General features: G+C 32.5%; 1 protein-coding gene across 10 annotated transcripts; it reads left to right on the forward strand.

Annotated features, from left to right (window-relative positions):
• Window positions 1–1,321: 1,321 nt before the first annotated feature.
• On the forward strand, window positions 1,322–52,604 carry LOC107996809 (serine-rich adhesin for platelets). Of its 10 annotated transcripts, none has more exons than XM_028666189.2 (19): window positions 1,322–1,925; window positions 6,070–6,163; window positions 29,938–31,291; window positions 31,372–32,027; window positions 32,471–32,527; window positions 32,991–33,146; window positions 36,211–37,617; window positions 37,869–38,024; window positions 40,797–42,608; window positions 43,470–44,534; window positions 45,770–45,943; window positions 46,074–46,154; window positions 46,398–46,577; window positions 46,683–47,189; window positions 47,269–47,337; window positions 48,364–49,159; window positions 49,275–49,486; window positions 49,869–50,177; window positions 50,551–52,604. In XM_028666189.2, the coding sequence occupies exons 2-19, from the start codon at window positions 6,071–6,073 to the stop codon at window positions 50,617–50,619; spliced, it is 9,153 nt and encodes a 3,050-aa protein (XP_028521990.2). In that variant the 5' UTR covers window positions 1,322–1,925; window position 6,070; the 3' UTR covers window positions 50,620–52,604. The 10 variants fall into 10 exon arrangements, with proteins under 10 accessions (XP_028521990.2, XP_028521991.2, XP_061927939.1 ...); XM_028666190.2 differs by having other exon boundaries at window positions 40,797–42,098; XM_062071955.1 differs by having other exon boundaries at window positions 40,797–40,958.
• Window positions 52,605–56,524: the final 3,920 nt, after the last annotated feature.

A 56,524-nucleotide genomic window follows, 5' to 3' on the forward strand; every position in this document is an offset into this window, starting at 1 on the left:
TAAACTATCATGTAAATTAGATTAGATTGTGTCATTAGTGGATCAAGGTATACGTGGATAAGATTTCTAGATCATCAAGTTATATAAAAGTTATCTATCGATTCATTGAATAACTGTGTTACATTTTGCAAAATAGAAAAGATGGAGAAAAAGTAGATGTTGCAAGTATCTTCTAATAAATAGATTAAGAAAGAAATACATATTTTATTTCGACATCAATATGATGTGATAAATATTTGATATAATATTAATAATTATCTCGTAATTAGAAATAATTTGATTATAAATAATTCAATTAAAATTCTAATTCTTTTTTATTTCATAAAGTTAAAAGAACATAAAAAATTTTCATACTTTTCTTTCACATTAAAAAATTTGTGTCTTCTTGACATATTTTGTTAACGTATATATAGTTTATCAAAATAATTCTACATATTTTATTTTGAAAAATATATTTTGTTTTAAAAATGTTTAATGAAGGATATATTTTTACATAAAAATACAGCTGTTATTAAATATGACATGATCGTTGTTGTAGTTCATTTTCATTTGAATAAAATATTACAACAGCGTAATATATTTATATTTATATAATATCGTTTTGTTCAAATGATAATTAAAGTCATTTTTTAAAATTATAAATATGTCATCTCTACAATATATCAATTGTTTAAGTTACAAATCATTTAAATAATCGTTGTACATATCTCTTGCATAAAAATTTAAATTTTCTTTTATATATTCATTTGCCATACTTTCTAATTTTTTTTATAAAATAAATATGAAGTGAGCAAAAAAGCATATTATATTATCTAACTTTATTTATCTAGGTTTTATTTAAATACATGAATTACTTGATTACATATAAAAATAAATTTTAGAATTATGTAAATAAGAAAAAAAAACATAAGAGAAAAAATTAACTAGTTTGCTTCTGACAAAGTTTTTAAATATAAAAACCGATCTACTTACCCACATATCTAGAAAAAGTACCTTCTATATAACAAGATAAATGAGAAATCACACATGCATCCTCATTAATACATTGAAAATCACGCATATCGAATTTCTTTCGTTTAAAATCAAAATTAAATAAAATAAGAAAACAATTAAAAAAAAGAAAAAAAGTTACAAATTTTTACTTTAATTCAATATGACCAAGGGCTACGCGTATCCGCGTTAACACACAATCTCAGATCGCAGGAAATCACGCATATCGAAGTGGCTATCAGTCAGTAAGAGGAACGAGGCGGCTTGTCGCGGGAGGGGATGCTTTCGAGGTACCTGTGCACCAGGGTAGGGGCAGCGTATAGCACGCAGAGTGCAGGAACGTTGTTGGGTGGTGTGGTGGTGGCGGTGGTGGTGGCGTGGAGTCGGGCGAAAGGGAAAATGGTCGAGCGAACACTTTTTTTTCTCCCCCATTTAGAGCCAGGTTTTTTGACACGGCAGTCGTTCGATCGACTTCCATTTGTCTCCGAGCTTTCCGCCGACTAACGTCCGCCGAGTATAACACCCGGTGTGCATATATATCTCTCGCGAAGATGCGCGTCGATCGTTTCAATCTCACCTGATCTGAGTCGCATGTGCATACGTACAATCGCCGTGAATACAATCGTCGTTAATCGTTCGATCTCGGTTGTTCTCAGTGATCATCGAGACGACTTTTCCGGATCGAATGTGCAAAAAATCGTAATTGTATATAAAATAAATATAACGGATAATTAATTTTTCTAACTCGTTCCTCGAAATCGTTTAAAACCATAGTTCCGAGTCGGTAAACTATATAATAGTAATAATAATAATATCGTGATCCTTGTGATTGAATAACCTGTGATAGAAAAGAAAGGGAGGGTGTAGGAGGATCCGTGACAGGCCAGGTGAACTGAAATGAAACATTGGATCAGGCTGGTCTAAGAAGCCGCAAGGTGAGTGGGCTCAAGTGCGACCGGAACAATTCAACTCTTTTGTCTCGGCATGGGAAAAGCATGAGTCGCTTATTGAAACTTTGCAAGGTCGTTCATTTCAACTGAGGAAAAATAGATGAATCTACTTAGATTACGTTTCTTTTTCTTTTCGTCACAGTCGGTTTCCATGATCGTTTATACGCGTATGGAAACCATCTTCGAGTGGTCGATCGTCCTTAAACCGCTTGTAGAATCATTTAATACGCGCATTGAGTCATTAGGAAATACCTCGGTTTGTTTCGTCATTGAACGTCGAAAATTAAAACGAATCGATTGCGTTTAAAGGAAAAAATTATTATAAAATTTATCATTTTTCCGAGATGGAGACCACATAATGGAAAAACCCGATAAAAGTTGATAATTAGAAGAAAAAAAAATGTCGGTGTTAGAAGTTCCGTGATCGTTATAGAGGAACTGGCTGGAATTGCAGAGAATATTAACCGACCGGCCGCGGAATTAACTGACCGTTGCCTGTAACTTGGTAGTCCACTTTCACGCGCTCAAACTTCCAGATGTTCCTGGTGTTTCTTACGTAAAACTCGGTTACCCGAGCTATCCGTGCCGAAATGATATTTTTTCTGTGACGATGATCGGTGGACTGTTCCTCGAGCTCGTCACGCGATTTTAAATCGAATAATAATGCTGAAAATTGAGCTCGAGATGCACGAGCAATGTGTTTTGGAGAAATTTGTTTTCCTTGTTCTTGCATTCTCTTTTGATGTTTTTTAAAAATTTTTTAAAAATTGAAAGCAAACATTAAGTTTAAGATGAAAATTATAGAAGAAGAAACTCGTATTGTTTACTTTTATAATTTTCGATGTTTTGTTGAAAAAGTAATATTATACTTGATATAAGATATTGCTTGATATAAGATATTTCAATAAGAATGATTCAATGAAAATAACGCAATAAATCATCGATAATTTATATTATGATTATAAAGATCAGAATATGGAAATCTTTAATAGTTTTACAATAATTCTTTTTATAATATTTGCTATATGATATTCGTTTTATTATTACTTTATAAGAGGAATGATCAAAAAGATTTCAAAATGGAAAATTTTTTTTTTACGATTTTTTCTATTTTATTAAAAAATATTTCGATAATTTTGTCCGATCGACGAAATTTTACAATGATTTTCGCTTTCTATTGAATAAGTCTCTACGGAATATGCTTTACAATCGCGGGCAAAACCTGATACATGCAATTGCATATACCGTTGTGCAGAATTTACTTTCGATTGGCGCGTAACAGATTCGTGCGCACGAACGATCGTGGAAAGGAATCAGAGTCTGGAGCACTGTTCTCTCGAGAATGTTTTTAACATGAATTCGTAATAAATTATGAACGAATTAACGAATCTTCTTTTTCTATGAATTCTATGAATTCATAATTAATTCTGTAAACGTGCGATTTAATTGCACATAAAACTCGTCCAACCGGATTTAAATCTTTGATATAAAGATTTTTATTTTATTTTTATTTTATTAGAAATTATTGAAAATATTTCTTTTTTCATATATTTTATTGAATCATCTCTCCATTCTTAATATTATAAATTTTAATTTTATTAGAAATTTTATCAAATACTTTTACATTACATTTTATCGAATTAATCCATTTTTAATTATTTAAACAAGACATACTTTGATTATATACATAGAAGTGAGAAAAATTGTAAAAATTGAGTAACGAATATTAAAAAAAAAATTTATGTTGGAAAACGATCAAGGAGAAGTTGAATGAATTTCATTAATGAATCGTAACGCAGTTGAGTCTAACGGTATTTCGAGTACGGTCGATGATCCATGGTTGATCTTGATCTTCCTCCTCTCCTCGTTGATCTTCGTGCCAACAGAGGAAAGAGAATCGAAAGAACTCACGATCTTCACGATTGGCCGCATATTTGAGACGACCTCGATAGATCTGCCGATAGATTCGTCAAATTCTAAACATTTTCAAACCGATTTTTTATTTTTTACATTAAATTAGACCATCGATAATTCTATCAATTATGTTAAACTGAAAATTATGTATTCAATCTTTTTTAATATCATGTAATCATGATGTAATTTTTAATTTGATCTAAATAATTCTGTAATAAAATAAGTAATATTAAAATAATAAATTGATGACAAGTATAAAGATAAAGTTGAAAGATGTCTGGATATTGATTAATAACTTGATTATGAAAGTTAGGTAAATTAATAAATAAATCTAACTAGTGTCCATGTCTTGTATAAATAATTAATTAAAAATTTGCGATGCGGAGAAGATTGAAAAGTTTTTATTTAGCAAAAGTTATATCATTAGTAAAAGGTTTATTTGAGCGCAAAAATCTTCAGTATCGTTATTATTTCCGATTTTCTAGAACGATTGAGAATCTCAAGAGAAATTTTTTTTTTCTGCCATTAAAATTATTTCCTTTGAACAATCTTTTCCTTACCCCCAAGTAAATCAAGAAAAATATTCTTATTTCAAACTTTTTAATGGAGCAAGATTTCTCCATGAAAATTATAATTTAAAATCATAATTGAAGATATACATCTTTTTATCGAGAAAAAAATATATTATTTCTCAAATAGAAAAGATATTGTGAATGGTTCGAATATAAAAATTCAAAGAAGAACATTTTAATAAAGAGGAGAATAATGAGACTATTTCTGGAAATTGATACAGTTTTTATAAAACCTATATGGAAAGCGATTCAGGTTTCCATTAAATATACAGGGTGGGGCAACAAGAGCTATGGGCATGAAACGAACCTTCGCCTCTTTCTTATTTTTTTCTTCTTTTTTTCAGACATAACGAAATTATTTGCAATTATCAGTCCAATTAAACAGATCAACGCGATGTTTACATTTACAGGGACTACTTGTAAACTTAATACTCTCGTTCTCGAGTAAAAATATCTTTTTATCAGATTCTATAAGATTTCACTTTCATATCGATCGTACTTTCATATTATCAATTATAATAGTGGTGTATGAAAGTATGATTGATATATTAACGAAGATGAAATATAATAAAATGATAAAATATGCATGTTATGTACTTTTCTCAACCGTTGTGTGCAAACGCGAATTGATTGAAGCTTAATTAACATTTTCTCAGAATATAAGGGAATAATAATCGATCTCGGTATTATTAAATGACAGGGTGTCAACTGGTGTTATTTTTAATGGAATAAATAGAGAGACGAAGGCGTTGTGGCACAACATAGCGAGATAAAAATAAGGGTTCGATCGATCTTTTTGATATAGAAACAAAGTGGATAATTGGGTATTCATCCTTGACGATGTAAAAATAATCGGATCCGAGACAAAGATACGTCGGATATAATTTAATATCAGAGGTAATTTTGAGAAAGTATATCTTTTTTGGGATCGATACGCGAAAATTGGGAAACATATATAATTGTACTTAAACTTGCGATCTCATAGATGCTCGGTCATGTTATGGTATAGTCGTTGAGAATTATACGCGCCGGTTAACAGGCTGAGGATAATACGAGTAAAAGTAGATTTAAATGGAGAAGGTGGTTCTTGACTTTCACACATGCATGCATTAAGTAGTCTTACGTATAGAGTGATCTGAAAGAAAAAGATGATGACATATTTAGGATTGTTTTGATCGAAAAATTGTTAATTTTTTATTTTCTATGGTATTATTTGGAAAATTTTTACTTGATTATATTTTATTTTGTAAAAAATACTTATCAGGAACGTTTTTCTCGAATATTGAATGTTAATTAGAATATAGTACAACCTCCATTATAATTTATATTTATTTAAATTTTATTTATATTTATTAATTTATATTTATTTCGTTTAAATGAGAGAAAATAGATAGGCATAAACTATTTGAAAGAAATCATAATTGAAAAAGTAGAAAGCAGAAAGTAGTTAACATAAAAAACCATTGAAATAAATGATGCATTGGTTCATTGAAAATATACTTATTGTCTTTAAATTTTCCTCAAAATTTTCAACGATTGAAATATTCAAAACGAATGAAAATAATTTGAAAAAACAACTTTTTTTTCATTTTTTTTTTAATTTTTTTGATGTTACTTAATATATTTATTTTTTATTATTGCAGAATGGTGGGGAGATTTTCGTGGTGTACGACGGTGGTTGCATTGGTGGTGCTGCTGCTTTTCGTCACAACCGAAGGTCTTCGTGAACGTAGTCAGGTAAGTGGATAATTATCTTGAAAAGGTTTAACTGTTTCTGAAAGATTTCATTTAGATGGGAGCAAAAAAATTAAAATTAATGATATCTCAACACACGATCAATATTTTTGGTTACTTTTATTCTATACTTTCATTTTTATTAATGGTAATATTTATTTTCTCGTTGAAATATATGAAATCACACATTACGAACACATTTTGTTACATAATAAAAATAATCTGTTAAAATTTTATTATAGGTAATTACATTCTAAAATAAACATGAAAGAAAGATTTCACAATAAAATTATATTTTTTATCGAATGTATTCACGAAAGTCTTGATTATTTCGTAGTTGTTAAACAGAGATGGTCAATTACTTCGTGAAACTTCAAATTATTCTGAAAATTATTCACGGTTTAGTTGAGACTATAACTTTTAATGCAACTTTTTAAACGTTTCGACATTGATTCGATAGATAGAGTACTTTGAATATAGTTTTAAGTGTTTAAGTAAGTTCATTTATTAAATTATACCATCGCTTAGTGAGATATATTCATAAAATGAAGTCATTCATTATTCCTTCCATTCAAATCACAAAACATATTTATTACAATATTCGTTACAATATACAATATCATATACAATACTTTTTTCCTTTCATTTTGATTAAAAAAATTCAAGGTAGCGTATATTATACTCATCAAAAAAAAAATTTTTCGATCAAATTACATATTTTATAATTTTATCTTAGTATTTTCCAATCAATCGCGATTTTTCTCTTCAAAACCAAGAGTGTCTCAATTCCGTGTCAAGGATACCGTGTTGCGGGCGTACAATGTTTGGTATGATGGCGGTTTTAATTCATTTTTTCTTCTTTCATTGTCCACGAAGGCTATCGCGCCGCTGGAACGGATTAATCCTTATAATTTGAATAACGTCTCGTAATCGAATCTTGTAAATACACACGGACAATTAACGATCGAGGAAGCGAGTTATTTGTAAAAAAAAAAATCCTCTATTACGAGGACTATTTTCGTTTGAAAAAGGAAATCCTCTCAGGTTTTATCGAGAATGTTACGCGTTTCCTTTCTTACTGTCGTTAAGTCGCATCTTCATCTATCTTCGTTGATCTTCAAAGCGTTGATCTCGTGTGAAGCGTCGACTTAATCGTGTCACGCGATTTAGCAAGGATATCGTTACAAAGAAATCGTGAAAATGATCGGAAAAATCGCAAGGTGTTGGTAAATCGCGATAGGAAGTTGGCAGTTTTCACTGTAACGCTCGTGTTTGGTGCTACAAACTTTCGTGCACGACTGGTAAACTGTTATTTAGAAATTAGTCGAACGTAGAAAATGATCGAACGGGATCGAGAAGAGATCGAGACTAGAGAATTGTAAAGGGGAAAGAAGTTAATTATTATTAGTTAAAGAGATAGGAACGTGACGTTCGTTTCTCGATAGAAAGCGACTTGAATAGACGAATTTACTTTCCATAAAATTAGTGTTAATGGAGATTAAGTTTATTCTTATTTTCCTTCCATTTCGTCGAGAAAAAAAAATATATATAAATCGATCTGTTATGTATATTTCACGAAAGATTTTGTGTTTGATTTGTTTAATTTTATTCGTTATTGAATTTTGAATGAAATATATTTTTCTTGATATATTTTTCTGATTAAATGATTTGGAAATTGTTTCTTTGAGCTATTTTATTTATTTACGGAAAATTACATAATAAGAAGAAAGTAAGAAATGTCTAGCGAAATGTCAGTAAACTTCACGTTTTTACTGTAATAGTTATGTCAGATCTATTTAATGGAAATTTAATTCGAAGTATGTATACGAAGCGTAGGAGGCAATGTGGAAAGTAATAGTCTTCTGACTTAAGAAGTAGTTATGATACTTGTTTAGAAATTACAGTTAAATACATAACTTTTCCTTTCAATTTATGATTGAAAATTCATATATAATACTTATGTATATAATTAATTTATTATTTATATAATTAAAATTCTATTCTTAATTTTTTATTATTATTATAAAGTTGTAATATATCTTTTTATTATATTCTCTCTTTTTTATTCTTTTCTTAAATGCTTTACATTTATATTTAATTTATATAAAAAGAATTTAAACTTTTTTTCATTTTAATTTGACATGCATATTAAAAATGATGAACGCTATAAAATGAAGAGATAAAGATTGATATCTTCTAATCCTTGAACCGATTCTCGATGTTATACGCGATGCAATTATGGCGAACGACGATCATCTTGAACGTTCTTTGATTCCTTCACCGCAAAGGTTATCGAAACGTGTTTTTTGATTGAAAAAATGACCGCCACGAATCCTTTCATCGTTCATGTAACTCATAAATATCTAGCCACGTGTCGAAGATTGGAAAGTTTTAATAATGATCCAACATTGCGCTAGATGCATTTGCTAGGTCACTTGTGGAGGAAAGGGAAAAGGGAAGTGTATCCATTCATTCATTTTTATTTGTCAGAATTTAATTTGACCAAAGTTTCATCAGAATCTTATATCTTTCTCCAATAGATAATCATTACAAATACTCTAAACTTTAAATAACAAATTTCAATTATTTTAGTTACTCCATATATTGATTATATCTCAAATTTCTCATTATAATACTATTAAATTACCACATTCTCTTTAAGATTAAACTCGAATAGATCGTTATTTCTTAAGGCTCGAACATTACAAAATTCGATTCTTTTAATTATCGAAACATTTAAAGTATAGCATGAATATGAAATTCTTTGAGCAAACATAAAAATAACAGTAAATATGGAAAATAACTAATCAGGTTCGTATTCCTTTCAGAAAATTCCTTCCAAACAAAACATATGTACATTCTTGAATCTCATAGTCGTTTGTTCTTAAATTCAAACATTTTTAATTAAAAGAGATAAATCTTACGATCATTATTTCATTCCCACAAAATAGATTTTTTTCTGTCACGTTATATTAAATTTATAATTACTCGATGCGTATCGAACTAATTACATCATCAGCATAAACAAATTCATCGATCAAAATTTTCTCTAATCCAACAATACTTTATCCTCTAATTCTCTTTCGTAATTATTTCCAAATTATTTTCGAGACACAGATGAAATATTTTTCTTGTTAACTTGTTTCCCGCATTATTATTTCGTTCCATTATTAGAGCGAGTTTGCAACGAAATTTTCACCGAAAATCATATGAACGGTGTATTGTGTTACGTGCTCGAATTCCGTGGTTGAAGCGGCTCGATAGCGGAGAGATACAGAACAGAAATGGATACAGAGGAAGAAAAGAAAGGAAGAAAAGAGAGGTGCAGGTTCGTGTGGACCACGCCTAGTCGTGCGCTGGTCTCTCGCTTGCGAATAATACAACGGGTGATCGTAAATTTTACAACTGCTGAGTATTTTCACGTGATGAATGATAGGTAGTTTGCACAGTCTGTTGGATTGTTGAATGGTTGATAGGATAGGATTCAAACCGGATACGATTATGCGTGTTATGGAATAGTGGTTTTATCGTTATTGAAGTGGATGGAAAATATGATTGGAATGGAGTTTTGTATTTCTTTGGTCTCGATAGGTCTTTCGATTTATTGGATTAAGTCAATTAGGGATAACTAATGAGGATTAGAACGAGTAAATGATAATGATTTGAGAGAATTGATCGAGAATTATTTTTTGTATAAAATAGATATATTTTCGAATTGATAGTGGTATTCATTTCGAAATGATTCTCGAGAATTTTTCTCTCAATTGTATGCATCTTAAAATAAGATATCTAGAAATAAGGATGCGAATATATTTGAGAGTAAAATTTTTGAAAGTTGCTCTCGAGAATTCTATTAAGTTATTTTTCGCTGATGAATATTTATACATATTAAGAGTGAAAGTTATTATTATAAATCGTAAATCTGAAATATTATTGTGTTGAATTCTTATATCATAATGATGATCATTTCACATTTATAAAGTAAATGTAATCGAATTGTATTTTTATAGAAAATTTATTTTGGTACAAATGATATTATATAAATATATATTTATTACAGAGAGATATATCTATATTTTTAGAACTAATACCTTCAATGTTATTTCTTATCGATTATTGCCTTATCAAACATTTTAATACTTTAAAGAAAAAAGTGAAAAGATATCTGATAGTTTCATAAATTTTTCAATTTATTTGTAGATATATCTTCAAATTTATCTATGCTATTTACTATAAGCAGAATTTTGACTAATTAAAAATATATTTGTCCTCCAATTTTTTAATTAAAAATTAATTTACGTTCATCCTGTTATTTCTCTAAAAAAATTCACAAAGAATAAGTAAATTCTATTCTGTTCACCCGTTATACAAAGCGCTCAGGTATCAATCGTTTAATAAACTTTATACGTTGCAGAGAGTGCGCATTTTGTAGGATTATCTGTTCTAAATTTCGATACGGTATCACGTGTATTACCAGTCCGTTTAATGCGATTAATCACACGTTAATTACCTTAGGTTAATTAATTCGATTCGAATCGTGATTCATGGTATTTCGTGTTCGATAATTAAATATTCTCAATTAGGAATTTTATGGATTTATGGAAAAAGATACGTGATTATGCAAATATTTTAACACTTGAACTCTATTTCAAAAATTTTGATTAAACACATTTGGCATTTAGAAGTTTGCTGAACAGATGCACGATATTTCGAACACGAATGCAATCGGCTGAAAATAACTCTTGAATGACCGACTTTCATAGTGGTAAAAAGCACTTATTCCTAGCAAATAATAATGTTTCATTAATGGTAAAAAATGGGTCATCGTAACTTATACTATTACCAAGATTTATTTCCATTTTTGTTTAATTAGTGAGAAAATTTAGTTTATTTGTCTGTTTATTTACTTTCGTGTTACATAATATGGTGTTAAATAACAATTAAAATCTTCTTTATTCCAATTTTCTAGAAGCTTTAGAAAAATAACGAAGGATAAATCTGCTTTTACCAATACTTTTTACCAAATTATTCAATAAACCAAATATATTAAAAAAATTTAAAATCATTTTCCAGGAATCATATCGAAATTTTCTCTAATAAGATAATAACTTTAACAGATTTATCATTTTAAAATAGGCATAGCTTCGATCTAATTCCATCTTAATTCAAATTCTACGAAATACATATTATACATATAGATTCCAAAATTCTTTTGATCGATAATGAAATCTTCGATTATTCCTCAAATTTCATCAATTCTTAAATTCGATTTCATGCTTTGATTCTCGACGGATTAACGCAAGATAGAAACTCGGTTGGTAAATCTTTTAACCGTATCTCGAATCGAAAAATAGCACAGCCGTTATCGATTCTATCTTTTTGTAACTATTGCAAACACGCAATCGGCCTGGAAATATTTTATTATTATGCGATCTGTTCGTTGATGAAGGATTCGAGGAGGAAAGGACGGTCTGATCTCGCTGAAAGTTAATGCACATCATACCATCCTTAATCTAAATTACACATCTATTACAGGCGTTGCTTCCCGTCTTACGGCATTTCGTATTCCTTGCTCGGTTTTGCGCAATCGAATCGCAACGCGAAAAGAAGAAGCAGCAGGATGAGGTCAGCGGATTTCGTTTCGTCAAGTAAGGGGTTCGATAATAATAAAAAAAAAATAATAGATTATATACTGGATTAAGCAATGAAAAAGATAAAAGAATATTTGAACTCGATTGTTTAAGTGACTGATTATCAGTATTTTCACAAGTACAATTATATAAATGCAAATATCTGTTTCATCGTTTAAATATTATGTAGCTTATTTCGGATATCACGTGAGATTCTGAGATTTTTCTATATTTAAAATTTTTATATAATAAACATATAATTAGGATAATAAGGATGAGGTGGTTAAAAATAGTTTATCTTGAAGTTAGTTTGATATTAATTGCTATTGTTTTATGTTTCAAATAAGTCTTATGCGTTAATTAAGAAAAATAAATTAATTTATTAATTTGGCTTCTAGTTTGGCTTATATATTTCTCAAATCTATTTAATAGTTTATTTAATGATCCTTTTGTAACCGAAAGAAATTTCTAATTAAGAAATAATCCTGGTAATACGATGAAGAAGATTATATTCTCTAAAAAGTATTATATTGCAAAAATATAATACTTAAATCGAAACTTGAATGTTATATTATAGTTGCGTAAGATACATTTTATAGAATTTTCGTGAAAATGCGGAAAATGGGTCTTTGTTCTATCTCGAGAATAAAAGACCGCGAACCTTGAATAATGAAAGTTTACACGGATACACGTTATAATAATGATTCGCGAAGCCGAATTAAAATTCTGCGCAAAATAAGTTTGCAGCGAAAGTTTCTGCGCTTTGCGGTTTATCAGATCAATATAATTACGTACAAATATTTCTTTTTTCTCCACAAATCTTGTAAATTCTTTTTACCAAATCAATAAGCGAGAAACGATTCGATCCGTTTCAAATTATAATACTTTTTCTCTGAAAAGAATTATCGTTAAAGCAAACAAACTCTACATACAGCAGTCTCTTAATAAAAACAATGAAACAAAGTAAATGCAATTAATATACATGTGACAAAATTTCATCACAATTGATATCACTCAAAATAATTCATTGTTGTTATGTTTTTATTTTCATTAATAAAAGATTACAATTCGATCTCCAATCTCCACTCAGAGAAAAATATTCCTTTCTCCTTATATGCTAATATTATCTAAGATCGTTTAAACGGATAAATATTGCGATCATTAAAAAAATCGACATTTCTTCATATTCATAGCTTGATTAAAGCGCGTTGAAAGTATAATTCTCTCGTAAAATCCAGTTTAATTGCAATCAAATTGTATGTTTATCGAACGTCGTTGCATAAGAGAAATTTCTATGAACCTTGGATAAGAAGGAGACATGTATTCTGGATAAGTGAAAGATTGTGCAAAGAAAGTTTTTTTATTAATCCAGATCAGTTTTTATCAGATGCTTTGCAACATCTTTCTTGTTACATTATAGATACGTGTATCCAATGATCCCTGATCCCATGCATAATTATGAAAGAGCATTAACATTTTCGAGCATATAAATCGTCTTGTGGAATAAGGTGCATGGTCCAAGGTCGTCCACTTTTGCTACGGGATTTCTATTATTCTTATCAACCTCATCAATAGGATATGGGTGTCCTTGATCGATTATTGATGGACGAGAAAAAAATTGGAGCGTGTCGAGAATCTGTGTATTTAATTTGCATTTTTTCCCCTTGCATCCATCGCCCACAATGTCGAAGAATATAATATTCAATCGAGTTTTGCAACTTAAGATCTTGGAAATGGGTTAAATAAGATTCGCGTGTTTTTAATTGAATACGATTTTATATTAATTGGGGCACTAAAAATAATTTTTGAAAATTCAAGATAGAAAAAGATAGGAAAATTCTTCTTTTAGATTAACATTTATTAGCTTTTTTTTTAAAAGAGTTTTATTTCTAAAGAATAAAGTGATATAATTTTAGCATTCTTGATGTGATAGGTTTTTTGGCATTTTCATTCTTGAGAATTTCGAGCATAGGATTAGATGTTTCTATGAAATATATTTTATTTATTGCATATATAACAATAAGGACAAGTATTGCATTCTTTCTTGCTCATAGTTGTAGCTTTTATATAATAATTAAACTTGAAAAATTCTTACGTTCGATAATTTTCAATATTTGATGTTATAAAAATGCTTAATGTTATAATTAATAACTCGTTTATAAATTTTATCAGTCATCGTTAATGATCAATGCTGAAATTCTTATTTTAAGAAAAATTGGTTTCGTTAACAACTGAAACAACTAGTAATGTTGAAACGACTATTTCAAGTATATAACATTGATTGAATAACGAAGGAAAATTTTTTTCCCTGCTTCATCCATTTCTGGAGACTCGTTCTTCATGATTGAAACTAAGAGCTCACTTATACTCTTGTCTCTAATCTTGTTGCACGTGAAGTTACGTTTAATATGTCTCATTGCATTAACTTGTTGCATTACGTGCATTCTGTTGCATCACTGTACGAGTCCATTTGCAATTAATGCAAGTTGAAGTTATTTTGTGGTCTGACGATGGTTATCGTTCAGATTATAATCAGGGAGGAATTATGATTGCAATCGAACTTCTTCATTTTTGACGTGAATGTAGTTTTATATAGTTAATCTTATATCAGATGTATGTAAACAGTAATATCTCATTTTTTTATTAAGTAGGATTAATTTTCATTTATATTATAAATGATACATCTTATATAGAGTCATGATCATTATCTCTTATCTTAAAATTGATGAATATTTTCAAGAAATGTTGTGTCAAATTTAAAGAAAAAACACTAAAATAATATCTTTTTCCCATAAGTATTTTTTATAGAATCATTTAAATATCCAACATTCTTTTTTGTTTTCTTATACATAATTTTTTTAATTTCTTAGACTATAAAATTCCACGCTCAGAATTTCAAAGGATCAAATATAAATTGAAATAAAATGGAAACTTTCAACAAGCCACGTGGAAATTTTTAATAATCTACGTATTATTATTTCTCGAATATTTGCAACGATTTTGTATTATCATATTGATGAAATATCTGTAAATTTCACGCATTTCCATCTTTCTTTAAGCATCGTATACACATGATCGTTTCAATGTTACCAAGTGCGACGAATCGCAAATGACTCTCGTTTGTCTTCGAACCTCTCATTTGTGCATCCATATGCACAGGTACGAACACAGTTATCGATCGTTTAAAAGTGTATATCTATAGGTGCACACCGATGAACTTAGCATCTTGCACAAGCGTGCATAAGCATAATCTAAATCAGGTTTTCCTTTCAGAGAAAGCGCCTCTTCTGCATGGTTTATTTCAACTAACTTCCCGAAGTTCGTGTTGTTTTTATTTTCCTTTATATTATTATTTATTTTTGCCATTTTTTCTTTTTTTAGTTTACTTCCATTCGTTATCTTTGAAACAATTCGTATAGTAATTACAAATTTCATGAATCATCGTGCTATTATTCCATTCATTCAATTTTTCCAATGATTTTGACATAAGGTTAAATTAAATTAAAAAAAAAATTAAATGAATCGAATTGAATGATTTTTTAAATTAGATTTTAATATAAGAATTAATATTGGTTAATAATCTGTAAAATCCTGTAGAATAACTTTTTATTTTATGTTAAAATTCTGATAAATGAATTTATCATTTGTCTTATTTTTATTTTATTTTAGATCGAGTTTTTTTTTGAAAAATCTAAATTGTAATAGTAGACTATTCTACGAGATAGTAATTATTCGATAATAAAAATATTAAGTTTTTCCTTCGCAGTTCCTCGATCTTCTCAATTTCTCAAATAATAATTAACGAAATAATAAAATTTCTTTGGATAAATTATTCAAACCCAAGAAAAGAAAAAAGATACATAAATTACATTTTTCTAATTATTTGATATAATTGCCTCCATTATAAAACATTGCACCATTCTTTCTACTCTACTCATACTTTATTATTTATTTTCCCTTAAAATAGACTTTCAAGTAGATTATCACTTAAATCGTCTCGTTAAATTATGACGATTTGACCAGAAGAAACGTTTCTATTCCAGAAAAGATACGTACACGCGTTTCCGGAGTTTCCGCGTTCCTTTGTAACTCGAAAGAAATCGTGCAAGAATCGAGAGCAACAAAGGTGAAATAAAGAGACAACCGTCGACAATTATTTCGCGTTTCATTTCGCCCAGATTTCCATTTGATTTTCCACACACAATTGACGATATAAAAGCGATCCACGTCGATCTTCTGGCACTGTTTCCAATTTTCTATGTTTCTCTTTCACCATTGTCATCGCTCATCCATCGCGGTATCGCATTGTATGCACCGTCATGCGATTCTCGTGTTTGCAATTTTCATTCTGGCACGAGTGTCGAGTTCATCGTATTTACATTTAATTTCATTTTCACTTTTTCTCGTTTTCTCAATCTTAGAAAAAAATAAAGCCAATTAATTCCCTCCGTGGATATATCGTTGCTCGACATTGTTTTATCGTGCAATTATTTTAGGTTTAAGTTTCAGGAATTAAAATCGAATGATTTTTAACTTCTTGGAAATTTATCTCATTAGAATGTAGATGTAAAAATGAACTATGTATAATTAGAACGAGTTAAATATTGAATTCGATTGAAAATAGGGAAGAATTGGTATGGAAGAATAAAAATAGTTGCATAGCAAAGCCCGTTTTATTTATTTTTTTTTTCTTTAATGCGCATCTAAAATAAATAAGAAAGAAAGATAAAAAATTAATTGAAATTTCTTGCTTCTTAGAAAATTGCTTCATACTGTACGTAATGCTGCAGATTGCTTTTTGACTTGCATCATCGACAATGGTGTCTGTAATTAAGTTTGCTCGATTCATTCATACGTAACTGGTTTGAGTTCTTCTAAGCAATTATGCGACGCGGATCAAGAATGTTTTCATTATGAATATATTAAATTTTTATTAATTATACATATAAAACGAAGAAATTCTTCCCCCGTGTTTTGATATTTTTTTTTACATCATTTTGGAGATTTTATATTAAAAGAGGTTTTACCTATTTGAAGAATAGGATAATCACGGATTTGGACTATTCTCACTTTTACGCAAAGTGTCGTAATTTTCTTATTTTCCGGTTTTTCTAGTTTTCCTAGATTTAAGTGGAACAACAGCACTTTCATGACCAATTGTACACGAATATCTGTCATCGATTTCAACACAAGGTGTTCACCGTGTAAAGATCATCAGATTGAAAATTGCTGTATTAGCATAGTACAGTTTCATTATTCATTAGAATCACGAGATCGGAAAATTAGATGTAACGTGTGAACTTCGAGTTTTGCATAATTCGTGCTAACACCATCATTTCCATAATTCATAATGACGCTTTAAAATCGCAATTTGTAAGTAGGTACTTAGTTTTTGATTAGAGCTCTTTAATACGAAGATGACTCTTCGTGAATTTTAGAAAGAAAGATAGTTCATGGCTTAACAATGCCACGTACATCACAATACCAATCACAATTTATATTTCTATTATTATAATTTATTTTAATATTACTATTAAATATTTAAATACTATTAAATATTACTATAATTAATTTTTATGAGATAAAAGTGTGTTTATGAACGAAAATCAAATATAATTTAAATTTTCGAAAACGATTTATTATTTTTCATAGTTTACGATTGATCTTTTCTTTCTTCGGTGTATTTCCCTATTTAATTTAAAAATAAAATTGGCTATTGCATATTTATAATATTTTTTACATATTCATATCAAAATTTTTATCTCTCACGGAGAAAGTAATGTAAATTAAAACATTTCATAATTAATGAATACACATATGGAATGTAAAAGTTCGTATATCTTAAATTTTTAATAAAACGTAAATACTGCGACTAGTTCTATTTTTAAGAAAAAAAAAAGAAAAGATTTATAGAAAAATAACATTCCATGAAACTATTAATTTCTGATTTGTAATAATTACAAAGGAAAGGCGGAAGTTGTTTATCGGAAGTGATGGTTAAGTGGAAAGTGATCGCATAATATGACGCGATAATCAATCTCTTCCATATTCCTCTTCGAATAATGACATTATTTGCTTGTGTATGATATTCAAAAAAGTCATTAAATTTTAAAAAATGAAAAAAAAAAGATTTCGAATAAATGTAAATATTGCTTTCTCTTTTGATTTCTACGATTTCTATTTTGCATAATTTTAGATATCCGTAGTAATTGCAAAATGGTATGACATAATAAAAAATATATGTCAAGTAGATCACTCTAAATAATTCAGAAATGAAATTTCACTTTGCTCAATGGTTTCAATCTTTTGATTGATCTGAAACTATATATAGCAAGATTATTTATATAGTATAAAAATTCATGAAAAAAATGAAATTTGTTATTTAATTAAATTAATTTTAATTGCTAATATGTAATGTTATCTTGTTAAATCTTATATCATTAAGTTATAATTCGTCTTACTATATTTTTCGATATAAAAAAATAGTAAAATTATTTCAAGATTTTCAAGTGCGTATATGTAAATATTTAAATTGTTAGAAAAAGAAAATGCTTTGTTAAATCACGTCAATTAGCGTATTACTCACATCTTGTTAAACTTTTTTTTACATTTCATCCTTTAAAGTGAAATCTTGCTTAATGTTTCAATTGTTTCATTATCTATAGAATCTCTGAAACGTAAATGGAATCAAGAATTATAATATATTCTTATTTCTTTGTTGTGCATTTTATTTATTATCTCATATTCGATTAAAAACTGAATACAAAAAAAAAACAATTTTCTAATCGTTAATTTCTTTTTATCATTTTTTAAACAATATTTTTTTATTATCTTCTTATAAATTAACATGTTGAACATTTCATTAATATAAAAGAATGATTCGTGTAAGTCTTGAAAAAAAAATATTAAAATTAATAAGATACATTATTTTATCTCGATGGAATAATACATACATAGCATTTTGATCAATCATAAAATAAAAGAACATAATAGAAAACATTGATAGTATAATAATTTACAAATCCTGCATGGAGGTAAATGATAATGGGGATTTCCATTGCCTCGGGCCCCATAGAAAGTTGATCCATTCGAATTTATATTAAAGGTCGTCGTGATTTTAATCGAATACATGTGGATGCAAAACTCGTTTGATCTATATTTTTTATCGATCGTTTCTTCTTTTAAATTTCTTAAAAAAATATACATATATAAGAAACGTGCTACATTAAAATATTAAATCTTTAAACTTATATTTTGATGTAGAACAATTGAAATTGGAAAAAAATTAGGATTTATGTAGAATAACATAATGATATCAAAACGATTTCTCGTGTTATCGTCAATTTGACAAGTGTAACAGGACAATTTCAATGCAGAATTCAGTGGAATTATATTCCAAAGTTCATTCGACAAAAATTACCAAGAAAGTTGGAATAATATAAAAATTATGATGTCTCGTTTCAGATCAAGTATTTAATATCTTAAATACTTGATTCGCTTCCGCCAATTTCTCTTTCATCTTTTTAAACGCCAGAAGAAACGAACTTTCCAATTTCTTTTGATCAAATTAAAAATTTGCAAATTTGATCATATCATCGAAATCTCTATTTCCCTTTTTAAAGTTAAGAAATACACGTTTTCTTTTCTGGTATTCCAGAATTTCGATGAATATTTATTCGACGATGAAATTCACAATTTCAAAGTGAAACACGTACAAATTCGATTGTAAATTTACGAATCGATTGAACTAGGAAGGATTTAAAAAACAGGACACGTTTTTGGCAAGGTGTAACTAGATTTTGGAAAGAATACATCGTTGCACATATATCGCGTTTATAAAATGAGAGTCGAAAATTTCTTAACAAAGCTTTGATACAGCAGATCATGCGTGAAAGGACCTTTCTGGATTACTGGGCCAACGAGAACACACCTTTTTTTCGAACCTGTTTTTTTAGGTCGCTTCTACATATTAACATCTGTATTTGTATATATCAGTTAATTCGATTGAGATTTCATATATTTTTTCATTGCGTAATCTGTTTATCGTTTGGTAAAATTATTAATTCCGATTATTATTCTCTGTTCTTTTATTAACGTTTTTATATTATTTGTTTATTTGATTGGGGAGCAGCATTTATAAAATAATAATCTAATTTCAGAAATTTAATCAGCTTGTCTCGGAATATTAATAAATTTGTATATTCATGATTGGCATTTTATTATAAAAATGAATGTAATAAAATTTCGATTTTGATTTTAAGTTTTCGGAAAAGGAATTATATACAGAATTTTCTGTTTAAATTGATCTAGTTCAATATCTTCGAAGCGATAATTTAGAAAGTAATTCAATTCTCGCGTATATCCAATATTTCGATATTATATCACTTGACACAGAATTACACACAGTGAACATTTATAACGAAAAGCTATTTGAACAGAAAATAATTTTAAATTATCATTCCACTTGATAGAATTACAACAGATTGAATAGTTACATCACTTACAACAAAAAGCTATTTAAATAGAACATAATTTAATTTCGTAAAATTCATCGTACGCCCAACGTTATTTCGATGTTATACCACTTGACACGATATTGCAACAACGAATAGTTAACATCCACTTAAGTAACTGTGAAAGAATCGAAAATAGAGTTCATAGAGTCACGAGCCTGGACAAAAGGTTCCATCATCATCTTCTGGTGGTGGTTGCAGCGGTTAAGTGAAATCACGTTCATGTCACGGAGTCAAACGACATGAAAAATCACTAATAATTCCATGAATAATTTCATCGTTACCCGAGTGTACTTGCAGGTTAAATCGAGACGGTGATAATCGATCCTTTGGCTTTGGGAGAGTGCCAATTTCGTAGTTCTAACTCGTAAACCCGATAATCGACCGTGTTGCAGATTCACCGATGTCGGAATTCTAAATAGTGAAAGTAGACTTTTGATTGAGATGCAAACTGTTTGATGGAACCCTGTCGAAATCCAAGGGCAATGCGCTTAAATATTGGAACGTTCGATTTTGTTCTCCTTGAATCGTTCTTAAATAACACGTATCTATTTTTTTATGCCGTTTAACAAACAAACAATTTATTGCTTTAAGAAATTAGAATTTGGAAAGATAAAAATTTAGAATAGTTTAAAAAGTGTAGATTAAATCTTTGCAAATTCGAATTATTTTGGGATTAACCGTAAATTCGAATTGAGTGGAACGAAACTTTTAGAATAATTAATTTTATTATTTTAAAAAAATTATGAAACTGTCATTTTATTTTTATAAATCTGAAATATCTCTCTGATGATATTAAAAATTGTAGAATTAAGAAATTAATAATTTATCCTTTACAACCAAATTTTTCTTAATTCTAAATATAATTCTTCTATTCTTTTGTCTTTCATCTAGTTAATGCTTCGTCAAATTAACAAAATTAACAATTATACATTATAATTTCTTTCATATTCACATTAGAAAAGTTACAAAGAGAAAGAAAATAAAAATATTTTAAATAGTTGGAGAAATGTATTCAAGGAGATCAAAAAATAATTCCGGACACTTTGGTAGTTGCGAAGCAGTCTACCTTCGAGGATACAGCCTCTCACCGCTGTCAACGTAATACGTTTTTTTAACAATTTGCAGAACGATATTACGCACGAGTGAGTCGCTTTGGATAGACGTGGATCGAATAGCTGTTCTTCAATAAAAGGTATTCCCTCAGAGGGAAGCCGTAAAGTTGTTTCAGATAGGCGAGGATCGCTTCGTTTTCAGAATTTAATACAATACGATCGAATACAAGTCGAACATGATATGATGACGAAAAGAAAGAGAAAACCTGAGATCCTTGTGGAGTTTGTACAATTGAATCGAGGCTTTTGAGCGCAACTCTTGTTTTCCTCAAGGGAAAACACACGAAATTTTGAATGATACGATTTGAAATGTACTGTCATTGCATCAGAATGTACCTGGATCATATGATCTTAAATTTTTTTAAAAATTGGGTCATGAAAGGCAAACTGAAAGTTTCTGCTTTTGCTTTTTTTTTATGCGGCTCTTTACTTAAAATTTGTGGCAGATAATAAAAGCTGATATTTTCATTTTTTAAAGTTGAGATATGATGATTTATTGTTTGTATTTTTAATATTTTGCAGAGAAACAGGTTTAATTCATTCATTGTGTAAATGATATATATCCATATTTATGAGATGAATAGAAATATGTTATTTTTTATAACATAGTCTTGTTTTTATATCGTTGAAACACATTATATAATGAATATAATGAATGAATTTCAATATCTTTAAATAATAGTTTTATTTTTATGTTTTTTTATTTTTATAATTCATGCAAATTCTTATTATCTTATCTGGTCATTTATACAAGATTTTAGAAATGCATAGAAAATGAATGGCTTAATAAAAGTAACAAAGAATTCGATTATGATTGAAATTCAAGTTTATTCGTTGACAAGGAATTGATTTGATATTTATTTTTTAATTTTCAATATATAAATGAAAAAATATAATTATTCTGTACAAAATCTTTAATCAGAATGATTAAATATATAGAGTTAAATAATATAGAGTATATTACAAGTATTTTTAACGAATATAACAATAATTTAATTTTGTTAACAAAAGAATTTGATATATAATATTAATATTGCATATCAAAGTTAATCAATCAAATTGAATTTACAACTATTAAAAATGTTCATAAGCTCGACCTTGTTTTGCACAATTCTCTTCCAGAAAAATTTATTTATTTAAAAAATTTTCTTTAGAAACTAGAATATTTCTTCACTTTTCATGTTAATGCCTCGACTCTCACTATAAAATCCATTAACCGGTTTGTGCAACATATTTATCGAATCTATTATTTCGTCTATCAGGAATAAATTATATCTACTTTATTAACGTAACAATGTTACTTCATTACCGTGTGTGTTTGATTGAACATAGAAATCTAACACGAATCTTTCGCACCAGAGCCATAGTTTACATTTTCATCTAATCGTTGGAACATCATGCCAATCCAATTTTCCCATTTCGTGTTACTGTTACACATTGCATGCTTGTATAATCAAAGCAATTCGTAATTACCAATGACGAGAGTTTGAACAAGAAGATTTTTTTTAACAAGCAAAAATCTTGATTCCGTGTCTTCCAATTACGCAAATAAACAAGCAATTTGTAATTGCATAGAGGAGCTATTCGTGTTGCAAGTATCTTCGTGCAATCTTCGTTCGAAAGGAAAAATTCAAGATTATTTGTTACCGATTTTTTTTTCATATTATTTTTTTATATTATGAAAATATAATTGAATACACGTACATTTATGAAAAAAATTGAAATATTTTTTAAAAGATTGGTATAAAAAAATAATTTTGTCACATTTTGTATCATTTATATTTGTAATTTTATTTCGAGATATATTAGATTATATCAATCGTAAAAAAGAAATCGTAGATTAAAATTCTCTCTTCAAATAATTATTCCGACTCTGTAATTTATTTCAATTCTCCATATCTGAAATAAGATATGTCTTAGAAAATAAAATATTAATTTTTCTTTCGGATATAAAAAATTTCTCGCAATTATTTAACAAAAATTACTACGATTTTCAATCAGTTTCATTTCGAAATGATCAATTGCCAATCTTATTGTATGCAAAATTTATTATTATTTAAAAAACAACCCAATGTTATCTGATTTTTCGTATTAATCCGATCGAAAGATCGAATCAACGCAAATCAATCCAAAGCACGAGATCTAGAAAGATTATAAAAAAAAAAAAAAAAAAGGCAAAAATGATAAAAAATTTCGCAATGAATTTTGAACTTGGAAATCGGAACACGATTCTTTATCTCGAAATCGAAGTGAACGTAATGCGTGCAATCGAAAGTGTAGATACTTGATGATTCTTCATAATAAATAATCGATTTCAATCGAAAAATATTTAGAGAAGAACCTTTCGTTCCAAACACGCTCGTTTCACGAATTTACATATCAACATTATAAATGTCTGGCTGTCGTTCTGTTTACATTAAATAAAGGAAATCGTCATTCGACTTCGTTTCGAAATCGAGTACAGACGTAATTGCGACGTACAATATTCATAGTATTATAGTATTATTCATAGAGCTAATTTTCCTGTACGATTTTTCAACTGCACCTGTTCGATATTACGAAATCTTAAGTATCGTTTGATTGTTGAAGATCGAGAAGATTCTGGGATAAATACTTTACCTCGAGGGTGATACGTTGGAATCTCTGTTATTGATGGCAGATTGTGAAAATGTAATTAATAGGTTCTCAAGATCTCTTCTTGAGGAGAAGTTAGATGATTTATGTTCAAAGAAATGGATGATGGTTCGGCTTGGTTATACGGGATAAGAGGAAAAGAGAAGAGAAAAATTCTGTGAAATTTTGATTTTATTTTAATACTTGATTTTCTATTAAGATAAAGAAAGTTGACATGAAAACTTTGGATTATTATGAATTATGCTGTCAGCTCGTTATATTTTCATTGGACATCGTTGTGCAGTATTAAAATCGAGGTCGTATTCAGGTAAAGTTTCTCTTTTTATGTTAAACAAGTGAAAAACTATTTTGATTAGTTGTTTGATTAGTAAAAAAATATATTTAGTAGGACACTAATGGAAAATATCATTTTGAAATGTATCATTGTACCATCCAGTTATTCTGAAAATTTAGTAAAAAAAGCGTGGAATATAAATTCTGATCAACGTAATTAATATTTTCTATATATTTTATCACGTTTGAAGTAAATAACGAAACCTTTCTCGACCATGAAATTAATATTTTGCATCCAAGAATTAATGAATATTCGTGTAGCAAACCCATTTATTTTATTTGCAACGATCTCTAACATTTCTTTGATCTTTGTATTTAATTAAACGATTAATTTTATTTAAAATCATTTTTCTGTCACTAATAAAACATATTAGGATACGTTATTTATTTAAAACGTCATTAATCTAAAAGAATGACGTAAGAAAAATAATTTGATATTACTTCATCTTTCTCAAAACTCGCCCTAATTATATCTCTTTTTTACATATCTTACTTTTTCCCTTTCTATATTCTACTATATTATCACAAATTTATTCTTATTCCATGCTTAAAGAGTTCAGTTTTGAAAGGATCAATAACCAAACTATAATCTTTTCAACAAAATCATGTCGTATCGTAGCGAAAGTGCCTTCACTTCTATCAGCATCCATTTTTCTTTTTATCAGACGAGAAAACACCTTTCACGATCGAGACGAACGATCGATGAATACTCTTCCTCGTCGTCTCTTGCTCTCTTTCTAAACTTGCAAAAAGAACTTATCCTCCATTCCATTCTTTTCTTCGAATCTTTCTGATCGATTTCTCAGGTGGCCTGAGAAAAATCATCGCGCTGAAAAACAGGCGATCCGAGTTTGAGAAACTTTTGCACGCCTGTTTGCAGTAGTTAACTGCGCATTCAGCCAGCCGTGTTTAAGGCTGCTCTCGAGTTCGGCTGCATGGTTGACTAGGTAACGTGACGTGAAACACCGACTTTTACTTTCAGCATCGGTTCCACGCTACGTGTGTCTTGGCGGTGGATAAGGATAAACGAAACTGGAACGCGAAGGCGTGCTGTTTCCTTTGCAATATTTAAAAAATCTTTAGATAAATAAGGCCTCTTGACCCGCATTTACAGGGTTCACCTGCGTCACCGCAACGATAGATTTTATTTTATTTTTTTTTATATAGTCGCTATAACGCGACAGGAGGATGGTTTTTGCTTGTGGTTTTGCCGGGAGGAAATGGATTTTCTGGTGGTTATGGAAATAGTATGATGAGTTCTAGTGCGTGTTCCTATGATGCGGTTAGTGTGGGATTATCAATTTGTTTTCTATTGGTTTCTGAAAGAATTTTGATAGAAAAAAAATTGACGGGGATGAAAAGAGGATATATAAGATGATTGCATTAGGAAATCAATGTTGAAAGAGAGAAAAAGTGGATAGGAGCGATTATTCGATATTGTTCATTCTCTAATTATTTCGCATTAATTTTGATTGAATGATATTGATCAAGAAGAATCATGTTTCGTATAAAAATTAACTTTTTCTTTTTTCTTTTTAATATCCCAGTGGATTTTCATTTTTTAAATCAATTAATAATTAAAAAATTTCATAATGACGATAATCATCATTAGTATTGACTTTATCAGATTGTCTTACAAAAGTATAATAGTTTCGCTTTCTATTGTAGCATGTGATATCATCCCGTTAATTTTCATAATCGAGAAAATTTGATTTTGCAACATATGATATTTTACATCTGATTCATTTTCGCAAGAAAAAAATATTTTTCTTTTTTGTAATAAAATTCTATCGTTTCAAAGATCGAGTTATTAATTAATTAATGGTATACTAAGTCGTATCCAATGGATTTTATTAAACAAACGGGACAAAAATGATAAATTGAATATTGTTAAATTAAATTAAATTAAAAAATTTGAACAAATCGTCACGATTATTACAGTCTGAAAGACTGTAATAGACAAAGTCAATGCGATGGAAAATTATAGTGACCGCCAGTATTTGAGATGTTATGTTCAACTACTTGGAAAGGAAATAATAGTCCAATGAACAATAATTTCAGAATTCTATTTCGTGAAATTTTTTTTTGTTTAACTCAATTGTCATTAAAAATATAATAAAACGATGGAATAAATCGCCTTGTATTAATTTTCCCGATGAAAATTATAGAAATTACCAAATTTCTATTTTTTGTTTTTTTGATCAAACAGTTAATTAATTGATTCATGACTCGAGGTAGTTACGATAAACGAAGCTATTATTTATTGTAATTGGACATGATAGAATCATAATTTAAGATGAACACTGGTTCACCTGATTTAATGACGACTTGTTAATTTATTATCCATTATAGGTGATTATCGATTCAGAAGTTTATTTGTTATTCTTATTTATGTTAATCGATTTGGGAATAATTGTTAAATCAATATTTCTTTTTTTTTATTTCATGAAGTGCAATGAGTCAAGAATAATTTATCGTTTATTTATCGTTAAGTCACTTATTCGATTAAATGTAATCAGAGTAAATTAATATATAATGATATAATAAGAATTGAAATTCATTTAATTATGCACTGTGAATAAAATTAGAATAAATTTTTAGAATAATAAATGTAAATTTTTTTAATTTATATAGATTAATTGAATGAAGTATGAACTTACTTTCGTTATAAAAAATGTATTAGTTTTATAAATAATAAAACAGTAATTATTTAACAGTAATTATTTAGGAAATTATTCTAATTTATGATCGATTTGAGAAAAACACATTTGTAATTTAGAAAAATAGAAATATTATATTTTCTCTTGTAATTCGATAGAAACCTTTCAGATTTTAACAATATTCTGAAGCATCTTTTCGAAAATGTATATTTAATTTTATTATAACTTACATGCATCATTATCACTATTTACTACTTCGTAATGTAATTTATAACACTTAGCAAGCAATCAAGAATCTAACTTAAAAAATATAGGTATTGTAAATTTTCTTGTATCTTCCTTAACCGCGATGCTTTCACCTTAACTTCTTCTCATGAATCTGTTCTCTCTTCCTGGTGCTGTAATCGTCCTAACTATTTCTTTTTCTCTTTCTCTTTCTTGTGCATTTTCCATTCACATGTATATTTTCAATTAAAAATATCGATTTTTTTATTTTACAGTGTAATCAATATACAGAATGTTTCAAACTTTTTCTGTAGCTACTTTTCTATAGCTTATGAATAATTATAAGAATAATTATGAATTATATAAACAGAGAGTCACAAGCGTTCTGTTAAAAAGTTATTATAAAATATGAAACAACAAGAAGTTATTAAGTTTCTCTTTAATTGAAATTAATCAAACGGGAATTATCCTCATCATTGATAAAATTAAAGAGAATTTCCTTATGTAAATACATTGGAAAATTTTTTTAAGAGAGAATTGTAAATTAATTCAAAGATATAGAAATTAAAATGCATTCATTTGAAAGAGATTCATTATTAAAAAAGATTAATAAAAAATGCATGAGTTCCCTGTAAAATTTCAAATGAATAAATTTATTCCAATTTAATTTATTTATTTGAATATATTCCTATTTTTTTAATGTATTAATAATTTTATTGCACGAACCATTTCTCTTCTAAAAGATTTATTATAATTTATAAATAAAGTTTTATTATATTTTCAAGAATATAACCAACATCGTGGAATGAAAGTAAAATGAATATGAAAGAAAATCGCGTCTATGCTATAATTATATGTTAGCCTATTAAGGATATTAATTTCGTTTCATTGACGACAGGATCGTCAAAGCAAATGTCACAATGTTACATGGCACGACTTTGTTTTTTTTATTTTTGCTATAATTGCATCCCTTCATAGGAGTTCACCTTTAACCAAGTATTTTTCTTTGATAATTAAAGTACTTCTCATTTAATAGACATATTTTCATCCTATTTAATACACGTAAAAGCTATCTTCCCTTAGATGATGTTAAATAAATACTAATCTTTTATTTATAGAATCATTCTAATTAAATTGTTAAGATTTTTTTCAATGAGAATATCAATAGCTTCTTGCTAAATGTTGCACAGATAATTTCACAAAAGTAATTTCAGGAATTGTTTTTTTTTTGAAATTTGAGAATTTCAAGGGAAAAAATTTATCCTGCAAAATATATTTCACAAAATACTGTGTCCAAAGTAAAATTTTTATTTTCAATTATCGAAAAATAAATCTCAAGAGCAACTCGTTCAAGAATTTTAACTTGAATCCTTAGTTTTTTCACTTCAAAAAAAAGAAAAAAAAGTTGGAAAACATGACGTTTTCTTAATTATATCTTTTTCGATAATAGACGACTACTAAATAGGGAATACTATCTTGACAACGAGGATTACAAAAGAATCGATTGCAATCTCATTAGAAACGTTGATGCAAGATCGTTTATCCTCGAAGTCCATTATGAAAATAAAAAAATCGCCATATTCGCCATAATAGATCACTATAAACTGTGATCCTCGAAGAAATTACCTTATAATTCGAAAACCGATTATTAATAGCCGATTAAATGGCCAATTTTCACGAACGAAATATTATCCTAACGAACGTTGAAGTCGATGGTTATTTACTCTTCTTTATCTTGGCTATGATTGTTTATGAAGTTTAATCACGATGATGGAAATCATGATCACAGCATACATTTGAATAAATTTGAATGTCTGAGCCGAATCGAAAGCTGTTTAACTGTTTGATTCTAAATGGATACATCATCAATGGGGAATTAATTTATTTAAAATAATGTGGACACGTTGAATTAATTGGTCATTGAACGTGTAATTTGTGCTATTTAATTACCATGACATATCGTTGTATCGTTGTTGCGTTTAAGCAAATTGAATAAGATGAGGAGAAATTGTTTTAGGCAAATTAAATTATACAGTAGAGAGTAAAAAAATAAGGATTTAAATTATAACGTCTTATAAATATTGAAAAATAAATGATAAATCATTTATTTTGATGCTCTCTTCCTTTCTCTCGATATAATTTAAAAATCCGTTTAAACAAAACTAAATAAGTTACTTAATCTTTTTGATAATTATTTAATCATCAAAGTTGTATTTATAATTTTAAAATCTAAATAAATATCTTATAAATAAATGAATATAATATATAAAGAGATATGTTGTATAAAATTAATAATTAGTTATAGCTCATAATTATTATAACTTTGATAATTTTGAAAGATAATTATAAAGTGAGAGTAAAGTGAACGAACGCGTCGAATCACGCGAATGGTACATTGGAAATTGTTGAAAACGTGTGTATCTTATTATTTGATCAGTTAGATAAAAAAAAGTGAAAATGTGTCAAATTATAAAATACGAATTCATTAGAAAATATCCATCCATTTGTAACAGGATTTTACACAACTTGCTTCACGATAAATAAAATGGAATAAAAAATTATTTATTCAAATTGTTATAAATCTTACGATATATTTTATACGGATTGTAGGCATAAATATCACGATTGATAACATTTAAAAAAATATTAACGTCACAATTTGTTCAGCTCGACGATCCTAAAACCACAAATCGTGGAACGTTGAGGTATCATTCCAAATCATTGGAAGAAGCCACAACCGCATCAACCTCAACATCGAGATCCAGAACAGCTCGTGACAGATCAGTTCAATCAAAGAGATTTTCCAATTTGGAAAGATCAAACGAAGTATCGACCCAACCATCCGTGATCGATTTCGAATCAAAATTCGACTCGACCAAGAATTCGATCGTAAGAACAACCAGAACCACTGAAAGGGACATCTCTGCCACAGAAATTAAAAATGATTCGAGAAGAGCCTCCTCCAGGAAGGTAACAGAGAACGTTAAAAGCGTAGATTCACCGATTAATAGAAGGAATGGGAAAAGATATTTCTCCGAAACTAACGAGGAAGCAAAATTGAAGGATGACAATGATCAAACAATGGGAACGACAAAAGGAATCTCTCGAAGAACGTTTAATAGAAAATCGAGTAATTCAAGTACTGAAAGATTGGACAACAAAGGGCCGTCTGTGTTTCTGGCCACCACAGAATCCTCGAGATCTAGAACCGGAAGGAAGATTCAGACGACTTATTCCATGAAGGATCTGAAAACGCAAATACCCACTTCCAGAAGATATACCAATAAAAAATTCGAAGATGAAACTACCACAGTTTCGTTCAAAAGGGGTAGATCGACGACAGAAAGGATTGAGAAGAGTACCAGATCTGGTAGATCAAAGGTAATCAACACCAAAGAGAACAATTCTATTCAACGAAGAGGCCCGGATCCTCTCTTATCGGAATCCGAGAGCGTTAGAGTCGACATCCCTCTGGCGGTCGATACAACGCAAAATCCGGTTCCTGACGTGACTACCACCTTTGGCGTAGTAGCTTCTCAGAGAAGATCAGACGTTAAAGAGTCGTCGAAATCCAATGGAAGAACAGGATCGTCTGAAAGGTCGAAAAATCGTGGAAGATTGAACGATTCTGAGACTGCTGGCTCCTCAAGATCTGCTTCTCGAAGAGGATCTTCCAAGTTCAGCGATTCCACAACGGCAGAGAATAACGAGCAGATCGTTAGTTCTAGGAGGAATACGATTTCCAGAGATCGATCGAGGAGTTCGGATACCAAGAGGAATTCAACGACTGAGAGCAGATCGAGATCCAGGGGTAGAAATTTGGAGAATAATGGCGCGAAGAATGGTGGCTCTTTGGAACGAGATGTGAAACGTAAGGTGGCTGGGGAGAGAAATTCGGAGAGAAGATCGAGGATTTCTGAGGCCGCCACAAGGATCATAGAAAATCAGGATGGTCAGGATACGCGAGGAAGATCGAAAGGAAGAATGTCGAGAACGGATACTACCACGCCCATAATTACAGGTGAGCGTAAAATTTTAAAAGTTTTAAATTTGTTTTTTAATCTTCTCGGCTAAACTTGAAAAATTCTATCTCTCGAACAGATGTTACCACGATCGTTGCATTAGATACAACAATTTCTAACAACGACGTAACGACAACCGATTCTGAAGTAATGGCTACCACCATAAAACCAATTACATCAACCAGTTCAAGAATATCCGTAAGAACAACATCTTCTACATCTTCTACGCCAATCACGGAATCTTCTGGACGAGGTAGAGGAAGAGGTAGAAATAGTAGCCAAGGAAGGAAGAGCAAAGAAGATTTTTTCAATCACGGATTGGGATTCAGGGGTAGGAAAGTTTTGCCCGAAGGATTCTTGAACGACACGACAGATTGGAGGAAATCCTCGAGAAACGAGTTTCAATCGCATGGAAATCCGGGCTGGACTCTAAGAAGGCGTCCAGCTCATCTCAACAACTTTGAAAATTCTTCGGGGACGAGTCTACTCTCGGCAAGGGAACAAACGAACGAAGTGATACCACCGAACGAACAATCGACCACCGACATTGTAACGACCGAAAGTTTTAGCAGTAGAAGAGGCTTCAAGAAGCTGCAAACGACGGAGGAGAGCTCGACGATGGCTGGAACGACGACCAAGAGCTACAGAAGAGGTAATAAAACCTTTGGACTCAGCAAAACGATTGCAGAAGACGAGGAGAGTGACAATTATCCGCCCGAGTTTAAGGCGAAATTGGTAAGTTTTATCACTTAATTCGATTTTATGAATGTAATTTGGAATACATCGCTATATGTGTGCTATTTTATATTTAATAATTATTGTTAGAAATTATTGATAGAACGAACAAATATTTTGTTAGATGAATTTGAATTTCTGAAATCATTCAAACTTTATTTTCTTAAAAATTTCAGGTTAATAAATAATAATGTTATCACTAATGATTTTTCAAATGTTCGATAGTTTAAATTATTATGCAAGAAGTCTTACATGCAGACAAAAGTCCCTTTTATTTATCTGAAAACCGATCTTTCTCTTTAGACATTTTCAAATATTTTTAAACTTAAAATTATTACATAAAATATAATGCAATTGATTTATGTTCAAATCAGGATCAATATATATTTTGATAAAATTCTAAAAAATATATAATATATGCTAATCGATAAGTATGATTTCAGAAGAATATCAACACGAAAATACCAGCCCCAAAAACCACTTCTAGAACACCATTAGAGGTAAGAGTCCAGAGTGCCCTTCAGATCAGCTTACAGCATCCAAATAAAATTCTTTCTCAATCTTTAATTAATAAGGTGTAACATATATGTCTATGCTTCTATTCTAGTTCAACAGTCTTCAAGCTTTCTATTACAACAATACCTTTAATATATAGACATTATGACAACTATTGACGTTGACTGTTGTAAAATAGATTAAACGTGGTACAAAAATCTAGTAAATTAACTAAACAAAAAAAAACTGACTGTGACTGACTGTGTAATAAATACAATGTACCATATATTTTCTAACACTAAACAAAAATTAATCAGCATGCTATACATAACTAAACACACGATTTACTTTTTTTTTTCATCCAAGTTTTCTTGGAAAAATTCCACAAAATAGTCACTGGTACCATCTCTATCGTAATTTTGAGGAATCAGTATTTTTGCATTTTGAAATCGAAAACGATTCGTATAGGAACAGCGGAAGAATAACTATGGCAGGCGTTCGAGGAAGAACTCGATGGCGGTCGAGCCTGATGACCTCGAAACCGCAGCTTCAGCAAATATTTTGACGGATGAAAGTTTAATCGTGAATCCCTTAACGTTGATTAATGGCACAGGATTGCGACGCGTAAGAGTACAGACAAATCATTGCATTGCGTGATCGCATGTTCTTCATTCCATCGATGCGTAGCTTCTCTTATGCTTTTAGGAGAAACGAATGCAAACCTGTCTCGTAATCTTAGAATTAATGGCTTTCAATCATCGTTTCGTCGATCATCATTCGATAGAAATGCTTGATTATATTCGATGTTATTAGCTTTTGAAGATTTTTGATATAATATTATTCTTTATTATTCTGCTTGATATTTTAATACGGATACATATTTATTTTTATACATACCGCTATTTGTTTTTGAAAGTATTGGAATTTAGAAGGATGTTGTACGTTTGTAAATATGAATTTGTCGCAATTATTTTTGAAATTTATGCTTGTAACAATCACCTATTTAATTATTTCTTGAACTATAGACAAAATTAAAAGAAACAGTTTTAATGGAGTTCTTTTTTAAAATTTGATACTATAATTATGCAAATAAAATTTAATTAATATTTTTTGTACTAATAATAAATTATTTTGTATTCTTAGTAATTTAAGAAATAATATTTTACTATACATATATATATATATACCTGTTATATTATGATCACGTAAAAAATGATTTCTTTCTTTCTTCTTTCTCTCATTTTTCTTACAGTTTTTCAATTCTTTCGAACAGAAGTACAAATCTGTACTAAAAGTCTCGTCAACGCTAAGGAGTAGATATTGAGAAACGATTGAATTTTAGTGGTGAGGTAAAAAGCTACAAACCATGTAGCTGATATTGCATCCGTTCGCTTTTAACATCATTGACGACCAATCGAGACTGGACAATGATGCGTGATTAACAAAGAAAAAAAAGAAATCGAAAAAGCTTTCTCTGTGGTGGTTGGTGAAAAATCGATTCCAACGATTTTCGAGAAATCGGATTATTTAATTCATGGGATACATGATCGTTACCAACAGCTTCGACGATATCGTTGAAACCTCCAAACACGACTGGATCGAACGATATCCCTTAACGACAAATCCTCGACGTGGAGTTCTCTCAAGGTCCAAAACTCTCACGAAGTTTCGATCGATGGAAAACATTTTCCACATCCGATAAAATTCCGATTTCTTCCATGTGTGAAAATTGATTATTTCACATTTCAAGAAATCTGGCATAGGATACATTTATTGCACAATTTGTAAACTGGTTTTTGGTTTTTGTCCAGTTGCTTTGAAATATCGATGGAGAAAGTGAAGGTTTGTTTAACCTACCTATAATCTAACGCGTTCTGATTTATTAGGTAAGGTGATTTCGATCGTAGAATTGCGATTGATGATATTTCTTGTTGGAAGGAATCTTCAAAACACGTATATAAAAAAAAGATATATTTATCTTATCGATGTTTAAGCTTCTATATTTTGCATTGGATCGTGGATCGTACAATGATTGATGATGGATGGAGCAACAGAGTGAGATTATTTTACGCGAAAAAACGGATTGTGGAAATTAAAATTCGTTTCAATAAAAATGATTTGAAATATTAATTGTACATGTGCGAAACTCCGTGTACTTGTTACTTTCACTTCAAACTATTGCTACATTTTATTACTTGTGTAGCGATTAAGATTATAAAATGACATATCAGATCGAAACGTTTCGCAAAATTAATGGAAATCTCTATTTACTCTATACTCGATACTCGCGCAATAATCAGTTTCTTTTTATATTTCATATTTATCTCTATATTATTATTTTCTATTTATTTTTCCTATATATTTCTTTATTTCAAATTACTTTTTCGATGTTATCGAGTAAAAACAAAATGAATTAAAGTTTATACAAAATTCTTCAACTTGTTTTTCACATAATAAAACAATGATTAATAATTTTATATTAATTATGAAACATTAAAAACATTAAATATCCAAGCTCTTCGTTTTTTCTTTTTTATTTTTAATTCTCATAATTCTACTGAAGATTTAAAAATAGATTCTTTAGAACAAAGAGCAAAAGTAATTCTTTACGAATGGAAAGGAAATAAAACGAAAGAGAAGGGAAAATTCTATATTTCTAACGCGAACAATGAACGATTTTCTGCCTTATAATTAAAACGAGATTGGTTTTGTGACAAGGCTCCTTTGTTTTCAAATAAAGGTTACATCCAAAGATACCAAATAAAATTAACAATATAGATTGCTGCAATATAGATCAACTCTATCAAGCACTAAGTATTTATTAGTAATTTCTTTTATTTTTCCGTTATTATTAAATCGTTCAATTTAAGTTAAAAGAAAAAATTAAATAAAAGTACTTTCATGACTGTCGCGAAACATAATTACACCTCTTCACCACAGCTAATCGCTTGATCGACGCTTTTTCAGAATCATTCTCGAATAATTGTCGGATGATACATATCTTTTCTTTTTTCCCCTCCCCACACTGGAACGAATAGATAGTCTCTCTTACAGTTGGTACAAAGTAATCTTAATTTAAAAAAAAGAAAAAGAAAAAAAAGAAGCTTTATCGAAATCAGGCTTGCATTATTTTAATTTTTCATCACATCGATTAGTCAGAGCCGCGCATTGTCACCGCCCACCTTGGATCGTTCACACAAAATGAACAATCGTGTTCACACCTCTCGCTCTCTCTCTCTCTCTTTCTCTCTCTTCTGCACCCAAATCAAAACCATAGCAGCCTCGTCTTGAGTCTTATAACATGATCTTATAACAAACATTGATTAAACATTTCCAGTTGTTGTCCAGTACAGTGAAATCGTGGCTCGAGCTCGTTACGAGCCAAATGGCGGCCTGGATCGTCTCGTTTCTGCGCTTCCTCAAGCTCCTATTCTTCATGTAGGAAAATAACGGCCGCGCTCTATGTCGTCTTCCTTTAATCGAACCACCACAACCACCGTCCTTCGTTTCCCGACCTGTCGTGAGTGTATGCTTCCCGAGCGACCTTGAGAACGTCTCCTGTCGATGGAATGCCCGTCGAGACCGTGGCACACTAACAGAGTCCCCGCTCGAGCTTCCGGATCCGGCTTTAGCCTCGACAGCGGTTTACCACTATCCTAAAACGGAGCTGTTTGAACGACCCTTTCAGGTGAAAAAATCATCGGCCTCTCTGTTCGCTGAAAGATCGAGGAAGAAGTTGGAGCTGGCTAGGAGGTTAGTGAAGCCAGAGTTGAACATCGAGGAGAATGATCTCGACGCAACCACGGCCTCCTCTTTCAGCAAACCGAAGCCAACCGGTGTGCCGGTGGTCGATGAGACGAGCAAGGTCGCCAAATATGCCAAGCCAAAGGCAACTGGGGGCCGGAACAGGACTTCGACCCCCTTACAGACCTCTTGGGAAGAGGCGAGCGTGAAAGCCTCGAAACTTTCTAGTCCGAGGAAAGGTCTCGAGGATTCTTCCAAGGTTACGGGAAGACCGTACAATTTAAGCAAAGGACGGATCATCGGCGAGCAGATAGTTACCTCGATCTCGGTCGAAGAAACACCAATAGAGGAAACGACCAAACCTTACGCGAACTTACCTTACACGAATCCGTCGATCATCGGTTTCGCGGAAGAGGGAGCGGCGACAACCGTCGACTCGACGAGGATTCGTCCGGGCAACGCTCGTGGAGGGAAGAAATCGAGGGAAGAGAGCTCGGTGTCGAGCAAGAACGCCAAAGTCTCGCTCTACTCTACCCGACGTGCCGAGGATATCGAGCCTGTAACGACTATCAAACCGAAAAAATCTTACTTTTCGCGTAACAGTAAATTGCAGGAACAGTCCACGACGGTAGAGCAGAATTCCACGACGTCTAAGAAATCGTACGGGTCCGCGCAAAGAAAATCGCAAGCGTTTCAGGAAGAGGATCTTAGCAAGAAATCTAAGTTTGGTAGCGGCGTGACCAAGCCCACGTTCAGACCTCGTTACATTAAGCGAACCAAGGATAAATTTCTAGACGAGAGGACGACAATCGATCAACCTACGATTATCACTAAAATACCGGTACCTACTAGCAGATATTCGAGGAAAAAATCGGCGGTGAAGTCTGTCGATGATAAATCGAAATCCGTGATAACGGAGGGATCGCAATCGCAAACGAAGAAACTCGAATTTAGACCTCGAACCGCCACCTATCGAAGACACTCCGAGGTTCCAACGACTTTAGTCGGATCTACTCCCAAGATAGATGGTGTAGGAGTCGCCATCACGCCTCGATCGGCAAAGTATCATGCCACGTTGAAGACGTCGACGGTGTCTTCTCAATCGGTAGGGCAGGAACCGCAAGTAAACTTGAGGATCGCGAATGAATCGGCACAAGAGACGACAGGAATTACCGGCAGCAGCAACGGAGACAGTGGTAACTCGAATATCTTCAATCCTACGAAAAGCACGATCCTTGCTGCGAACAACACTCTGTTGGAACAATTAAGAAGCACGGTGGCACCGTTGTTGAACTCCCTTGGTAACAGGACACCTGTGTTCTCCGGATCTTACAGTAACGTTAATAACGCGGTGAGTATCGATAATTGAATTAAATTTTGCTCGTTTTTATTTTTTCTTTTTTGATTTTCATTAGAATTAATATATGTGGCAATGAAACAAGTCATTGGAGCAAGAAACAATTGTAGATTTGGAGGAACTTTTATTTAATGTTGTTTAATTATGAAAGATTGTATATTTAAAAAATTATACATGTTTTATTTATGCTCGTTTAATAAATTTGATTTAATTTTGTAATAACCAATTGTTTTGTTTGTGAACAGAATTCCTCTCCGAGAATCACCCCTAATGGACAACCACCCCGCTTTAGCGCGAGATACAAAGGAGCGGAATTGTTTGTTAGGAAACAAAATAACATTTATCAGCCCACTGTGCCATCTGTCACTAGTTCATCAACTACACCAGTTACACCTATAGAGGTAAGATATTGAACACTAAAAGAGTATTTAAAAAACATTCAGGAAGTACTAATAAACAACTAAATAAAAAAAAAGTTTAACTAAAAATTATAAAGAAATTTTGCAAAATTCGAATAATAATAACACTTGCAGTTAATAACGATTAACAATAAGTTAAATTTTAAATAGAAAATATTAAAAATACTATTTCTAGTAGTAGAATGTATATAATATAATGACGATAATAATATTGATTCTTAATAAAAGAAAGTTATAAAATAGAATTAAAGAATAATGGAAGGTCGTATGTGAAAGAAATGGATCGTGATGATGATCGTGATTATCGAGGTAAGATTACGTGGCAGAAGAAAGTTGTAGTTAACAGTGAGTTAGTGTGGTCGTTTTTTCTGTGCTTAAAAGGTTTTCACGACGAAGGTAGCCGAGGAGATCGGGGCAGTCGCACCACCATCGTGGACCGATCACATTGGTATCATCACAACTCCGTCCGGAAGTCTCGATTCTAATGACATCGATACGAATAATCTGCGTTGAACTAATATCATTCGAAATGTATTTCGTTCGATGTGATTACTAATGATTATTAATCATTTTTCTTTTCCATTTAATGTTTTTCAGTGTTTCATTGTTCGTGAAAGATTGTCGTATATCGAGCTTTCGTTTCAAATATTAATAATATTAAATATACATCTGTTTCTTGTCCATTTCATATATTCTAATATGATTTTTATATTTTTTTACATATTAGATATGAATATTGTTAGATATATAGTTGAAGTATAAAAAAAGAAAAAAAAAGATATAACTAATACAAGAAAATAAACAAAAAAGTATAATAACCATTAATTTGTGTTGAAGTGTAATAACCATTAATAACGTTTAGTTATTGTGATATATGTTACTCGTTATAATGGGTTTGCATTTACTAATGTGTACAGATATTTACGTTATTACTACTATGATACATATACTGTGTTATACAAGATTATAAATATATATATATATATATTTTTGGTAATAAATGTTCTGGTTCTTGGATATCGCACGCGACATGCAGTTGTTCGTTCTTATTCAAAAGTGACCATTTATTTATTCTTTTAATTATTGCAATTACTATGTTAAGGTAAAAAGAATATAATATTGAGGAATATAAATCAACTCTTTTTTATTAATTTTAGTTTAAGTATATCATTTTCAAGATTTCTATTGGATATTAAAAAATAATAATTGAAAAACTTAAATATAATTGAAATTAATTTTTTCACAAAAAATATCTATCTCTATTTTATGTATTATTCTCCCATATATCATTTGCATGTGTACGTTAAGATTGTTAAATATTTACTGCCTTGTTCCACATTGTTTGACATAGATGCATTTCTAATTCATCATTTTAATTTTATATATATTATTTGTTATAACTGAGTGAATTATAAAATGTTAGTTATTACACTTATAAAACAACGAATTACAAAATTACACTTTACAGTAAAAGCATTAAATTTAAAATCTATATTGATTAAATATTTCTTATTTCTCTTAACATCATATTTTTTCAAACATAAAATATAATTAAAATTTATAATATTTGAGAAATATTATAAAGTAAAATACGTAAAGTATTATAGCGAACAATATACATTCTTTTGTACGATTCTATTTTCAATGAATACTCTCATGATTATATTCACGTAATTATGAAAATTGAATAAACATAAGTTACTCTTCAACTGAGTAAATGTTTTATATTTGAATACGTAACGAGACTCGACTTTCTAATACGAGCACATACCGATTACATAGGCAAATTTTCGTGATTCGTACGTGATTTCATAGTGTTCGAGGTAATAACGAGTGAAAGTAAATGGATGCTGCATAACGCGTATAAGCATGTATTAAAACTATCTTAACGTGAATGGTATTTGGGACATGTAGGTGGATCAAAGACAAAAAAAATAAATAGACAACTTAAGGTCACAAATTCATTTTTCCTTGTTGCAATCTTGATCTTTGAATTTTTTTAACGAGTCTTTAAAAAATCTAAATTTTAAATTAATTATATATCAATATACATAATTTTTAACATGCAAATATTTAGAAAAGATATGCACGTTATTTTCGAATTAATTCGATATTCCTTAATCCTGTTTTTCAATATCGAGAATATTTGAAATTAAATTGTTAAATGGAATCGCATCTCGATTTTATCCTATCTCAACATTGTTGAAGACATATCACTGGAGACCTCTATGAGAGAGGATTAATAGCTATGAGAAATCCCGATAAAAAGGAAAAAATGGAAGTGAGCGGGCAAGCCAGTCTCTATAAACGATCCTTTGCCCGAGGAACGAGTTTCTACCTCGCCTTTACTGAATACCAGTGTTTCTTAACTGTATTAAGGCAACCTCGGTTTCTCCTCTTCCATGTCTAGTTCATAACTTTACCAAGAGATGGTGTATGCTCACTCAATTACGAGACCCGATTAGTCTTTGCCAAACAATAAACAATAAATTTGCGTATTAAAACTGCTTCATTCATTCATAACACAATGTAGATTCTTGGAAAGAACGAACAACATGCATGTACTTTACGATTCCTCGTTCCATTGTAAATACACCGATCATGATAAATGTTGAACGCAACGTAGAAACCGCAGAATAATAGAGAGAAGCCACTTCGTAGGAGAAAAGTGTCGAACCACTCGTAGAGCACCTGTTTCAACGGTATATAATTGTACTGTACAGCACCTTGCACGCACAAAATTTTTGTTTCTAGAACACTGGTTCGGCACCACCCATCGATGTCTCGAATCCTGGCCAGTCGAAATTCTTGACCCTTTATCAGGCGTTGGAGTCGGCCAGCATCAGGAACGAACAGTTACTGAGAAACATGAGCGGGCAACAGCAAGAGGGACGACAAGTTGGCATGGTTCCCCAGGTAGACTCTAACGCCATCGCCGTTAACGTCACCGGTGATAATGCTAACAATAACGCGACAAGCCCCACCGTAGCGACAACTGGCCCACAGACCCCAGACACCACCTTGAACACTATTCAGGACAGCACACAGACCCCGAGATTACCCGAGGACACGGAGAACTCCACCCCCGCGGTAACCACAGGAGCCCCTGAAACCCCTTCGACGACCGAACCGGTTTTCACGAGCACAGAACCGTCCTCTAGTACCGAACAACCGACCTCCACCAGCACAGAATTGTTCTCCAGTACCGAGCAAGTTTCCACGAGTACAGATTCGTCCTCCACCGGGGAACAGATTTCCACAGGCGGCGATTCGATGTCCGTGACCGAGCAGACTACTATAGAGACGATCTCACGGGTTACAGATGCAACGACGATGAGCGTGGGAGGCGCAGAAGACATCCAGACCTCTGCAATGGTAGATAATGGTAGTTCGAGCACTGAGGAACTCGTAAGTTCATCCACGGATATTTCTGCGACTACGTCTGCCATGACTACTATGAATCCTGTGTCTACGACTCTTATGATTACGAGTTCTGCGCCCCAACCTGCTACTCGGCTCGAGGAGAGTTCCACTGTTGGTAGCAATGATGCGCAAAGTACAGTGGAACAGTCAACCGTCGGTGATGTTTCATCAACGACGATAGGAGTTTCGCAGGATACAGTGGAGACTAGCACTGTTACCAGTGCGTCGAGCACGTTCAAAAATCCTGAGACTAATACCATACCTTTCTCTGATACGATTGCCACTCAAACAATCGATGCCAGCTCGACCGATGCTCCCACGACAGAAGCAGATTCGAATAATATGATCGACGTAGAGACGACTACGGCGATACCTGTATCCACGATTCGAAACAGGTTGATAGATTTTGCACAAGATATTCTGTCTCGATTGCAAGCCAGCCTGTCTACCACGGTACCAAGCGTGGATTCGACCACGTTTTCCCCTGAGTTGACCGAGATATCGAATCAAACGATATCAAGTAACAATCGTAGTTTGGAATCTTTGTCGCAGATGAAGGAAGAAACGACTTTGTCGTCCGTCACGATGGATCAATCGAGTTTAAGAAATGAAGAAATAACCACTCAGAGCGCAGTAGGTTCAATTACTACCTCGTCACCCATTCAAGAAGTCAATACACGGGACGATATCAATCTAGTCACAACCACGACACTACCAACAACAACAACAACAACAATAGTTACACAAGATTCTCAGACAATTTCGAACACAGATTCTACAACCGTAGGTGATTCAAATAGTTCAACGACTCCCCAATTAGATGTTGAAATGACCACTTCATCGACGATCACTTCCACCAATGATACTTTATTAACAGAGTTAATGTCCATTGCCAAGACACTCTTTTCGGAAGAGATGAACGAACAAATGACAGCAGGGCAAAATTTAAACGACACGTCTAGTTTGGAAAACGAGGTAGACAGTCCGAATTTGTCGAATGTACAACTCAGTACAACCCAAGCTGCAGAATCGACGTCCGTTTCTCCAGACGTGACGACAGAAAGCACAGAGTCAACATCTACCGTATTCTCGGTTGATTCTTCTCAGAATGAAGTGGACTTCGCAAATTCCGTATCAACAACGGTATCTTCTGAAAATTCGTCAGACACATCTATAACCACCCCTCGAAACGTGTTTAGCGTCGATAATGAGGTAGAAAGTGTACAAACAAATGGAACCGCATTAGAATCTTTTGCTCAAATCGTAGAATCAACGACTCCCTCATTTACGACCGAGATCGGACCACGAATCACTCAGTCGAATACAGAATCGTTCGAAAATGGTCTTGAAACTAGTACGACTCGGGCACAGACAACCACCACCAGTACACAAAATTCAGAAACGATATCTATCACGAATTCTCAACTAACCACTAACACGTTCGATTTAATCACGACGACTGGTCTTCGAACAACCACCGAGATTACCACCGAACCCGTAAAAACCACTGTGTCATTAACCAGTTTCACAACTGTACCGCAGCTTGTGACAGAGACAAGTACTAATCAATCCGATATAACTACCGTAGCTCCTGAAACCACACTTTCCTTTGTAAATATGATCACCACCACACCATCGACAACCCTCGATACGAACACAGAGCAAACTACAATGGCACCTGGCGTAGAATCGATTGAAACCGTAAACGGCGTAGAAAATGTGGAAACTAACCAAGCAATGTCCACGACAACGCAGTTGGCACCTGTGACTATGAGCGAAACCACTGATAACGAAACCCTCGAAGCCACCACGCCATCGATTACAACCACTGCGCCCCAGGATGTTAATTCCACGGATGACACGGGAGTAACTACTAACCAGCCCCCGCTAATATCGAGTCCAATGCCCGCCACGGAAATTAATACGCCTAGCGAAACAACAAGCGTCCCCCAAACAACCCCGAACCCCGAGAACGAAACTCCAATTATTCTTGCCCGTTTCCAGGATACGACATCAACAACCGCCCAAGGGACGGCAGGTTCAGGAGTCGGCCAAACGACCGAGATCACTACTCCCACGATCCAAGATTCCTCGACCGTCCCATCATCCACATTCGAATCCTCCGCTTCCTCGTCGCTTTCCACCGACTCGACCGTTTCGTCTTCGGTCGAGACGACCACGACCACGACCACGACGACGATGACGAGTACAGAACGCGTTCCTGACGGTGGAACGTCCACGCTTCAAACGACGAGAATGGACGTGTTCACCGTCACCCCGGTGACGGAGACTACTACCACGGTTCCGACTACCACTGTCAATATAGAAGAGAATCTGATCTCCACTGGTCCCACTTCGACGACGGAAACCACGACCACTACCGTGTCGTCGGTGATCAATGGCCAAGGTGGTACGAACGACGCCACGAGTATCGCTCCCGAAAGTACTACTAGCTCTGAAACGACTAATGCTGCGACGACGATCGCATCATCGACGAGTCCTTCGGCCACTCCATCCTCTCAGACCGCCACAACGCCGTACTTGGGTCGATTCGGTGGCAGCAGATTGACACCCGCGCCACGCTTCAGCCTGAGCTCGACCACCAAGGCCCCTCTTCGAGATTACCTGGTGTACGGGATTTATCCGAATAAAACGATCGTGAGGAAACGGCCAGAGGACAACCTGATCGACGCGAGGAACGTGGACAGCCCGTACGTGATATTCGGTATCTTCCCGGACGGGAGGCTGGTCCGGAAATTCCCGAATGGAACTATAATACCGGATCCACCTAGGAGCCCGGTCGAGGTTGTGTTCTCACTTAGCACTACAACTACCACTAACAGGCCACCACCCAGACCGTATTATAACCAGGCTAACCAAGGCACTTACAATCAGTATCGAGGCCCTGTGTACTATAATAACGGTATACCTGTCGCTGAACCGATGAGAAACGTCCAAAGTCCCGGCACCGTTGATCTTGGCCTTACTGGTAACGCGATCGTCGGCCCTAATGGAGGTGGACCCGATAATACGGGGCCACTTGGTACCCCTGCTAGCACCAATGAAATGGTATCTCTTATTCCGCCTGTTCATCATCATCGATCGTTAAACCATCGTTGTCGGTTCTGTCGATACGAGTCGCGTCTCACTTTTGCCTCTTTTAGAATGAAACGTGGAATAAATGTGTCATTGTTGCATAAAATTGGAGAATTTTTTGAATATACGTATAGCAGTTATTGCATGTAAATACTCGTTTTAAATATTTCGGATTTAGAGGTTTTATAAGATTGTTGTAATCTTCTTAGAATAGGAAAATTTAATAATATTTTTATGAATTAATTTATTCTATCAATGTTCATTGACAAACTTCCTTAGAATATTAGAACTTGTAGTAAAAATGTTTTATTTTAGATTATTTTATTTTATTTTTCAATTTGACATTTCTTAATAGATGTATTAGATTTTTTTTAATCTCTCAATATTAATATAATTTTTATGTTCACAATGGCACATGTGTACTTGCTTCTTGTTTAACGCTTTGGTTTTGTTGAAGTAGATTTTTTGTAGTAGTGTACTAATTTTCCAATTTCGTGTTTATTAATTATATTATATAAATGTTTTAAAATAATTCGTTTGATTCGGTTTCATCGTCAAAAGAATTTATCAAATGCCTTTTCCAACGCATCTTGTTATTTTATTTCTTTTTTCTTTTTTTTTCCATTTTTGATAAAATCTTTTAATTTTTCAGAGTCAAACAATTATATATAATTCTTCGTTGTATATTTGTAAATAATTTGTATATTATATATCGCATGTTTGTTTTTTTTATGCACCGCGCACATAATGTTGAAATGCACTTAATGTTATAATAGTATCAAAAATATTATATATTTTATATTTCTTTTCGTCAATTCAAAATTACAATAACAATTAAAAATTGAAAGTATCCGTAACAGAGAAGGAAAAGAAAAAAGAATAGAAAAATTAACACTTTTACAAATGGTATTCGATAAACTCTTCACTCTTATAGGATTAGGATTTGCGAAAGTACTTCGTTTTCACTTGACATTCATCCCCAATAATTAAATTACACGTGATCAAACTTAGCGAAATATTGACCGATTGTTCATTTTCTCTGTCCACAAAACTTATCTGTTATCGATCCAATATCTTTCAAAATACGTAATTCAGAACGATCGATCAAACTTTCGCTATTGATCTCACGTATCATCTTCAGAGATACTGAAGTAACTATAAGTTTAGAAACGTTTAAGAGATAACGTTTACGATTTCGCATTGTTTAGAGCAATGCCCTGCTGAATACGCAAATGGGGACAGCATCGGTGACGCCGATAGTAAGTACTGGTCGACCGCCGACCGTTTTGCAGGGCGGTCGTATCGTCCAAGATCGAGAGAGGGACGAGGCCACCAGGACGAAAGAGGCCGGAGGTCAACGCAGCTCCGTGTACATCGGACAGGTAAGAAAGGAAGAAAGACAGAACATGATTTACAACGACGCCGCGGCTGATTCTTTCAGCGCTGCAACATATCTCTGCAAAGGGGAAAAAAGAAAAAGGAAAAAAAAAAGAACAACGTCGAATGTTTCAGGACAAGTTCGTCAATTATTGGACCAATGGGGCTTCCACCACTAACCCACGCGCTCTCAGTGTGAATATAAATTCGGTAGCTGTAAGTTAAAACCAAACGAAAGGAATTAAACGACTTTCGAGTCTTTTCCTTGTTTGTTTTATCGAGGATATATTTATAGAAGGAATTTTTGGGATATTTTTTTGAAATCTTAAAGAAATGCAAAAATCTTAAAGATAGATGTATCGATAATTATTAATTAGTTTTGTTTTCTTTCGTTGTTTGTGAATATGATTTGAAATTTATTTATTTTGTTGTTTATTTTTTGTTTGTTATGTTACTTAGAGTGCCGCAAATGTGGGTCCATCACCTTCGGTTCCATCATTTGATAATCTTTTGAATAATCAGCCAGGAAATCAAGTCACAGCCCCTCCTGGATTTCCATGGAGAGATCCTTTGGATCAAATCTTTGGTATTACTACCTCCTCGCCGGTTATAACCGCATCAGTAGCATCAAATACGTTGGTTTGTAATAAATTTCATCTTCTTGAAGATAAAATTTATGAAGCTTTCATGCTTTGAAATTTCTTGAAATTTATTTTATAAATTCATTTTTTACTTCTTTCTTAGGATGACACAATGGAATCGAATAATCCAGCCTTGCCACGTCCAATCAATCCATACGTCGAGGTTTTCACTCCATTTTCTAGCGTGATTGGTGTTCCAAGAGGCAATATAGGAACTATTCCACCACCGCCAGTAACAACATCTATTACATCAACAATTCCTATTTCTACTACTAGTAGCAGTACTACCACTACTACATCAATGACTAATGCACCAATGACAACAACCACAACCACAATGGCACCAACAACTACTACTAGTACAACTACAATGGCACCAACTACAACAACTACGATGGCACCCACAACAACAACAACTACAACTACAATGGCATCGACGACAACTACGATGGCGCCAACAACTACCTCTACTACTACTACAACAGCTGCATCTACTTCAGAGCCTGCAACAGCAACACAAACGAATGTACAAATGATGAATTTATTAAATCGGCCACAGCAAAATGCTTTTGGTACCTCGATCGATGATTTAGTTTTCTTGAATTCATTGGTGAGTATATCACTTTTTGATTATATTTAATAACATATTTATAGTTCAATAATCTATTATAAATTTTTTTTTTGTATAGTTGCAGAATGATTCGCGAAACAGCACTCAGAGAACACTCACCCAAGTCGAACAGCTCTTAGCAAATAAAGTAAGTAACAAATGTAATATTATTTCAACATTTTTACATTTTTCGCATCATTTTCCGTACATCTAATAAATAGGCTCGATAAAAAAGAAAATAATCACAAGAAAAAACGTATAATCTTCGTCTGAATCATTTCTTTCGCATAAAATATAATGATACAAAATTTGAAGAAGCGGAATTATCATTGAACCAATAACGCGATCCTCGAACAGTATATGCAATTATCGTTCGATCTACGACGAGAAAATCGAGGAACGAGTCGCTATGCAACGCTATCCTTTCACTCCTTTGCACAACTGTGTAACAAACTGTACTTTGTTTCTAACACGTTCGTGCCCCGACTTACGCCGATCCTCTTTTTCCTCCCTTTTCAACCGAATCTCCTTTCTCGTGTTCCCGCGCCTGTAATAAATAAAATCGCAATCGACTGAGAAAATCGAACGCGAGAATAAAAATTCGTTAGATCTCGCGGATTATCTTTAGTCACGCCCTTCTTGGAAAGATGTAATGATGGATCTACGCCGATCGCAATCATATACGATCGAACAGCAACGGTGAATGGACTGGAACAACCTTGCCAACGGCCTTCTCTATTCCGCGCAACAGTTGTCCGATATGTCATCTCTCGATAACGCCGTTGACCATCGATGCGGAGCTTAACGCGCCGCAGATGGATGACATTAATATAACAGCAATAAAGGCTTTTATATCATCGTTTGTAAATAGAGCTATTAGCAGTAGACGCGGCATCTGTAAAATAGAATTAATCTTGCTTCGATGGAAGGATATATGAGATTAAGATTTTGTTTTCTTCTTCCCTTTTTGCGATTACTTGATTACTTCACTGGATTTTGTAATTCAATATTTGACTGTACTGAGAGTGATACGATTTTTGAAAATTATAAATTTTTGTGGATCGAATAAGTGGGAAGTTATGCGATTTTCTTTTTCTTGATCGTTTGTATATCTATTTTAGATCTTGTTAAATATTATATCTTATTTCTATTTTATTTTATACTTCATTTCCAGATCTTGTCTCTGGCATTGAACCAAGCAGGACAAGGATCAACTCGAGCGCCAAAAGCTATAAGTATTGAAAATGCTACACCAAATTCAATTTTCGAATCCGCATCTACTTCGAGGCCAATAGTGATTGATTTGTCTCCATCGACCACTACAACAACCACGTGGAAGACTGCACAGACACAGAAATCAACCGATCAAAAATCGATAATAAGTGGTTCGACACCCGAACAATTAACTTGGAAACCAGTTATAACCACGACCAGTAAAAAAGATGTGGAAACAAATACAGTTTCTACATCGAGCACAGCCAAAATTTCTCAAATAAGCACTACTAAAGCTCCTGCAACCATGAAGGTTAAATCAGTGACCACTTCTCGACCTAGGACCACCACGACTCAAGCCCCATTAGGCTTTGGCAGTCTTTTATGGCAGACTCTTTTTGGTGGAGGTTTATTCGCATCAACGACGACTCCTAAACCTGTGAAAGCTAAGTCAGTAAAAACGACGCCAAAATCTGTTGATATTACTCCAAAACCTATTCAAACTACTCAGAAATTAGAAACGATAACTGTTCCTTCCACTACAACTTTGAAAACTGTGGACATTTCGAAAATTCAAGTGAGCAGTCCGAATTCGATCATAGAAGATAAGTTGGTAGCCTCGTCGATTCCAATATCTACAACGAAGAAACCATTGATCAATAATCCAAATCCTCGATTGCCTAATGTAGTGACGTCAACCTATTCTCCCGAAGAAGATGCAAAATTCTTGGTTGAGCTTCTGCGTGCTGTTGAACAAGGTGAGTTAAATTTTAATTGAATATCTTGTGTAAAAATTGTTTAAATTCTTTAATTGGTGTAATTTTGAAATTTACTAGAACAATTGATCATTATTATTATATTGTTTTATTACAGATAATAAGGCTGGTTCCTCGAAGAAGACAAAGTTAACTCAAGATGATGAATCCTTCTTAAGAGCAATTTTGAACGGTCGAGGTTTAACAACAACAATGCCATCATCGACGACAGAAATCAGTAACGCTGCTTTGTTGGCGGCTTTGTTAAAGGCCCAAGGAATAGAACCATCGACTCCCGCCACTAATATCAGGGAACAATTGCAGTTGGCGGTGAGTTTCATAGATGAAATATTTCTTATATTCTTAAACCTAGCAGAATTATAATTTTAAATTATTTATTTAAGATATTTGAATTTTTTAATAAGATCCAAAAAAGATTTTCGAATTAAAATGGAATTCTGAAATAAAATTTTCAACAATCAACTAAAAACTTGAATTTCTAAAGATTTGATCGAAATATCAAATTATTCAACTAACTCGACCCAAAAAAAGAAAAAGAAAAAATAAATTTAACGATGTAATATAATTCTCCAACAAATTGGAGAATTTCGAGGTTCGAGGCGAATACTTTAATCGAATCGCAAGGGCGAAGCGCGAGGTAACACAAAGAGCGAGGCGCGATGAAAGAAAATAATTGCTCGTCTTGTAACAGGGCCTTGGGCAGAGTGTCACCGAGTCCACAGCGGCCAAGCCGGCGACAATTACGACAAGGCCGGCATCGAGTGGTGCAACCCGACCTACCGACACTACGAAAAAGACGGTGACACCGAGACCAACCTCGGCACCAAGGATACGCACAACAACCTGGTCGCCGAGCTCCACGTATCCACCATCCCTCTTCAGCTCCTTCTCCAATTACGGTACCCCGGTACAGTCGCCCGGTAGAGGCGATAATTCTGGAAATAGCGCGTTATTCGGTGCTACCAGAGCGTTCAGCCAATTTCTCGGTGCCGCGATAAGCGTAAGTTGTATATTTATTGTGATTATTCAAATTAAAATCTTGATTATTCGAGTTTTTTATTGATTTGCTGGTGGATGGTCGAATAGAGGAAGAGAATATATAAAATTGAATTGTGATTATTGTTATATGTAAAGGAATTGGAAAATGAATATTTATGAAATTTTTTTGATTGGAAAAATCATTAGAATTACTAATTAATTGGTTGTTTTCATAATTATTAGAAGATATACAGATACTTTTAACGAAATTAAACAGTAGCTTTTATTCAGATAGAAATGTATTTATAATAGTATATTCTAGCTTGAGTTTTAGTTGAAAAATTTCAATTTTTTTCTTATATAAATAATGCAGTATTTTTATCTTTATGTTTCAGGGAGCTGCTCAACAATTGCAATCGCTTGTCAGAAACGGCACCAGAATTGTATCCGAAGTGATGGGATAAAGGTGACGAAAATAGAATGGAAAAATTACAAACAGTCCATGGAATAAAAGAAATTAATTCGCAAAAATTTATCAAAATTTAGAATGATACAACAAATGTGATAATTTAGAACGATCTAAACGAGCCAAAATAGTTTTATTTCGAAAAATGGAATGATAGCGATAGCTTGGATAAGTATTCACTATCAACTTACAGAGGTATTTTTAGGAAATATTATCGGCAGATTAAGTATTTACTTGGAAATTCATCGAGTTTTATCCTGTTATTACTTATAATTATTGTTGATCGAATATTTTAATTTAATCAATCTAGCTAATAGCGGGCATGATAAATATTAACTGTGACTTAATATTAATTCTTAAAACACGGAGTTATCTCGCTATTTCAGTTTCAAAGAAATTTTTAATAACATTCGAAATATTCTCGAAGGATTATATCCAAACTTTCATTAAGTTTTAATTTCTCTCATTCGCGTTTATTCTCAAAAATTCACTCGATTAAAATTCTTCCTTCAACTAGAATCGAGCAACGATCTCAAAATGCTCCGTGTTTTAAGCGCGGATACTATCGTCAAAGAGACTTCCTCTGCATCGACGAGAAAAATCAACACTCGAAAATGCTCGGATCTGCGACGCGAGTACTGTCTCGACGCCTTGCGAACGTTTCATGGGGGTAAGAGCCGTACGACTTCCCCCTCGTCCTCGACGGCTGCCTCTTTGAGACATTCGTAACGTTCGTCGCAATTAAGGTAATTAATCGGGAGAAGGGGACGACGCGCCTCGTCACGACTCGCGAGACAGTGACGATCCGCGGCGTCCCACGTGTGAAACGCGGATCGATTTGCGGGGCCCACCCACAAAGATCGACTTAACCACGACCTCGTCGACGATACTGCTTAAGAGAAAGAAGAAGAAGAAGAAGAAGAATAACAAGAGGAAAAAGAAGAAAAAGAAGAAGAAGAAGAAGAAGAAGAAGAAGAAGGTGGTAACTTAAACGTATATACATATCTGAATGGGAGCGAGCATATGAGAAAGAATGCGTGCACGTGTGTGTATATGTGTATAAAAGAAAGAGAAAAAGTGATAGGGAGCGTAGAAGAGAGAGCATGACATGAGTATATGCCACAGTGGCTCGCATTAATGTTTTGAGATCGTGATATGATGGAGATTATTGCTCTATATGTTCGTTTATTACAATGTTATCGAGTTGATATTTAATATAACGTTATAATCTGTAGAAATACATTTAATCCAGCTTTTGCAGAATAAGCGGTAAATTGAATAACGAGGATAGATGATATCATAAAAATATTCAAATTCAGCAAATTGCATTACATATTTTTAAAAATATATCAATATAGATTATATATCATTAAAGAAACAATTAATTCAACTCAATATTATTATAAACAAATATATACGCGGAGCAATACTTATTCGCGAATACCTATTTGCAAAGTGTCCAAACGTTAATTCGAGCCACTATATGGAGAAGCGTGAAAGGAGCAATGATACGTAGAATTCGCGAGCACCTTTCGCCGCTCTGGTGCGGTGCGGTTCCTTTTTTTTTTTTTTTCCCCTCCTTTTTACACGATAAAGCTGGAAACGTGTGCACGATCCTTGAGTCTTGTTTGTCTTTCGTTCGTATGTTTGGTAACTCGGTGTGGTAATGGTAGCGGTGAGTAATAAGCTTGGTTATTTAACGACCGTGTTAAGGGTTGAAACGTTGACGGGTATTCCCCCTATCGGACATTTATCGACGCTGCGTATCCCGTTGCCACGATGTCGCCGTACTTATTGATTTTTATCGCGGATAAATAATTTCGATCGGTCGTAGAGGTTAGGTGGGATTCCAATTTTCCCGAGATCCGTCTTTGTTTTCCGGCTTTTAGGTGTGTAGGTGTAATCGATAATCGTAGGGCTCACGATTTTGCGTTTGCGTTTGTATAAATGGATATGATTATAATAAACGTTTCGGGAAACGTAGACGTAGATTTCTTTCAAAATCCAGATTTCATTATCACCTTCCTTTTACTAATAAACTGGGGAGAGAAAATTTTTCTATTCTATATCGTTGCATGCGAGAAATAGACGCGGGAATCGTAGTGGAGATGTTATTTAATATTTTTAATTATAGTTTAAACGTAGCGTAGGATTTTTGGATTCAATGTATGATAGATAGAAGGGTTGTTTGAAATATCTCGTTACATTGTTGATTCGAATTGAAAAATTGTTTCACGAGAAATATATCATATTGGTGAAAAAAAAAAAGAAAATCTATCGATCCCCCTTATTCTTTATGATATCCAGAAATATATCGAGTTATGAACATTCGAATTTTTGAAATGTTACTATTGTATCATTTTTACCTCTATCAGTTTCAATTCAGTGAATTTGTTCAAGTATAACGATTATAAAGCTCCATTTCCAAAAGATGAAAATTATAATATACCATGTATTATACATATTTTTTCGAGGTTGGGTTTACATTGAATTTAGTTAGTCATTTAGTTAGTCATAGATCATTAAAATCGATAAGATATCCAGATCTCCTATATAATTATTATCCTTATTATTTTTATAATTTATGAAAAAAATTTCCTTCGAAATGCACGATACATTGGGTAGGAAAGTTAGTCACTAAACATCTACGTCATTGCTATCGTTCCCAACAACTTATGACGCATGTTCGCGGCCATTTTTTTCTCACCACAGTCGTTTTATACTTGTCACTCCAGATCGGAACAGAAATTATTATTCAAAATAGCTCCAGATACAACGTCCGCCATCGAGGCATAATCAGAGTGTGAAGATAAACTTGTTTCGCTAGTACGATTAGCTAACTTGCACAATACACGATTTTAATTGTCAAGAGCGATTAACCAACAAGTTGAAGTTATTCTCTCGATTATAACTTTGTGCGAAGTGTTTTTCATCTCTTGAAATGAGAAAAAAATGAAAATTAAAAAAAAAAAAAAATAGGAGGGAAAAAAGAAGGAAACGAAAGGAACTTTTCTTTCTCCGTTTCTTTTTTCCACGCCTCGGCATTCCCCCTTCTTTGGCAAGAAGAACATCGAGAGACGGTCTGGAATATTAATCACATGCTATGACGTATTTAACAGTCATTAGGGACAGTTGACTAGATAGGATGAAGTGAAAAAGTAGAAAAGACTTTCCTCTCCGAAAATAATCCTTTCGAGCTAGATACAATATTATTTAAAGAAATATTTATAAGAATATTTTGCATGATTAACTAATATAAAATGCAAAATATAGAAAAATGGATTAAATTTTTTTTCTCGTAGAATCAAGACGATCATCTGTTCTGCTCGATCCAACATAATTTTATTCATTATTCGTGTTCGTTGTAATTTTATTACGTGCAAATATTTCTCATCTACCATCAGGTGTACATATAATGAAGCGATTATTAAGAAATGCGATTTAATTTTTAGGTTAATGGAATAGATTAAAAAAAAAATATTTAACGTTTAAACGTTTCGGACGATGAATCATCATTATTTTTAAAGAATTGATCGCATTCGAATAAGCTATAAAATAATTACGATTCTAAAAAAAGACATCGTTGAATTTTATGCAGAAATTCTTTTAATGAGTAATCGTTTCTATTTTTCGATCAGTTTTGATTTAATAAGTCGTACAATCGTTGAGATATTATGGTTCATAAATTCTTTATTAAATTATCCATTTAAAAAAGAAAAACACTCTGATTTCACTTTTGATAAATTAGTCGCTTATTAAGTTTTTTTTTTCTTCGATATCTTTAGTATTCTTTATTTATATAATTCGAATGAAAATAATTTAGTGGCTGTTGTAGAGGAATTAATCGTAAGAATAATCAGACTTTGAATGCAGTGCATCCTTCTTTACTTGTACCATTTGGAGTTCATAACGTACGATGTTGCATTCCAAGATAAATGTGGTATTCGTATAACGTTACTATCGTTATACAGTTAAGTCTCGCTCGTAAGTGCTTGATTGTTCGATGCGAATTTAATAGTATATTCAACACGAACGATGTTTGATATTTACAAAGTATCGCGTTCTAACGTTTAATTTTCTATAAATTTGTTCTTCGTGCACACTTATTTATTCTTCTTAACTACTTTAAATACTTATTTACCTTGAATCCTTTTATCTGAGTTTTCCACGGATATTTTAATTTTTCGAAACTTTGAAAATTTATAAATTGTCTCGATACAATTTAATGCTCTGATACGGACTCTTAATATCGATCGAATTAAAAAAAAATGTTGAAAATATGGAAGAAAAAATATTATTTACAATTGTAAACAGGACGAAAATTATTACTGTATGAATCTCAAAATGAATTTTCCACAAAATTATACAAAATTATACAAAAAAATTCCGAATAATAAACAATATAGTTAATCAAACGATGATTATTGAACACGTAATAATCGATCGTCTGATAATACAATCTTTATAAATACTTAATGAACTATTCCAACTTGTGTAAGGAATAATTATGCATCAATAAATTACTATCTTAATATATATTGTATATCGAGGAACGACAATTACCATATTTTAACTGCGGAATAATCCGTTCGATAACAAAGAGACCGTTCAATTCACACGTTAAATCTTCGCTCTTAACCAAACCTATAAATCACCTATAAATTCAATTCCAATAAAACTTTCTATTACGCATCTTTCTTTCTCTTATGTTTCCAAAGAGAGAAACACCATCTCCGTTATCCCACTGTTTATGTTTGGCAATTATATCAATAGCATAGGGAATCGAATAAACAAGCGAAACCTACTACTTATTCTGTCGAAAAATTCGATTCTTTCGAAGTAAGTATTTCGTTCCATGATTTATATATACGTTTAGTCGATCGAACGACGTTCCTTTCAAGCAACGATCGAATTTCCTATCGCAATTTTATCTATCTTTTCCATTTTTCAGAACTCGAAATTGAATTTCTCTGACTACGTATCCTACATCGCTCAGCCAATTTCAACGGGAGGCGGTCGAGTACGAAAGTTCTCAGGTATACAAAAATTTCAATTCTCGATCAGCTCGAAACGGAATTTATAAGAGAATACTCACCGACGATACTCGAATGCCACTCGATACTCGGCCAATTTAAATAAATTAACGAAGTATCCAGGACCAGGTTGAAGCAACGACAGGGGAAGGCAGCAACGAAGAGGAGGAGAGAGCCGAGGGAAGGAGGTTGAATGCGGTGTACGCATCGTAACGTTGGAACACCCACGCGTGCTTCGCGAATTCTTTTTTCCTACCCTCGCCGATAATTACAGTACTAATGGCAGTCGTCGGGAATGCGAGATGCGTACCGATGCGTGTACGTGTACGTGGATGCCAAGAGCATCGATACACGCGTCATCCACTCCTCGAGGCTGCCTCTCGATATTTAATTTATCGATCGAATCTGCGAGTGGACGCGACATTATCGCGGCTGGCTCGATTCCACGATCGACGAAGGGCCTAGATAGGATCGAAATCTTCGAAGATGAAGAGCCTCTTACCTCGGGATTCCCCGACGTCTCGTATCGAAGATTTATTTTCGTCAGATTTTGCGCTCTCCACGCGCTGTCATTGCGATACCGCCGCCTCGCTATTGTTGCCATGCCTGCCGCGCTGATCGTTCCGTGTTCTACACGATGCTCATCGCTATATCTCCCACACTTTGCTACGTATTTGTTCTCCTCGTTAAGGGGTGGAACGTTGTGAGAGTGGGAATAATTTATGGGTGTATCGGGGATCGAATAATTCATTTCGTCGAGGAGGGTATAGAGGGAAGAGTAAAAATTGATCGATCGTTTATAGCGATACGTTTGTTGATTTCGATCCAAGAGAATTCGTTGTAACGTCGTAGTTTTGCATCGAGAGGACG

The sequence above is a fragment of the Apis cerana genome, linkage group LG2, assembly GCF_029169275.1.
Source record: "Apis cerana isolate GH-2021 linkage group LG2, AcerK_1.0, whole genome shotgun sequence".
NCBI lineage: Eukaryota > Metazoa > Arthropoda > Insecta > Hymenoptera > Apidae > Apis > Apis cerana.

Excerpts from the sequence above, each read along its gene's own strand:
- LOC107996809 (XM_017055053.3), top strand. The coding sequence starts at position 6,071 with ATGGTGGGGAGATTTTCGTGGTGTACGACGGTGGTTGCATTGGTGGTG. Across the intron at positions 47,190-47,268 it reads TAGTTTTCTTGAATTCATTG|TTGCAGAATGATTCGCGAAA; the intron begins GTGAGTATATCA and ends TTTTTTGTATAG. Across the intron at positions 49,487-49,868 it reads GGGAACAATTGCAGTTGGCG|GGCCTTGGGCAGAGTGTCAC; the intron begins GTGAGTTTCATA and ends GTCTTGTAACAG.